At 35.5% G+C, this 69,038-nt stretch overlaps 7 protein-coding genes and 2 pseudogenes across 16 annotated transcripts; 7 read left to right on the top strand and 2 right to left on the bottom strand.

Moving 5' to 3' along the window:
- Positions 1-4,879: 4,879 nt before the first annotated feature.
- On the top strand, positions 4,880-5,997 carry LOC149389585 (secreted RxLR effector protein 161 pseudogene; annotated as a pseudogene).
- Positions 5,998-9,374: 3,377 nt separating this feature from the next.
- LOC149389586 (uncharacterized) lies at positions 9,375-12,987 on the top strand. Of its 4 annotated transcripts, none has more exons than XM_089623777.1 (14): positions 9,379-9,667; positions 9,749-9,815; positions 9,925-10,031; positions 10,359-10,427; positions 10,522-10,576; positions 10,655-10,702; positions 10,804-10,961; positions 11,079-11,317; positions 11,410-11,500; positions 11,620-11,748; positions 11,856-12,009; positions 12,346-12,440; positions 12,569-12,796; positions 12,853-12,987. In XM_089623777.1, exons 1-13 carry the CDS (start codon positions 9,422-9,424, stop codon positions 12,749-12,751), a joined length of 1,641 nt encoding a protein of 546 aa, XP_089479903.1. In that variant the 5' UTR covers positions 9,379-9,421; the 3' UTR covers positions 12,752-12,796; positions 12,853-12,987. The 4 variants fall into 4 exon arrangements, with proteins under 4 accessions (XP_089479905.1, XP_089479903.1, XP_089479902.1 ...); XM_089623778.1 differs by lacking the exon at positions 12,853-12,987 and having other exon boundaries at positions 9,397-9,494; positions 9,570-9,667; positions 12,569-12,845; XM_089623776.1 differs by lacking the exon at positions 12,853-12,987 and having other exon boundaries at positions 12,569-12,845.
- A 6,488-nt stretch (positions 12,988-19,475) lies between these two features.
- On the top strand, positions 19,476-24,464 carry VAB2 (ATPase, V1 complex, subunit B protein). Its single transcript, XM_089622025.1, has 15 exons — positions 19,476-19,589; positions 20,298-20,373; positions 20,551-20,606; positions 20,716-20,814; positions 20,962-21,021; positions 21,189-21,300; positions 21,503-21,711; positions 21,843-21,971; positions 22,142-22,279; positions 22,378-22,528; positions 22,613-22,695; positions 22,804-22,851; positions 22,975-23,028; positions 23,354-23,437; positions 23,837-24,464. Exons 2-15 carry the CDS (start codon positions 20,319-20,321, stop codon positions 24,020-24,022), a joined length of 1,464 nt encoding a protein of 487 aa, XP_089478151.1. The 5' UTR covers positions 19,476-19,589; positions 20,298-20,318; the 3' UTR covers positions 24,023-24,464.
- Positions 24,465-25,183: 719 nt separating this feature from the next.
- On the bottom strand, positions 25,184-28,945 carry LOC149389588 (Sept9 (DUF616)). 3 transcript variants are annotated; one of them, XM_089623352.1, is made up of 8 exons: positions 28,773-28,945; positions 28,540-28,624; positions 28,200-28,379; positions 27,561-27,638; positions 27,288-27,478; positions 26,692-27,107; positions 26,424-26,608; positions 25,184-25,860 (listed from the first exon to the last, which is right to left on the bottom strand). In XM_089623352.1, exons 2-8 carry the CDS (start codon positions 28,613-28,615, stop codon positions 25,439-25,441), a joined length of 1,548 nt encoding a protein of 515 aa, XP_089479478.1. In that variant the 5' UTR covers positions 28,616-28,624; positions 28,773-28,945; the 3' UTR covers positions 25,184-25,438. The 3 variants fall into 3 exon arrangements, with proteins under 3 accessions (XP_089479478.1, XP_089479477.1, XP_089479479.1); XM_089623351.1 differs by having other exon boundaries at positions 28,540-28,643; XM_089623353.1 differs by lacking the exon at positions 28,773-28,945 and adding an exon at positions 28,719-28,735.
- Positions 28,946-29,028: 83 nt separating this feature from the next.
- Positions 29,029-30,960, top strand: LOC149389589 (chromatin-remodeling complex subunit). Its single transcript, XM_089623354.1, has 3 exons — positions 29,029-29,349; positions 30,168-30,235; positions 30,598-30,960. Exons 1-3 carry the CDS (start codon positions 29,175-29,177, stop codon positions 30,727-30,729), a joined length of 375 nt encoding a protein of 124 aa, XP_089479480.1. The 5' UTR covers positions 29,029-29,174; the 3' UTR covers positions 30,730-30,960.
- A 1,941-nt stretch (positions 30,961-32,901) lies between these two features.
- Positions 32,902-35,621, top strand: LOC149389590 (uncharacterized; annotated as a pseudogene).
- A 5,680-nt stretch (positions 35,622-41,301) lies between these two features.
- Positions 41,302-44,340, top strand: LOC149389591 (DNAJ heat shock N-terminal domain-containing protein). 2 transcript variants are annotated; one of them, XR_016300803.1, is made up of 6 exons: positions 41,302-41,706; positions 42,134-42,374; positions 42,462-42,902; positions 43,313-43,486; positions 43,636-43,760; positions 44,018-44,340. XR_016300803.1 is itself a non-coding variant. In XM_089624140.1 (5 exons), the coding sequence occupies exons 2-5, from the start codon at positions 42,144-42,146 to the stop codon at positions 43,657-43,659; spliced, it is 870 nt and encodes a 289-aa protein (XP_089480266.1). In that variant the 5' UTR covers positions 41,302-41,706; positions 42,134-42,143; the 3' UTR covers positions 43,660-44,340. The 2 variants fall into 2 exon arrangements, 1 of the variants encoding a protein (XP_089480266.1); XM_089624140.1 differs by having other exon boundaries at positions 43,636-44,340.
- Positions 44,341-45,204: 864 nt separating this feature from the next.
- LOC149389592 (transportin 1) lies at positions 45,205-56,117 on the top strand. 2 transcript variants are annotated; one of them, XR_016300452.1, is made up of 30 exons: positions 45,206-45,764; positions 46,888-47,175; positions 47,720-47,809; positions 47,977-48,054; positions 48,164-48,244; positions 48,728-48,778; positions 48,965-49,050; positions 49,125-49,191; positions 49,295-49,351; positions 49,446-49,475; positions 49,584-49,643; positions 49,807-49,920; positions 50,373-50,486; positions 50,979-51,077; positions 51,166-51,291; positions 51,382-51,456; positions 52,068-52,139; positions 52,258-52,368; positions 52,490-52,573; positions 53,112-53,219; positions 53,418-53,519; positions 53,726-53,788; positions 54,206-54,280; positions 54,391-54,462; positions 54,555-54,679; positions 54,810-54,861; positions 54,960-55,028; positions 55,115-55,174; positions 55,275-55,595; positions 55,644-56,117. XR_016300452.1 is itself a non-coding variant. In XM_089621567.1 (29 exons), exons 1-29 carry the CDS (start codon positions 45,585-45,587, stop codon positions 55,356-55,358), a joined length of 2,673 nt encoding a protein of 890 aa, XP_089477693.1. In that variant the 5' UTR covers positions 45,205-45,584; the 3' UTR covers positions 55,359-56,117. The 2 variants fall into 2 exon arrangements, 1 of the variants encoding a protein (XP_089477693.1); XM_089621567.1 differs by having other exon boundaries at positions 45,205-45,764; positions 55,275-56,117.
- A 386-nt stretch (positions 56,118-56,503) lies between these two features.
- On the bottom strand, positions 56,504-58,549 carry LOC149389593 (uncharacterized). Of its 3 annotated transcripts, none has more exons than XM_089621569.1 (7): positions 58,391-58,549; positions 57,961-58,085; positions 57,564-57,851; positions 57,405-57,499; positions 57,137-57,285; positions 56,952-57,033; positions 56,504-56,770 (listed from the first exon to the last, which is right to left on the bottom strand). In XM_089621569.1, exons 3-7 carry the CDS (start codon positions 57,598-57,600, stop codon positions 56,657-56,659), a joined length of 477 nt encoding a protein of 158 aa, XP_089477695.1. In that variant the 5' UTR covers positions 57,601-57,851; positions 57,961-58,085; positions 58,391-58,549; the 3' UTR covers positions 56,504-56,656. The 3 variants fall into 3 exon arrangements, with proteins under 3 accessions (XP_089477695.1, XP_089477696.1, XP_089477694.1); XM_089621570.1 differs by having other exon boundaries at positions 56,504-56,736; positions 57,564-57,878; positions 57,961-58,087; positions 58,391-58,537; XM_089621568.1 differs by having other exon boundaries at positions 57,564-57,878; positions 57,961-58,087; positions 58,391-58,535.
- Between the last annotated feature and the right edge of the window lie 10,489 nt (positions 58,550-69,038).

Here is a 69,038-nt window from a genome sequence, read left to right on the forward strand (position 1 = left end):
GTTGATTCTGGGAAATACTACTAGCATATAAGTTATCCATCCAGTAATATCAGAGCAAACATTGTTTGTTAGATTATTAGGTTTCGGTCTCTTGAATGATTAAAAAAAATTTGTATGCGTTCTTTGATCATTCAGGAATTTTTTTTTTCATATTGTCTTTCATGAATATATAGTTTAATTCTGTTATATATATACATATTTTATGGAAATCGTTTATAATATATTTACAACTGCAATGATGGTTTTTTTATCATCTGTTTGTTTTCTCCACCGTTTTTTTAAAGGCAAGATATATATATTTTTTGGTTCACGTAAATATGTATATATACAGTTGAAATGTGGATAGAAACATACATGTTGATCAAATCAAAAAACGTTATTTTTTTCACAAATATGAAAAGCAAAAGGGACTTTCTTGTCCTTTTTTTTTTGCCGGAGTTTTTTTTCCTTTGCTTGCAGTTGCTAACGCTGATAGTTAAAGATCCATTATTTGGCTTTTATTGCTTTTGCTTTTTAAGGAATAATATAAATGGTTGAATATATCAAAAATCTTTTTTTGGACCTTTTGGCTGCTACGGATCTCACAAAATAAAGAGCTTTTATTTTGCTTTAATTGCTTATGGATCCAGCATAACAGAATATATATTTGGATATATTAGGAAATTTGTTTTTCCTTTTTTCATTCCTACAGCTGGAGTAATTTTTGTATTAGGCTGATTTTATATAACTAGATACTAAGGTATACATCTTTAGTTGTATAAAATTATTATTTTTTAAATCAAATTGAATCATCAATTTAAGTTTATCTGGTATATTTTAATTGAGTTGATTCAAACAATATATTGCCAAAGTAGCCTCTGTTGTGGAAATTTAATTTAATTAAAATTATACATATAGATGTTTGTGCGAAATTATTCATGCGAATTATGCTCAGCCAAAAGGAAGACATAGTTTGGCCGAATAACAACGTGCTTGCAATGATAAATGTGTGATAATTATAAAGTGTCATTCATGTGAACTATGAAAAGTCCAAAGACCTTTTATAGCTTGACATAACTTATTATCAGTATTTGATCAATGCATTGAGTGTATTAATTACAATTAATTTCTCTGTCCAAAGACTAGGAATTAATGTTGTGCTAGGTAGCTTGAGATAGTTTGTTCATTTAATTATGTACTAAAGTGAGCATATATTTTCTTTATTTTTTCGTGGATCTAGTTTCGATTGCAACCGCTTCTAACATGTCTATCCAAGTGAGCCACATTCCTATGCTGAACGGGACGAATTTCAAAGCATGGAAGGAGACCGTTGAGATTGTCCTTGGTTGTATGGATCTTGATCAGGCCCTACGATAAGATCGGCCCATTCCTGCTGCTGGAACCGCTGAAGATGCAAAGACTGAAAAATGGGATCGGTCAAACCGTATGTGCTTGATGATCATGAGGCGTTCCATCCCAGAAGCATTCCGAGGCTCCATTTTTGAGAGGGAAAGTTCCAAGAAGTTTTTGGAGGAGATTGAGCAATATTTTTCCAAGAACGAGAAATCAGAAGTAAGTAACACTCTGGGTAAGCTCGTCTCCATGAAGTATAAGGGAAAAGGAAACATCAGGGAGTACATCATGGAGATATCTCATCTTGCTTCAAAGCCGAAGTCACTGAGTTGTCTGAGGATTTGCTCGTGCATTTTGTTTTGCTCTCTCTCCCACCGCACTTTGGGCAATTCAAAGTGAGCTATAACATTCAGGAGGACAAATGGTCATTGAATGAGCTCATTTCTCATTGTGTGCAAGAAAAGGAGCGGTCAAACCGTATGTGCTTGATGATCATGAGGCGTTCCATCCCAGAAGCATTCCGAGGCTCCATTTTTGAGAGGGAAAGTTCCAAGAAGTTTTTGGAGGAGATTGAGCAATATTTTTCCAAGAACGAGAAATCAGAAGTAAGTAACACTCTGGGTAAGCTCGTCTCCATGAAGTATAAGGGAAAAGGAAACATCAGGGAGTACATCATGGAGATATCTCATCTTGCTTCAAAGCCGAAGTCACTGAGTTGTCTGAGGATTTGCTCGTGCATTTTGTTTTGCTCTCTCTCCCACCGCACTTTGGGCAATTCAAAGTGAGCTATAACATTCAGGAGGACAAATGGTCATTGAATGAGCTCATTTCTCATTGTGTGCAAGAAAAGGAGCGGTCAAACCGTATGTGCTTGATGATCATGAGGCGTTCCATCCCAGAAGCATTCCGAGGCTCCATTTTTGAGAGGGAAAGTTCCAAGAAGTTTTTGGAGGAGATTGAGCAATATTTTTCCAAGAACGAGAAATCAGAAGTAAGTAACACTCTGGGTAAGCTCGTCTCCATGAAGTATAAGGGAAAAGGAAACATCAGGGAGTACATCATGGAGATATCTCATCTTGCTTCAAAGCCGAAGTCACTGAGTTGTCTGAGGATTTGCTCGTGCATTTTGTTTTGCTCTCTCTCCCACCGCACTTTGGGCAATTCAAAGTGAGCTATAACATTCAGGAGGACAAATGGTCATTGAATGAGCTCATTTCTCATTGTGTGCAAGAAAAGGAGCGGTCAAACCGTATGTGCTTGATGATCATGAGGCGTTCCATCCCAGAAGCATTCCGAGGCTCCATTTTTGAGAGGGAAAGTTCCAAGAAGTTTTTGGAGGAGATTGAGCAATATTTTTCCAAGAACGAGAAATCAGAAGTAAGTAACACTCTGGGTAAGCTCGTCTCCATGAAGTATAAGGGAAAAGGAAACATCAGGGAGTACATCATGGAGATATCTCATCTTGCTTCAAAGCCGAAGTCACTGAGTTGTCTGAGGATTTGCTCGTGCATTTTGTTTTGCTCTCTCTCCCACCGCACTTTGGGCAATTCAAAGTGAGCTATAACATTCAGGAGGACAAATGGTCATTGAATGAGCTCATTTCTCATTGTGTGCAAGAAAAGGAGCGGCTCCAGCGGGACAAGACTGAAAGTGCTCACCTGGCAACCTCTTCTCAAAATAACAAGAAAAAGATAACCAAAGAAACTGCGGGACAACCATCTCAGCCGAAAAAAAAAAACAAAAGACGCAGGAGAATGAATTCACCTGTTTCTTTTGCAGTAAGGCAGGACACATGAAGAAAGAGTGTTTCAAGTATGCTGCATGGTGTGTGAAGAAGGGTAATATTTTGACTTTAGTTTGTTCTGAAATTAATTTGGCTTTTGTACTTACGGATACTTGATGGGTAGATTCTGGTGCTACTACTCACGTAAGTGTATCCATGCAGGGTTACCTATGGAGTCGACCGCCAAGTGATGATGAAAGATTCATCTTTGTGGGCGATGGAAATAAAGTTTCCATGGAGGCTATTGGAACATTTAGATTGCTTTTAAAGACTAGTTTTAATTTGGATTTATTTGAGACTTTTGTTGTACCGTCTTTTAGACGGAATTTGGTTTCTGTTTCTATGTTGGACAAATCTGGTTTCTCTTGTTCATTTGGAAATAATAAAATTAGTCTCCATCAAAATTCAAATTTCTTAGGTTCTGGTTCTTTAATTGATAATTTATACCTGCTTGATATTATTAGTTCTAACAACGAAATATTAAATACAAGCTCGCATGGTACGAAACGAAAATTAAATGAGAATTTTGCCACTTTATGGCACACGCGTTTATGTCATATCTCTAAACAGAGAATTCAGAGGCTTGTGTCAGATGGAATTCTTGAACCCCTAGATTTGACAGACTTTCAAGTCTGCATTGAGTGCATCAAGGGGAAACAAACTAATTCTAGAAAATTGGGTGCCAATAGAGCTACGGATGTTCTTGAACTAATACATACTTATATATGTGGCCCATTCCCTACAGCTGCTTGGAATGGACAACAGTATTTTATTACGTTCATAGACAATTATTCTCGACATGGTTACCTATATTTGATACACGAAAAGTCACAATCATTGAATGCTTTCAAGTCTTACAAGGCTGAAGTCGAACTTCAACTTGGAAAGAAAATTAAGGCTGTCAAATCCGACCGTGTTGGTGAATACTATGGCAGATATGACAGATCTGGAGAACAACGTCTAGGACCCTTCGCCCTTTTCCTCGATGAATATGGAATTGTTCCGCAATACACAATGCCAGGGAAACTTAGCATGAATGGTGTGGCCGAGCGACGAAACCGAACTCTTGAGGATATGGTAAGGAGTATGATTAGTCATTCTTCCTTGCCAGAGACTCTTTAGGGATAAGCGTTGAAGACAACGGTTTATGTCCTGAATCGGGTACCAAGTAAAGCAGTTTCCAAAAACCCCTTATGAGCTTTGGACTAACAAAAGACCAAGCATCAGGCATTTACACATTTGGGATTGTCCAGCTGCAGCTAGGCCTTATAGGCCACATGAAGCAAAGTTGGACTCACGAACAGTTAGCTGTTATTTTGTTGGTTATGCCGAACGTTCACGTGGTTTCAAGTTTTACAATCCCACATCCAGATCCTTTTTCGAAATGGGAAATGCCAGATTCCTTGAGGATATTGAGTTTTGGGGAGAAGAAAATACTAGGAGTGTTTTCTTTGAAGAAGAATCTTCAACTATCGGTATTCAAGATATTACACCTCTTGCCGTTCAAGATATAGTTGAAGATATCATTCCTAACGTTGTCCCTAACCAGGACAATATTGAGATTCTTCCTCAAGACCCACCTATAGAACAAACTCAACAACCTCAAGAAGTGCCATTAAGGAGATCCACTAGAGAGAAAAGAAGTGCGATGATTATATTGTTTTTCTTCAAGAACATGAGGATGGCATTGGTGTGACAGAAGATGATCCAATCAACTTCCATCAAGCCATGCGTTCTTCTAAATCTCAATAGTGGATCAATACCATGAAAGATGAGATGAAATCAATGGAAGACAATGACGTTTGGGATCTTATTAACTTACCTGAAGGTGCGAAGCCAATTGGTTGTAAATGGATATTTAAAACCAAGTTGGATTCAACGGGTAATGTTGAAAGGTATAAGACTCGTCTAGTCGCCAAAGGCTTTACTCAAAAGGAAGGCGTAGACTATAAAGAGACTTTCTCTCCGGTTTCACCGAAAGACTCTTTTAGGACTATTATGGCTAGTAGCTCATTTTGATTTAGAGTTACATAAGATGGATGTAAAGACTGCGTTTCTCAATGGAGACATTGAAGAGACAATTTATGACTCAGTCAAAAAACTTTGTGTCAGGAAATCCAAAGTCTATGGTTTGCAAGTTAAAAAAATCCATCTACGGACACAAACAGGCATCCCGACAATGGTATCTCAAGTTTCATCAGGTTATTACTTCATATGGATTCGAGGCAAATATTGTGGATGATTGTGTATACCAAAAGTTTAGTGAGAGTTAATACATCTTTCTGGTTTTATATGTCGACGACATTCTACTCGCTAGTAGTGACATTGGTTTGCTACATGAGACCAAGAAATTTCTGATGAAGAATTTTGAAATGAAAGATCTTGGTGAAGCTTCTTTTGTATTAGGAATCAAAATACTAAGAGATCGTTCGCAAGGTGTTCTTGGATTATCACAAAAGAGCTATATTGATTAAGTTCTTAGCAAATTCGGCATGAAAGATTGTAAGCCAGGAGATACGCCCATATCTAAAGGAGACAAGTTCGGTCTCAAACGATGTCCCAGTAATGATCTTGACAGAAATGAGATGCAAAAGATTCCATATGCCTTAATTGTTGGGAGTCGTATGTACGCTCAAGTTTGCACTCACCCCGACATTGCATTCATCGTGGGTGTCCTTCGTAGATATTTGAGTGATCCATGTTTGCAACATTGGAAGGCGGAAAAACGTGTAATGTGTTATCTAAGACAAACAAAATACTATATGCTCACTTATCGAAAATCAGAGAGTTTGGAGGTCGTAGGTTTCTTTGACTCCGATTTTGCTGGATGTCAAGATAGCAAGCACTCTACATCAGGCTATGTTTTCATGTTGGCAGGATGAGCTATTTCGTGAAAGTCTGCTAAACAGAGACTTGTAGATTCTTTGACCATGGCAGTGGAGTTCATAGCTTGTTTCGAGGCATCCAACCACGGAATTTGGCTATAGAATTTTGTCACTAGATTGCGAGTTGTAGATGGCATTGATAGACCATTGAAGATTTATTGTGACAATAATTCAGCAGTTCTTTACTCCAACAACAACAGTAACTCGACGAAGTCAAAGTTCATCGAAATCAAGTTTCTAGTTGTGAAGGAGAGAGTTCAGGATGGATAAATTTCTATAGAACACATAGGAACCGATTTTATGCTAGCAGACCCATTGGCTAAAGGTTTAACGCCTAAGGTGTTTCATGAGCACACTGCTCATATGGGCATTATTCTAGATAATACATTGGTTTAGTGGGAGTTTTGTTTTGTGTACTATGTGTTTTGTATTCATGTTTTGATTGATGATTTCTGCAAAATAAAGTTGATTTTTTCATCATTGTCCTGAATTCTAAAACTTGTGATATTATATTGCATAAAGAAATAACTTCACTAAAGACTACATTAGGATCAGTTGAAAATGAACATGCCTAAGGTCATATTGCACTTTATTTTCATGCTACTCATCCATATTTGATCTATGTCATTAAGTGTGTAGGTATAGTGATCATGGTAGTTTAGTCATAACATTCATATGATTAAAGATGCGTTGGTTCTATATTTATGCATGAGACGGACCAAATTGTTTAAGGAAAATAAAACCAAAAATAGCATCCAGAAACGCGCATTTAGAATTTGGTAACATAATTAACGTAAATATATATAGCTCAAGTGTGAAATTGTTAGGAAATTATTTCCTTTTAATGAGCTATTATATTTCTATAATTATGATAGCGCTATTAATTTGTGGTTTTATTTGAAAATGAATATTGATAAATATTTGTAATTGATATGGAATGAATGAGTACTAAATAATATTAATTAAGGGAGTTATGGGTTTCCTTATAAAATTATACAAAGGCTCACACGTGGTTACGGTCCCCAATGCAAATAAAAAAAAATTGTATGTTCTCTTCCCATAGATAGTTAGTCCTTCAGTTTTCTCGTCGGAGGAATAAAGTGATTTTGCAAAGGAAGACCACATACCACCTGGCTCGTGTTCGTCCGACAGCCGATCACCAAAGTTTTTTCCACATCAAGTGGTGACCAACCAAGATGAATCCAGGTATTCTTTTAATCCTTAATAATCTAATAAAATGTTGATTCTGGGAAATACTATTAGTATATAAGTTATCCATCACTAACAATTTGCAACTATGTGATTCAGCTGACATATAAACTTAAAAAGCTCAAAACATTAATCTCACTGTTCGAAATGTACATCTGATTGTCACAAACATGTTGTTCGAATTTCGTGACGACCCAATGGTTGACAAAGGCACAAACTAAATTTTGGCGTTATTGGTCGGGGCTGATGCAAAAGTAAATTTGTAATTCATCTCTTTACTCGACAAGCAAACTTAGAATACTCAGAACACCAATCAACCGTTCAGAATGGATGAATATGTGTCACAAACTTTCGTGACTATCCAACGGTGAATGAATGCGAAAATTTAGTTTTATGGCTATAATATCATTGAAGATTTAGGGATTGTGAAAAAGAGAGAGTCTTTATAATCGTGATAATGGAAAATTACAATAGTCTGGGTATATAACCCTAATACAATCAAATAAATGATAGACTAAAATAATCTTACATAAATAGCATAATGAAAAATATACTATGCTAATAAGTTTCACTCATTATTTACAAATTGTATAATAGATTAAGAAATAAAGTTGGATGGAAGGCAATCTAATTCTACTTGTCAAATATCACTCTATTATAGAGTGGCATCCTGAATTATATTAGTAAAATAACTTATAGGGTTAACTTATATTTTAGGGACTTGGACAATGGTTGTCCCATTTTTTTTAGCAATACACATATCACGGTCTAAGTTTATTTCGATGTTTTTTAGTGCAAAATTATATTTAAATGTGGAGCACGACTAAGAGCAAATATAAAAGGGAAAATAACACATTTATACCATGTATTTTAGTGAAATGTCGAGTTTAACCCTCGGTTTTCAAAAATGTCGAGTTCATACCCTCTGTTTAACTAAAATGAAGAAATTATACCATCTGTTTAACTAAAATGACGAAATTATATCATGAAATGAATAACAGCGTCACATTAAATCTCCCTTTCATTGATATTAACTCTTATATAAGAAAAAAAAATGAATCAAATCTAAATTAGTACCCTAACTTCCAAATTCTCAATTTTTAAATAAAAATAGCCTTAAATTGAAATTAAATAATAAAACTCATACCTCCTAAGAAATTACTTCATTACGTGTTCGGATTGTAACTCTAAATTCTGGATTCTCTGTTCGAATATGCGATTTTGATGACTATCAACTATCGATGTTTACCCATTTGCCTCTTTCTGTGTTCTTCACGATTAAGAGACTGTTGTTTATTTTTTAGTTTTTAAATAAATTACATATATGGCGCGAATGAATAAAGATAATTGGTGTTTATATATAAATATTATAGTCAACGTCAATGAAAAGTCAATAAAAAAATATTCGTGACATTGTTGTTTATTTCAGGGTATAATTTCATCATTTTAGTTAAACAGGTGGTATAATTTCGTTATTTTAGTTAAACAAAGGGTATGAACTCGACATTTTTGAAAACCGAAGGTTAAACTCGACATTTCACTAAAACACAGGGTATAAATATGTTATTTTCCCAATATAAAAAGGCATACAAATATATATATATATATATATATATATATATATATATATATTTTATCAAATCTCATTCTAAAGTGAGATGGAGATGTCCTTAAATCAGCAATTATATGAATAAAAGCAAAGAGTAAGTTATAAATTTTACCCTATCTTTTAGGTTTTGTTAACCATTTCACCAATGTTATTTGGGGATGCCGGCTTTTGTTGGTTGCAGGAAGAGCGAGATCCCCTCCTTGATTTGTTCGAAAAGTAACTGTGAAAGCCCTACATAAATAGATTTCATTATAATAAACTTATTTATAATAAGTATACAAAAGAATTGTGCGATTTAATAATCAACTCTCTTAATTGTTGATTTTTTTTATTATTATTGATTGTTACTACATAGGAGCTATTCACGTCGCTTAAAAAAAATGATGTAAAACGTTGTTCCATTGCGTTACAAGTCCCGCTTTAAATTGCCACGTGATAGATAGAGTTATATGCGTCAGCAATGATTTTTTTTTTTAATAGAAGATTTCTTGCGCATAAATCAGTGACAAGTTGCGCATTTCAAACCTTGCAAATTAACAACAAATTATCGGCAACCAACATTTCTCTCTCACGAGAGAGAGAGAGAGAGAGAGAGAGAGAGAAATGTCAGTAGTGGGGTTTTGGAGGCTGACAGTCACAGCAACGACGACACCGAAATGTCACGACAGCAATTCCGGTATGCTCAAGAGTTTCTTGCGCCCCAAGCAATTAAAGACTGCCTGTACAACTACGGTGTTTCGTTGCTCATCAGAATCATTGTCGGACTGTGAAGTGAATTCGAAGAAGAAGGTCGTCGTGGTCGGCTCCGGCTGGGCCGGCCTCGGAGCCGCCCAACATCTCTGCAACCAGGTCTTTCTCTCTCTCTCTCTCCCTCTCTCTCTCTCTCATGATAATCTTTATTGGTTTTCATTCCTTATTTATTTTAATCAGAGTTTTGATGTCACTGTTCTTCGCGAAGATGATAGTTGTATTGGTTTTGAAGAAGTCGGAGTTCGAGGTCCTTTTTCTATATTGCGAATTATTATTTTTCTGTTGTTTTGATTCGATTTTTTTTTTTTTTTTTTACTTCCAGTTGAATTGATTTTTTAATTACTATTTTTCTGAAGGATATTGGTATCCGTACAAGAACATATTTAGCCTTGTTGATGAGTTGGGAATCAAACCATTCACAAACTGGACCAAATCTGCTCAATATTCAGAAGAGGGATTAGAGGTGCAGTATTCAATTTCAAGTTTTTTTTTTTTTTTGTAAGATTTTTCAATTCTCTTAATCAAAAGGAAATACAAAACAGAATCGAAGTTTATGGATACAATTGTTTTATAAACACACACACACAATTAATAAATAAAAAACCAACACACAATAAGTTCACAAAATTGAATGCTCTTCTTTTATTACTCTAGCATCTTATGATCTCCCTTATATATACTTGTGAAGTTTAAGCTAAAAAATTATTTCTTGTGATCTTTTTCAGCCGATACAATTAATTTTACAGAACAAAATCACTTTTTTTCTTTTTTTTTTTTTTTGTTTACGCAGGTCGAATTCCCGATATTTCAAGACTTGCCTCAATTGCCAACTCCTTTAGGAACCTTGCTCTACACACAAGTGCGAATTGCGTTTGCCTAAATGATTTTATTTTGTTTATTTTCTATGCATTCTTTGTCTTGCTTCCGTATATAATTATCTTAGAGCTACACAGGTTTTTCAGCTCCCATTGCAAGACAGATTAACTCTACTCCCATTGATCGCCGCAGGTCCGAATCATAAATTATTACATGTCACAAACTAATTATTTATTTATTTTATTCGTTGATTGTCATTTTCTTCTGCAGCAATTGACTTCGACAACACGGATATAGCATGGAGAAAATACGACCCGAGTAAGGTTATTTTGTGATTGTGGTAGTAAAATCCTAATCGTAAAAAAATGGTTAGCATTGACATATATATTACATTTTTCATTTTTTTTTTTAATTTGTAGTGACCGCAAGGGAGATTTTTAAGCAATTTGGCTGCTCGGAAAAACTCTACAAGAAAGTGATCGGACCGTTGGTTCAAGTTGGCTTGTTTGCTCCGGCAGAGCAATGTAGCGCCGCAGCAACTTTGGGATTGCTATACTATCTCATCCTTGCTCACCAAGTAAAGAAAATATTAAAAATCATAGAATATAATCGTGACAAAGAAAAAGACCACTTTTTAACCAAAATTTTGAGAATTTAAAAATTATAAGCGATTTCTTTTTCTCGGTGGAAACAGAAAGATTTTGTTCAGTCGTGGTGTCGTGGGACAGTCAAAGAGAAGGTTTTCGATCCGTGGATCGATCACATGAGATCCAAGGGCTGCAAATTCATAGATAGTAGAAAAATCACCGATTTATCGATCAATGAAGAGACGGGTTTTGTTTCGGCACTAAGTTGTGGCAGAGATGTTTACGAAGCCGATGCGTTTATCTTGGCCACTGGAATCTCTAACCTCCAAGATCTTATTAAAAGCAGGTGTATTTTTATTTATTCTGTAATTTATTGATTTATTTATTAGTAAGTATACATTTCTTTAATTTTTGATTAAGCTATTGTCAATATAATAGTGCAGTGCTATGTGAAAGAGAAGAGTTTCTCAAGGCTCTCAATTTGGAAACCATTGATGTAGTGACTGTCAAAGTTTGGCTTGATAGAAAGGTCAATCCTAATATATTTGTCTAATCATTATAACAAAATATCATCATTAAGCCAAATCTATTTCCATTTCATTATTTTTCACCGAGAGTTATCGATTTTTTTCCTTCCATATATCGTAGGTTAATATTCCATACGCAAGCAATGCTTGCTCCGGATTCGAAGATTTTTTCGGATGGACTTTCTTCGACTTGAACTCGTTTCACGACGAGTATAAAGGAAACCCGGTAACTGTGTTACATGCTGATTTTGTGAGTACCCAGAAAAACCTTCTAAACTAGTTACTTATTGATTATTATGTTTATTTCTCCTTTTTCTCTTTGCTTGTTTGTTGCAACTTGCTATGTTCATTGTGCAGTACAACGCCAGTGAATTATTGCCTCAGAAGGATGAGTTTATAGTGAAAAAAGCAATGTCTTATCTGTCAAGGTGTATTAAGGATTTGGAAAATGTTGAAGTCACACAAAAAGAGATTCAAAAGTTTCCAAAATCTTTGACTCATTTCTTTCCAGGTAATTACTTATTTTTAAGACCATTTTTAGAAGTTTCTAGATCAACAAGGAGATGACTAACAGGGAAAATTAAATTTTGGCAAAAAATAAATAAATATTTCACTTCATTGAATTGTCAAATTTTAATGCAGACGGAAACACACATCATTTTTCAATTTTTTTTTATTATATATAAACTGGCATTTAGAACAAGCATTATTATATATCCAAAGACATTCCAAAAAAAAAAACAAAAAAAAAAAAACCAAAGACATTTTTTAAGTGATTAAACACATTTAGCTTCATTTCATACCTAAAGACGTTATAATATTTTGTTCAATAAATATTATTATCAAGGGTCATACAAGTACATGATGCGAGGCTCGACGTCTTTCCCAAATTTATTCGTGGCCGGAGATTGGATAACAAATCGACACGGTTCGTGGGCACAGGTGAGAAAAATAGAGTATTTAAAAGATTGTATTTTTTTTCTCTTTTTAAATTTTGCAATATGAAATTCTATAGTAAACAAGCACAATTCTAAAGTACTATATATTGTTTGGTCTTTGGACATATATAGGAAAAATGTTATGTGACTGGGCTTGAAGCTGCCAATAGGGTGGTTGATTTTGCTGAACAAGGAAGCTTCGCGAAGATAATAGCCGTTGAGGAAGATGAACCTCACATTGAAGCCCTTAGAAGCCTCAACAGAAGGTTCAATGAATTTAGAGCTCAACTTCCATTCTCCGATTATTATCTTTAGACATTTTTATTTTTTATCTTTACATGTACAATTTGGAGGAAAATACTTTTTTTTTTTTTTTTGTAAATTGTAATCCCATAAAAAAGAAGAAGAAGAAGATGCATATGCACAAAAAGTGACTCCATCAAACATTTTTAATGAGAGAAAAAAAGGACCACCCTCTTTTTAACTAACTTATGTCACGTTCCCTTTACTTTATGCTCGAAATTAATATTTTTGTTTTTTTATGTTATACGTGGAAGGTTCATAATTCAATTACTGTATATTAATGTATTAATGTTCTTCAAATTATATATTTTAAATTTTACTTTTATTCTGTCATTTGTGGAGTTTTTTTTTTCATGGATTGGAAGGTAAAAAAAAAAATTATATAACAAAAGCGGAAAAGTTTAATCATCTTTAGGTTATTTTAAATGTCCTATCAACATTCAAATTTATTTTTTTTCAAAATTTGCTCGATACATTCTATTGGAAGAAGAGTATAATAGTCATACATCTTCCAACCACAAAAAATAAGACCTCAAGATAAAAGTGATTCAAGACTAAAATCGGATAAAAGCACGCCGTGTGTGAACTTCTGACAATCGGAAGATAGATCACACTAAATTTGGAGCAACTCATAAGCTTTTTCGAAAAACTCTTGGATGTTAGCAGATGAACCAAAACGCTTGAGTACCGCTGACCGTGGACAAATGCATTTGAGTGCCTGCACTACCAAAATACTCGAACTAAAAATCTGAAAGATGACTAAATCATCTTCGGGGCACATGAATCGCGAAAGACTTGTTGACATAAAATCGAAGTTTGAACAACCATAATGCAAAAAAAATGAGGGAAATTCTTGTATCTAGGAGTAATTTTGATATTTTTTTCCCTTATTCTATATAAAAAAAAAAAAAAAAAAAAAAAACTTTCTAATCTACGACTTACTTTTTTAACTTGACTTAAAAAATACCAAATTACGCTTAACCTAATTTTGTTCTTTTGATAACCTCTCTCTCACACACACATATTCTAACCCTAAATTAAAGATCATAAAAAATAAAGTTTTGTTGGACATGTCTCCGGCTGAGAAGAAGTTGTCGCGGAGAGAGAGACAGCGGAGGGAGGAGAGGGTGGTGAGGTGGAGAAGATGGCCGACAATGAAAGAGACGTAGAAGTTAAGGGACTCCCATCCAGGAGCAAGGGGAGGCGGAGGCATTTCAACTGTCGCGGCGAGCAGGGCGTTCCAACCGACTATGGCGCAAAGCCAATATGCCTCTTCACAACCCTTTCTTTTATGCTGCCGGCGCTAGGACCAAAACCGGAACTAGGATGAGCCCTTGCAGAAGCGGCAACGGGATATTCATATTTTCCCTGTAGAAGTTGGGCTTGCATATTCCCATTCCTTCCCCGGAGCAAAGGTATTAACAGTGCTCGCATGAGTTCGTGACCACGCACTGCCTGGAGAGAATCTCCGATAGTGGAATCGAAATAAAAATCTTGGCCCCCAGCACACGACAGAGAAGTTCAGAGTGACCAGTCCGTATAATAAATTATTTGTCGGTTAAGAGGCGAGTGAGTGACGTCCAACCGCCGAAAGTTATAGAGTTCTGTTATTTTCAAATTATTTTCTTTTAGTATTCTTTCAATTTATTTGTTTCAAATTATTTTATTTTCTTTTCATGTTTTTATTTTAGTTTCATAATTATATTTTTTTTGTTTGCATACATCATTAACGACTATAAACAATATTTAGCAGATTTACTGTTTTGTTTTTGTGCATAATATGCATATCATGTGATAGTTATAAATAGTCGTTCATATGTATTATGAACATAACTAATGTGTGTGAGAGCGAAAAAGAGAGACGCCGGTGGGATACTATTATGCCGTTGTTTTTCTTGTGAGGAAAACGACGCCGCAATTGCTAAAACGCGTTTCAATTGTAAAATGACATCACCAGACAAAATGATAACTCAGTCAAGCGGGCCAAGAATCTTCTCGACCAAAATCGAGGGTGGCCTATAAGCATCCTTACAAGCCTATTTATGATGGGATAGCCCATCCGTCACACACCATGCACCATGCGTTAAATTACATCAAGGTGAAAAGGTAAAGATGTTTCTATACTTTTTACTCCAATATTCTAATTTTCTGATTGATATTTTATGGCCACGTTATCATCAAATCTTCTATCTGTCGTGAAAATGTCGTCGCAAATTACATGTTTTCGTGATAACGTCGTCTCGAAATAAATTTATTTTGTTATAATCGTCACGAATTAAAAACGAATTAACATTCTTCTAACCTTATTTCATGTATGATTTTGGGCATACGTGTGCAATGCAATTTAGACAAGGAAAACATCCTCAGGTTACGTGCACATTCGTAGGCGAGGTTTTTTCAAACACAAGTATATCGATCCCGCATGTTCACCATGTAGACCAATAGACATTATGTTCTACATGCAACACGATTTTGGAGTGGAAATAGGTTACAAAAAAGCATGGAGGTCAAGGCAGAGTGCACTAGCATCTTTTTTTGGTACCGAGGACGAGTCATTCGCATTTTTGCCTAAATTTATATACATGGTTTCGATTATGAATCTCATCATTCGACCTTGTCATAACTCCTCGTTCCCATCATTTCAAACCCCTCTTCATGTCTCTAACTGCTTGAAAAAGAGGATGGAAGTACTGTCGGCCCTAGTTATCATTGAATGGACTTTTTTGAAGAATTATTATAAACGCACATTATTTTCAGCATGTGGTATGGACGCGAACGAACAAGTTTACTCACTTGTATTCGGTATTGGCGATTGAAAATCTAATTAAGCGTGATTTTACTTCTTGACAAAGTTAAAGGAAGCAATTGGGAGAGGAAACATCAGGTTGTTGCGTCTGACAGAAACCAGAGAATCATTAATAGTGTTAAGAAGGTATTCCCAACCTCAGAACATGGTTATTGCATGTTTCATCTTCTCAAGAACGTGAAGATTAAGTTTAAAGGTCTCGCAAAAGAAATGAAATTGATATTCTACGCTGCGGCGCCAAAGGCTTACGCTTTTGAAGACTTTGAAACATAATGAGTGTGTTTTATATGTACAAATCCCTCATTTTCGAACATGAATCGAAGCGAATCCTTAGGTTTTTTAAATATCTTTATGTGTTTCTCTTTGTTATTAGAGGTTTATCATGATCTAAAATCTTCTTCTAATGATTTGAGATTCCGAAGTGATGATTTTGGATAAATTCTTTTCATCATTGGATAGAGCTATCTCTTAGCTTTCCAAGCATATTTATTAGCGAAAATCGGACATTGGAGCAAGAAGATACGGCCGAGACAAAAACAGTGTGCGCATCCGGAAGCATCTGCGCGCAACGCGGAAAAAGTGTACGCCGTGGGGATCTCCAGATACCAACGCGCGTCGCGAGCTCTTGATACGCGCACCGCACTTTCTTCGGGTTTTGACGGGTTTTCTTTTCTTTTTTGATGTTTTTGGGCCATTTGAACCCTTCCAAAGGTCTACTATGCTCCGAAAATCACTCCTTGACCTATATATTCGACTTTAAGTTCTCAAAAACACATCTTTTTTTTTTTTTAAGTTTCTCTTTTATTGTTTTGTTGTTTTAGAGAGCACTCGTCAAACATATATGGGTATGATGCCATACGCCATGCTTCACGCACCATGCACCACGCGCCAAGATCCATATGCCACGCACCAAGCTCCATGCGCCATGCTTTCGAGATCAAAATCCTATAAGTACCTTATACAAACCATAAGGGATGTGAGATTCAAAGGTCAGAAATCTCTCAACTCTCATAATTCTCTGAACTCTCATTTTTTTCTCTCAAACTCTAAAATAACTCTCAAACTCTCGAGAGAACTCTCAAAGTAGAAAAAAATAAAGAAAATATAAAAATACTCTCTTTCATTCATCAGTTCCTCGCTCTGCAATGTAGAGTCGAGATGAGACCCCCTCACCTCACTTAGCTCCCTCGGACTAATGTTGAGCGCCGGGGGAAATCCCTCCGCTGCTTCTTAGCTAACTTTCTTGTCTATCTTAGGTTACAAAAACCGAAAAACTGATTTTTCAGTGAAGAAAAGATCAAGACCGTAAAACTAACTTTCCTGTGAAAGAACCGAAAAACGACTTTCCAGTGAAGATAAGATCAAGACTGGCGACCACTGTCCTTATTCTTATTGTCTATCCTGAGGCTTTTTTTAGAGGTCGTGGAATATCGGGTCCGCCATTTCATAGGCACAGCCCATTCGAGCCCCGCGGAGAATGGGTATTACAACATCACCAACCCATTATTTTTGTTGACTTTCCTAACTCTTTAGAGGTCGTGGCATATCGGGTCCGTCCTTTTATAGTCACGGCCCTCTTGAGCCTGACAAAGGAACGGAAAAAAATGATATCTCTAGTGCACGTGGCATCCCGAGTCCACCCCTTGCATCGTCACGTGCGTTCTTGAGTGTTGATCCAGAAAACGACACTAACAGATACAATTTGAAATAATAGCAAATCCCTATTAATTAGAAAAAAAATATAAAGTAACTAATAAAAAAATCAATTAGAATATTTATCTTTTTAAATAAAATGTGTAAAGAAATTAAGGGTTATAATAAAAATTGAAAAATCAGATTTTTTTTTTTTTTTTTGAAATGTTGGCTAAAGTGCACTTGACTAATTTTAGGTGATCTGGATAATTTTAAATCTATTTTTAATATTTAAATAATTTCATCATAACACTAATGGCAGGTGAATATTAAACTACTTTAAAGTTAAACCATATTCCTAATATTTTTTTTTTTCAGTGACTAATTCGACCATTGAAATTGTAATACATTCGTCTCCAATTACATTGGGGCAATAATTGATGTGTCACAAAAATTTTGCCCGATCCATCCCCATCCCATATCCGCCAATCAATAACCGAAGGAAAGTAGATATGCCACATCCGTTACCATTTGACAGAAAGTGAGCTCGTTTTTTCAGGCAATCGCCTTCTCACTTTACAAATATCTTTTCATAACTGGCCCTACAAAATGTGTGGTTCTCCTCTCGTTTCGATTTTATTTTTATTTCTATTTTTTTTATATGCTGGGACTCTCGTTTCGATTTGAGCGTATCTGCTTTACACAATCACTCTTTTGTCGTTTACCATATTACTTCATTATTTAATTATTATTATTATAGTCATCATAATTCTGTTATGTATTCCAATTTTTACCACACCTCTAAAAGTACACTTTATGTCGTCTATACTCTATTATACATTATTACATACTCCCTTGCGCATACATGATGTGAATGTTCGCTACATAAATTTGTGCTACATTAAAAATAATACTTTTCAACATTTGGTAATTTGCTTGCAGCTCTAAACACTTTTCTCGGTTGTACTTTTTCTTTTTTGTGATTTTGATTGGGTGTTTATATTTTTATTTGAGGTTGTTTATCACTTGCATATTTACCTAGCCCCATCCACCCCCCATTATATATGGATCAATACTTAACGTTTATACTTAAAAAAAATATTTATAATAATCGAAAGGAATACTCATTATAAACGCTTATAAAAATCACATTTTGAACATAAGATTAAATTGGCAAATGGAACATAAAACTACTTTTCGGAAGAAAAAAGACATAGAACATTGGCAAATGGAACATAAAATATTATCAATAACAGATGTTTTCACTCATATTCTATCGTATTTCTCTCTGTTAAACAAACAAGTCAATTACTAGCTATATAAAGCTAAAAAAAGAAATAAAAAACTCAAGGAATTTTTTTTTTTTTTTTCTTGCAAAAATTACAACGATTATATTAGTATACTTTTTTTTTTTTTTTTTTTTTTTACTGTTAACGAGTAAGTGTAAACATTTGGCTAACTTGGATTAACCTTTAATAAAAAAAATAGTTAACGGTAACCTGAATTATCCATTTTCTTAATTTGATATATAATCATAATTTAAAAATAAATATGGTTATTTTTATTTTACAAAATTAAATAATGAATTAATATAATTAATTTCATAAAAATAATAATTTGTAAAGTAAATTAAATATCTTTATTTTTAATTAAATTTAAGAAATTTTGATTAAATTTAAACTTTAATTAATTTAATTGTGATTTTTTTTATCATATACTAGGTCACAAAATCTCAGCTAATCGAATAATCGCTTTTAACTGGTTAATTTGGATTAAAAAAGTTTAAAATTATTTATTTAACCGAAAATGCATTCATTTGAATCTAGATATAGTAAAATTTTTACAACTTTAATCCGATTAAAATAAAGCATTCTCGCCGATGGTATTCATTGGTAGAGGATATATTCTTAATATTTTTTTAAGGGTTATTAAGTTATATAGCCACACGGTTATAGTGAATTGGGATATAGTCCACATTTCGTTAATTTCTTGTAAATAGTCAAGTTAACTTATTAACAGATTAATAAAATACTTATTTAATCCAACCAAATATGTAAAAAAAAAGTAGTTAATAGGCTGCCACGTATGCAAGTTGGCTATTTACAAAATATTTACCAAAGGTTGACTAATTTATAATTCATATAGTTTATGTGGCTTACGTAGCCAATTTTTTGTTTTTTTAAACTAACATATTCTTAATATGATTTTTTTTATAAAATATATTCTTAATATTATTTATATAGAGATAATACCTTCTCTCTTTTTTTTTCTTTTTTTTTTTCCTTTAATAATAGTCTCCCAATAGATCTCAGTTTTTGTTATATCTTCACTCTTCTCGTTTCTCATTTTCTCTTGCTGGTCTCTCTCTCTCTCTCTCTCTCCGATTCGCCTAGAATTCAGATCGAGAACGAGGTATATTTTCAGATCGGTCACGGTTTCTCTGCCACTCTATCGTTATTTTGTTTTGTGGGGTTAGGATTTTTCTGGTTTTAAGTCTCTGATCAAGGTTTTTTTCTTTTTTAATTGTATTAAAATTGATCTAAAGCCCTCGGATTTTCGTTAATTATATAGCCAATCAGGATTATTTCATGTCCATGGTTAAGTTCTTCGACTAATTGTTGGAGATTTGGATTGTATTTCGATAATCTGATTCCTTTTTTTCTTTTCTAGATTGGTGTATGTTTGATTTTCGAGAAAATTGGGTCGAGTATCATGAGGTTAGAAAATCGGTCGATTAGGGCTTATTTTGGCTGATGAGAACCGTTTCCAAAATTTTGGGATATACTTTTTAGTGATTGGATCTTTTGTTGATTTGATCGAAGTTTGATCTGTCGCTTTTCATGCCATCTATATCAGTATTTGAACTTATGATGGATTTAATCATAGCCTCATCATTCTATTATTCTCCTAATTATGGTCAATTAGAGTTTAGGATTTAGAATAAGCTCTGTATGTGTGATCTAAATTTTATCGAATTGGTTCAGTGCTTACAGAATTATGTTTAGGGTGCTATCAATTTGGTACTATCCAGTAATTTCACTATTGATATGATTATGACATTGATTGGTTTATTCTATCAAAATAACCTCAACTATCTTTTTCTTTTTTTCATTTCTCAAGGGACCATTATAAATCACAATAATGGGTGCAGAAAACAACCATGACACGGATGAGGGATCTCTTGAGGTTGGCATGGGTGAGTTGAACTCTAATTAAGTATTTACCCTTGGTCTTGATTTGAAATGTTTGGTTGACTTATCTAATTTCAGTGTATGGTTCAACAGTTGAACCCAGCAGTCAGTTATTTGATAATATTTATTGTATTAGTTAGTGGTAAGTGTTGCTAATCTTTTTCACCTCGCGGCTGTTTCAGAGTACAGAACTGTCTCTGGTGTTGCTGGACCGTTGGTTATCCTTGAAAAAGTCAAGGTAGGAATGTCTGCTCTACCGCTCTTTCTGTCTCCAAACAAGTGATATAAATATATTTATTTTCCCAGAATGTTGGTCTTACATGATCGTTTTTTTTCCACTGTTTCAGGGGCCAAAGTACCAAGAGATTGTTAACATTCGTTTGGGAGATGGAACTACTCGGCGTGGTCAAGTCCTAGAAGTTGATGGAGAGAAAGCTGTTGTTCAGGTTTTTCATCTCACATTCTATTGTGATTGAAAATATATGTTGTACGTGCTTGAGTTGTTGCATGGACAATTGATTTTAAAACCTGTCTCTTATTAACGCCAGTGCATTTGTATTGTTACAAGTTTATAACTACCATTTTGTACCCAGGTTTTCGAAGGAACCTCCGGAATCGACAATAAATTTACGACAGTGCAATTTACTGGGGAGGTATAAAGCCTATTTTTGTGTTATATTTTTTTACAAATATTTACGCTCTATATTCAAATTGTATGGTCAAACAGGGATAACGCATGCCAGATTGTGTTCTCATGTTGCTGGCCCAAAATATATCGGAGATAGTTTTTATTCACATTTAGTCCGACTGTGTTATGCAGGTTTTAAAGACTCCGGTCTCGTTGGACATGCTTGGTCGCATTTTCAATGGTTCTGGGAAACCCATTGATAATGGACCCCCTATTTTGCCGGAGGCATACTTGGATATCTCTGGTAAGCTGTTAGTTGAAACGATGTGTTAACACACACAGTCACTTGCATACTTTTATTTATGTATATATGTATGTATGTATGCGTGTATGTATATCAGAGAATGTTATAGTAACATAAATTCTTGAAAAAAAAATTCAATCCTTTTTTTCTGTATATATTAACAATGTTTGATGCTCACATTCACGGACCTGTCATCCCACAGGAAGTTCTATAAATCCTAGTGAGAGAACATATCCTGAAGAAATGATACAAACTGGCATTTCCACAATTGATGTGATGAACTCCATTGCTAGAGGGCAAAAGATTCCACTTTTCTCTGCTGCTGGTCTTCCCCATAATGAAATTGCTGCTCAGATTTGTCGTCAAGCTGGTTTGGTCAAGCGGCTAGAGAAATCAGAGAATCTTCTTGAGGTACAGTTATTGGGTTATTAAACAATTATGACTAGTAATGCGTGGGCTTCTGATACTATATATGAGGACTTCATGTACTTAGTGATACAGTAACTTATTTTGGCTGCTGTTTTCATATTTCTTGAATACAGCACGATGGCGATGACAACTTTGCTATTGTGTTTGCCGCCATGGGAGTCAACATGGAGACGGCTCAATTTTTCAAACGTGATTTTGAAGAAAATGGCTCTATGGAGAGAGTGACCCTTTTCTTGAATCTGGTAAACATATAATGACTTTTCATGTGTTGGTTGACACATGTAACAGGTTTTCATAAGTTTGCTGATAAATGTAACAGTTTACTCATTGAACGGGGTGCATCATTATTGCCTTTCCTACTCATTAATCACGTATAATCTACTGGTCCTCATCCACGTAAGCTCATTTACAGGCAAATGACCCGACAATTGAACGTATTATCACTCCCCGTATTGCGCTGACGACTGCTGAGTATTTGGCATATGAATGTGGGAAGCACGTGCTTGTCATTCTGACGGATATGAGTTCTTATGCCGATGCTCTTCGTGAGGTAAAGCCATGGTGAAACAGTAAATCTCTTTATGTGTGCTGAACTGATGACTGTTTTGTACAACTTCTGTGACACTCATCACTGATTGGTCATCACAGGTGTCTGCTGCGAGGGAAGAAGTTCCCGGTAGGCGTGGATATCCAGGTTATATGTATACCGATCTTGCGACAATCTACGAGCGTGCTGGGCGAATTGAAGGAAGAAAAGGTTCAATCACTCAGATTCCAATTCTGACCATGCCTAATGATGGTACGCAATAATACAATTCATTTGAATTCCATGTCTTGTTTAGTGTTACTCTTTGGTCTAACATTCATTACCTTATATGGATAGATATCACACATCCCACTCCTGATCTCACTGGGTATATTACTGAGGGGCAGATATACATCGACAGACAACTCTGGAACAGACAGGTAAATACCCCTTTGTCTAGTCGAATCAGTATCTTCATTTTAGTTTATTTGGTTAAGTTCGACGATAGTCTAAGAATTTGGTAACTTACCAATTATTGTTTTGTGTAGATATACCCCCCAATCAATGTCCTTCCGTCCCTATCTCGTCTCATGAAGGTAAAGACACCTTTACACCCTGTTCGATTATTCCGTAGTTACAAGTGGTTGTTACTTTACATTACGCTTTTTTTGAAGATATAGTTTTATTACGGTGCTGACTTTTCCGATTATTAATTGCAGAGTGCCATTGGTGAAGGAATGACCCGTAGAGACCACTCTGATGTTTCCAATCAGGTTTGATTGAATCGAACTGTTGCAGTTTTATTAAGGCACTGTTTGACATAGCTTTGCTTTTAAAAAAATGCTTTTAGATTCTGCTCGAAAAAAAAAAATTGTTTTTCACTAAAGCTACGAAAATCTTGCTTTTTCATTTTCTTCTATACTTTGCAAGAGCACTTTTCAACTTTTACTAAAAGCTATTTTACCATACACTTTAAAACGGTTGGGCTTTTAGAAAAAGCTAAAAGAAGGCTTGATAAGCTAAGCCAAACACAGCCTAAATGTTAAATATGGTATTTGCATTTAAAAATATTAAACCTTTCATCTTGTGCATATACAGCTATATGCAAACTATGCTATCGGTAAGGATGTTCAGGCGATGAAAGCTGTGGTTGGAGAAGAAGCCCTTTCTTCTGAAGATCTGGTATCTTGTCTTCCCTTCCTTTATAATAATAACACTTTTTGTGCAAATAGTCCCTGAACTATTATGCATGTGGCATTTTGGTCCCTAAACTATTTATGAGTAAAATGGTCATCAAATTAATATTTTGTAGCATTTTAGTCATTTTCATAAAATATTAACTTTTATATCTATGAAGTTCAATTCCGAAACAATTTAAAACCTTGTTGAAAAATTTCTAAAAACCTTGTTATTTAAGTTGACAAATAATTTTTAAGCTCTTTAGGTGGAAGGTCTAATTAAAAAAAAAAATGAATGCATTTTTCAAAAAGAATAAAATGCCACAAAATCAATTTATATTATTATTTAATCAATTTGAATGAAATGATGTTGATAAAAAAAATATCATAACTCTCAACGCAGCTGTATCTGGAGTTCTTGGACAAGTTTGAGAGGAAGTTTGTGGCCCAAGGAGCGTATGACACGAGAAACATTTTCCAATCTCTCGATCTGGCGTGGACACTGCTTCGCATATTCCCCCGAGAGCTTCTCCACCGTATCCCCGCAAAGACCCTCGATCAGTACTACAGCAGAGACGCTGCTAACTGATATCCGAGTCTTCTCAAATCACCCCCGAATCTTGATTATTAGCTGCCGCGAATGAGCCCCGAGAGATATATTAATTTATTTGTTTTTTTCCCATCTGAGTACAAAAAATAAAGGCCGTTGTTCAGTTGAGTCAGCTAAAGCTTTTCAGGGTTTTAGTCAAAAGACCACCAAGATTCTTTTCTGTGAGAGACATTTTAGACGACGATGATGATGTAAGCTTTTTGTATTCCCGTATTCTCAACTGTTTGTGCCACCCCCAAGTTTGATTTGGTAATGGCTTTAAACGATTCCATGGGCTTCACTGTCATAATATTTATATATTTTTGTAACTTGATTTCATGTTCTTTTTTGTTTCCATATTCTTGGGAAAACTATTATTTATTGCTTTGTAATCCCCGACACTGTATGAAGGAATAAATGTTTGTTGCTACTTGTAGTTAGGTCCTGTTAGGATACTTGGTTACTGTAACACAAGTCTCTTTTTTAGTCTGTCAAACAAAGTGTCTTAGGAAATTTAGTTTTGACACCATTGTTTTTAATGGGAAAATAATACATATATATATTCTATTTTAGTGAAATATCGAGTTTAATTTTTGTTGTTTAAAGATGTGAATTCATATTCTTTGTTTAATTAAAACGATGAAATTTTACCCCGAAATGGATACAAATTTCATTTTCATTGATATTAATTTATATATATAAGAAATATCAAATTAAATCCGAATCAGTACTCTAACTTTCAAATTTTCAATTTTAAAATAAAATAGCTTTAAATTGAAATTAAATAATAAAATTCACATATCTCAATAGATGATTTCATTCCGTGTTCGAATTGTAATTCTAAATCTTGAATTTTTTGTTCGGATCTGTGATTTTGATGACTGTCAATTGTCGATCTTTACCCATTTGCCTCTTTATTTGTTCTTCACGATTAAAAGACTACTGTTTATTTTTCTTTAGTTTTTAAATAAATTATACATATAACGCGAATAGATAAAAATAATTAGTGTTTACATATCAATATTATAGTCAACGTCAATGAAAATTCAATAAAAAGAAGATTTATGGTACTCTTGTCTATTTCAAAAAATAATTTTGTCATTTTAATTAAATAGATGGTATGAACTCGATATTTTTAAAAATCAAAGATTAAACTCTACATTTTACTAAAACACGAATTTTATTAAAACACAAAGTATATATGTGTCATTTTCCTTTTTTTTTAACTTCCCACTCTTCTTTACATACACACAAAACTTGTACAAAGCTCATTGTCAACATCAAAGATTTCGCTTCCGACTTCCTCGACATAACCGCACATACACAGCATTTCATCTTTTTTCCCTTGGCCGTGAAGTTACAAATTGTAACAGCCTACAAAAAGTAGTTGGAAAGAAGGAAAAAAAAATCAAGCTATCAGCCAGCCTTGGACGCTCTAACTACCGTGGGAAGGGAGACCGAGTCTAGATTCCCGGGATATGGGGTCCACAGCCCTAAACCGCCGCGGCTCTCGAGCAAACTGCCCTTGTTCCCGCTAGCTTGGTCCCAATCTTTGCCCTTGCTTGTCACCTTGGAAGTGCCGTTGAGCTGGTCCCAACTCGTGACCCACTCTATCCGAGAGGAGTGCTCTCTTATGTGTGGATGCAACACGAACAAGGAATTGTACTCACAATTCGGAAACATGAAGAACTCAAACAAGCCCTTTAGCCTGTACACCACATACCCAAAACTCAGTTGGTCTCTCGGAGTGAAGAGGTCGACCTCGTTGAACCATAAACAGCTAAACAGGTTGTTCATCGCAGTGTGTTCCCTCACGATGATTGCTCCCTCGGGCACATCTGCATCGATTTCGTGTACCCATTTGGTTAATCTACCACGAACAAATTGAATGTTAAGATCTTAAGGGCATGGTACTAAAGAACTGCACTCATTTTTGTTAAATAGAAAATAGGATAAACGGTAAATGGAGATAGTTACTGGACCTTCGACATGTCCGCTCTCTCCCAAAAATGAATTTCTTCCTCCCCACAAATCTATTACAATTCTCATCCTTTCTACTACCTTAAGAGCTCTACTAATTATAAATCTTTTATTCCTTAGATCCTGACACGGGTACTTATAATAGCTACTAATTGGCAAAGGGGTGATCATAACTTTTTTTAATTGGGCATCTCAAAAGAGACGGGGGTGATCATAAATAGACATTATAGATAATCATTTACCCCGAGGAAAATATATTTGAGTGAGGCTTGACTGTTTGGTAATGTTCCGGATCACCCAAAAACCCGATTATCTTGGATTTCCATATTGTTTTTATCTATAAATTCTTCGAAGGTTCTTATCACAGCCACAAATAATAAGGAATAACAGACCTTAAATAAATGTCATTTTCCCTTCTTACCACTAGCTTTTTTCTTCTCAGGGCTCCATGGCTCCATTCCCTCAAAGCGGTAGATTTTCATATGTAGATCAATAAGAGGACGGGCATATCGCTTTCTCCGCTTGTTTGCATCGGCCTCCTCATATATACTTCGATGATGCTTATGCTGAGCAATGGCGTATGTTGATTTTCCACGCCATAAGTATCTTCAATACAGAAAGCAGGTCTTTAAGCCCACCCGAGAGCCAATAAAAGAAAGAAAGAAAAGTGATATTGCCAAAGACGTTACCTTTCTAGAATAAGTAATGGATCAACCATAAGCTCCATTTTACCATCGATCCAAATGCTGTACTGTGCTTCAGGAAACAAGCGGTGGGTTATTATCTTTGGAACTTTCCCGTTTCTTCTTGGCTCATCATAAGGCGGGTGCTTCAGTAGGATGAGCCGCCAAATACCGACCCATTGCCCTCCGTTTTTGTCTTCCGTGACTGTGACATTCTCCTTTATGAAATCAAATGATATCTCATCAACCACCATAAGAAAACAAAAGAGTTTTTTAGAACGTGGGCTTAGATTCGAGGGCTGATGTGGAATGTCGTATCCGTCAAAAATGCCAGACGCGACGACGAATCTGCATTTCTTGACATATTTGATATCCGCAGCAGACATTTCTGCCCCACCGTTTTTAATAAATCCACAATGAACCTGAGGAATTACCCAAAGCACACACCAATCAGCTATATATATACAAGCATAAAACTAGCTGTGTTTCATTTCAATATAAAAGAAAATAGTAAAAAAAAAAATAATGGTATCTAGAGTTCTCAGGAATCAATGTGTTTTCATTTAGATAGTATTAATGCACTCTCGATTGTTTCATTTTACCTTCATGGTTGGCTTCAGCTTGAAACTCTTCTCTCTTTCTTCCCAGCTTTGATTTCCTCCAAATAGTGGCATGCCATGAGAACCACTACCAGATTCCATGACATAAGATAAATTTTGGACAATTTTGTCCTGAGTTCTTCCCTGTGGAATAACAATCTTCTCTGGGTCATTTGCAAGTGGAATTGGACATCCTGTGATAAAGCAACATAGATATCAAACACGATACGTATGAACTATATCAGACTTGATACGAAAGAAATGCTATGTCTTTACGGTGTTGTGGTTGTTGATTCGATGCAACCCCCATTGTGCTCCACACTGTGAAAACCTTGCTGTCTTTGTTACAGATAGCTGCAATTCCACCGAAACATGCTACATTAACTACATAAAGCTTTTCGCAGATAATTATCCGCATGTAAGCCACAAGAATGTTACAAATGAAACAACACCAAAAAAAAAAAAATACTGAATTACCATTCTCTTCGGACCTGTATTTACTTCAACTCTGCAACATCTATTATTCATGCAAGCTAAATTTGCAAATAACGACACTCAGTTTCAAGACTGCAAAATATGCCTAAAATCCACAAAGCCCTTTTTTTTTTTTTTTTATGGTGTATCCAATAACTCTTACACTTATAATGGATATCTATAATGCAGCCACATCAAGTATGCTAATCAAAACCAAAGAGATACCGATTTCAAAAGTATAATACTTCCAGATCAGAAACCATCATATATAATACTGATCTATTAAGCATCATTAATTATCCATGAGACATGACCTAAAACATATCTATGTTAGTACTACATGAAAATTTCAGTGACCATACCACTCTTCATGATGTTAAGAACTCAAGGAAACCGAAACAAGCTCTAAGAATCTACAACAACTCCGAATGTGATTGGTACCTGAGAGGAACGAGATGGAAGAATGGCACGACCAGATATGAAACAAGGACGCGAAAAGAATCAGAAAAATCCACAAGATTCCCCCAACTAAAATCAGCCTAATAAACCCTTTTTTCCAAACGATCTTCATCGCGGAATCTTGGTGCGACTTTCCCGCCGAAAAAAACCCGCCTTCGACATCTAAAACACCATTGCCAAACACGTATTACCATCAATTACAACATATTTCTCAGGCCACACAAAATCTTCAAAATTCTCAACATTTTCATCATAGTTGTATAACGTCGCATCATTCAGTATTGATTCCGTATAATGAACAGTATAAAACTACGAATCTTACCTTTGGATCTTTGATTACTCCGATCAGCTCTTCTGTTCCCTCGCATAGATACCGAACGCTGAGCCTCCATCTCCATTGCTACTCTCTGTGAAGCTCACTCATCGCTTCAGGTCGTGATATTCAAAGGGCAAAAAAAATAAGATAAAAAATAAAAATAAAAATAAATGCTAGTGAATCACTTTTTCAAGTTTCTTTACACTCAGAATCGAAGCTGAAGGAAAGAAAAACCGAACCCTGGATCTATGAAACTCGTGATGTGATCGAACAACGCGAACTCTATATTTAACCAATAATATCTTCTCGGAGAAGTTGGAATGAAAATGAAAAATCTGGTTTCGAAGACGGAGAAACACAAACAAACTGAGATTTGGCGATTTTCCGACAGTGCCTCGAACTGTAGTTTATTACGAGAGTCAGGGGTATATATGTCTTTTACTTACAGCGTTTTAATTTTTCGTCGCGATAGTACGCCACTCAGTATTTTTCACTATTTAAACAAAATATTAAAGGAATTAGCGTAGTTTCAGGAAATTATAATCTCACGAAGAGTTCAATTGCAATTTTGATCGGTAAATCCCTAAACTTGGCTTGAAATAATTTCACCATAGCGTAGAAGCAGTGAAGAACGAGAGGAAATGGAGTCCGAAGTGGTCGAAGCAGAGTTGGTTTTACCAAATCACCTAAATTTCAAGAGAGTCCAAATGTACGAGAAATATCCCAAAGGCCAATCCAGAGGAAGGCATTGGAAGCACCTGAAGCAGATCATCCAAGCTGAGAATTACCCTAATTACCCTCCTGACGAACCCAATTGTAAGTTTTCAAGTTTCTTCTTTTTTCAGTTGGCATGTATAAGCTTTTTTGTGTATTGCAATATTCGCGTAGGATAGGGAGTCGTATTAGTAACATAAAGTTTGTGATCTTTTTGACCTAGAGAACTTTACATTGTGATTAGGAGATAATTCACTTGTTTCAGCTTAGACGATTAAGGGACTTGAATAAACAAGTATGTTTTTATGATTTTCTTTGTCTGTTTTTAATCTTGTGGTCCTTGAGAACCCACATTGTTTTCAGGAGATTAATCATTTGTTTAAGATAGGATGATTAGAGGGCTTGAATGAACAATTAAAGTTATATTTCTTTTTTTCTATCCACGTGTTTGTAATCTCTTGGTCCTTGAAAACTTGCATTGTGATTATTAGGGGACTAATCACTTGATATATTTTTATTCTTTTCTTTGTCTGTTTGTAATCGTTTGGTCCGTCAGAAATTTCGTTGTGATTAGGAAGAGATTAAGTAGAGTCATCTTCTTATTTTATCGCTGTGTTTGCAAATTTTTGGTCCGTGAGATCTTTACCACTTGTTTAAGTTAGGATGATTAAGGGTCTTGAATGAACAAGTAGAGTTACATTTATATGCTTCTCTTTGTCTGTTTTTAATCTTTTGGTCCTTGGGAATTCACATTGTGATTAGGAGATTAATCATATGCTTAACATAGGATGATTAGGGGACGAATGAAGAGCTAGAGCTATATGCATGGTTATTAGGGTTCTTGATCTGCCCTTTTCTTGGATTTAATTTCAACATGTCGTCTTGTTTCTTAGCTTTGGTGTCTTGTTGCTTTTGAACAGATGTTAATATCGAGTCACCTCCTTCGATGCATCCTTGTAAGAAAATCTGTGACATAACCGGATATGAGGTATATGCTTTTTCTTCTCTGCCAAAACTCAACATTACGATCCGCATTGTCTGTCTTCCATTTCACTGTTATCGTAGTTCTAAGCTCGAGGCAAGGATTCCCATGGGATTTTATGGATTTGCGCTAGAAACTAAGTTATTTGCTATAAATGGTCTTGAAACGCCACACACAAAACCTCAATGACGGAAATTCCGAAATTTTGTCGTTTTCTGACGAATCAAATGAGTTTCGGCTGCCAGTACTACGATTTTCCGGTGAAAAATCGGAAGTTTTTTCAGTGCTTGATATGAACATGTTATTTGATTGCTACAATACTAGAGCTTTGATGTCCTTTGAGGCTTATTTTTCATGTACTTTCTCAGGCTCCGTATTTGGACCCGAGAACCAATCTCCGTTACGCAAACACTGAGGTTTTCAAGCTCATAAGATCGCTTCCTAACGAGTATGTGCAGAGATATCTTGCCCAGAGAAACGCTGCCGTAGTTCTGAGGTAGACTTTGTTTTTCGTTCCCTCCGAGGAGTAGGGAAATTTATATTCTAGTATTTTGCCCATCTTAAGATACTGTTTTAACATTTGAGAAAAATAACTTGATTCATATGAAATATTATGTTTCTTGCTCCACTAAGGTAGTGGCTGGTTGAGAATCTTGTATGGTTTATCTTTAACGGATCATACAGTTTGTAATTAATTTATTGAGATCATTAATTAATGCTTTTTTGAAGAATTTGCCTCACGTTTTTTATATCACCATGCTTTTCTTTTCTATGGAATTTGTTGTGTTGAGCTGTAATTCTACAAAGGACAAAAAATACGAGTCGTATAATAATGGACATGTGATCGATCAACATATTATGCTATCAACAAAATATGAATTTCATGACTCGGTAAACAATTTAAACCGACTAGACCAATTATATAAATGGGCTCTTTCTTGTGAAAGAGCCACTGAATAACAAATTCATGACTTTGGGCACTCAAGCGGAAACTTTTACATACGACACTTTAAATTCATATGGACCTAGCGAGAAAAACAAACACTAACAATGGAACCTACACAATATACGTTTTAAAAAGAGTTAAAATAGGGAAATTATACATTCTATAGTATTGACAAAAAAAAAAAGTCACAATAACTGTCTCGCGATGAACACAAAGTACTGAGCACCTATGATGTCGAGCACATTGAATATTTAAGCAAGATTATATAAATACATAGGAATCTAAAAAAAAAAAACAAAACAAAAAAACTGAGGGTGTTGTGTGATCGGTAAGATAATGGAGAGAAATATGTTGAGTGTATGGGAAAGCATTCCATTTTTCGTTCCTACATATGCTTTTCAAAGTTAAGAGTTTGAAGGTCATGGGTTGATCAGACTCACAATTTTTTTTCAATTATTTATTAGTAATTATCGAGCTCGTGATTTGGAAAGATTATTTTGATGGTAAATGTTGAGCTCGTGACTCCAAATAAGTACTTATGTTGTAACTATCGCGCACGTGACTTCGATGAGTTACTTTACAGCCATGCTATTTTATATATATTCGTTGACTAGTCTTGTTCCCGTCAGCTTCTTCTTTATTTTAGGTCATGGTTGACAGCTTGTGCTCTTACCTTATGATCTTGGCGCAATTTTCAGATGCTCACAAGTCCTCGAGTCTTTTATAGCCTTTATGACTAGCTGGTTGGAACGTGCATGATATTTTGTTGTGTTCAAACGTCTAGACTAATTTTATGAGGTTGGACCGTTGAAGCTATTTTCATGACTTAAATATAGCAATAAAAACCCTAAAAAAACTAAGTAAACTAGCAAAACACACACCGAAAACAAAATATCAAGTTATTTAGTAACACTTAAAATAACACGGAAATTACAAAAATATTTTGAATGAAGCGCATAATTTCCTAATGTCTAACATATGAAATCCTCCCCCAAATACACTTGAGATTACAATTAACACCTACACAATTCTGGATTTGTTTGTAATAGTGTTTCCTCTACGTTACATGAAAATAAGAATGAGGAAAGAGATGAGAAGAGAAATTTCATTATGTGGACCTCAAAAGTAACAAAATATCAAGACTAGACATCTTACTTCAAAAATATTTAAAAATGAACTTTTGTCCTTATTTCTGACAAAAATGCTCTTCTGATCATATAACATTATATGACATCGTACGTCATTGTACGCAGGCACGAAGGGACGTAAGGCTGAGGAGGGGCTATAGCCCCCCTGAAATTATTTTGAAAAAAAAAATTGAAGTCTGTTTATAAGCCCAGTAAAGCATAATAGGCCCCATTTACATACTACTTCAAAGTCTAAACCACTAAGTATCACAAGCCCACGTTCGACCAAAATAGAAAAAAAAAATTAAAGCTTATCTTCTTCAAGCTTCTCTCTCTCTGTGGAGTGGGTGGGTCCTTCGAAGAAGACAATTCTTGTTGTGGTTTGTGGGTCTTTCACAGGTTTTTTTTTTTTTAATAAAACTCATGGATAACTATTTTAATCATTAATTGCTTCAAGATAGTGGAAATATTTGTTATCTTTATCATTTATCGTCTCTTTAGAAATTGGATTAAATACATATTCTTTAACCTAGTTAACTCTATTTTTCTCTTAATGGACTTAATCCTCCATTGGTCACACTGTATTATATCCTTGAGTAATGGGTGTCTCTTCCTGGTTGCCTATGGTTTGTAATTTGTGACATAAATAAAGCTATATGGTAGGGAAAACTGAAATTTGGTAGATTTTGTACTTGTCGTTTTGTATCCATAATCCAACAGAACAGAAATAGCTATTTATATCTTGATTATATTTGTATGCAATGACCTTCCATCAATGATGTATTTAACTTATGTATTTAGCGGTTTGTTTTTTTTCAATGGTGTATTTTAACAGCATATGGCAGAATGAAGGAAAAACAAATTGTAATAGCTTACACTGAAGATTTATAATTACTTAGTCTAGATAATTTTGTTTATTTATACTGTAGCTAATATCTATCTTTAATGTCATCTACAGGTCGTGATGGAAAGATTTTATAAGCGAAAGATAAATGACTTCGTATCACCTACGACAAATATTGGAAATTCTAGTAAATCATGTAAGGTCGATTTCAATCTCTCTGAACTTCCTAGTGATCCTGGATTGAGAATTCCAATTTCAGAGTATAGTCCTAACATCCGAGACAAAGTTCGCCGAGCTTATATGCAAAGAGGTCCTTGTCAGCCTCAAGATCATACGTTTCCATTAACACTCATCGGGAATCAAGAAAGAAGATTTGTTGTTAATTGGTTTGCACAATATTCTACTTGGTTAGAATATAGTATTGCTAAAGATGCGGCATTTTGTCTATGTTGTTATCTTTTCAAACCAGACAACGGGGAACAAGGAGGCGGTGATTCTTTTGTTGGTATGGGGTTTACAAATTTCAAAAAGAAAGATAAACTCCAAAAGCATGTTGGAGGTCCTTCAAGTGCCCACAATCAAGCTTGGAAGAAATGTGAAGATTTGATGAACCAAGAGCAGCATATTCGGACAGTTTTAGTGAAACATTAAGAACAAGCTCGTAAAGAGTATCGGAGTCGCTTGACTGCATCAACTGATTGTGTCCGCTTTCTTCTAAGGCAAGGACTTGCCTTTTCGTGGGGATACGAGTCTGAAAATTCAAAAAATCGAGGTAATTTTCTTGAGCTTCTAAAGTTTCTATCCGATCACAACGTTGGTATCAAAGCCGTCACTTTAGAGAATGCTCCTGAAAATTTGAAGTTGACATCATCTAGCATTCAAAAAGATATTGTACGAGCGGCTGCGGAAGAGACTACAAAGATCGTCATGAAAGATATTCGTAGTGCATTATTCTCCATTTTAGTTGACGAGTCACGGGATATTTCAATGCAAGAACAAATGGCAATTGTATTACGCTATGTTGACAAGAGTGGAAGAGTGATAAAACGCTTTATAGGGATTGAACATGTTGGAGATACTACATCTGCGTCCTTGAAGGATGTTATTGATAAAGTGTTCTCAAAATATGGATTGAGTATATCTAGCTTGCGAGGGCAAGGATACGATGGAGCGAGTAATATGCGTGGTGAATTCAATGGTCTCAAAACACTCATCTTGAAAGAAAACTCATGTGCTTATTATATTCACTGCTTTGCTCATCAACTCCAATTGGCACTTATAGCAGTTGCTAAGAAGCACATTCAAGTTGAATCACTCTTTTCTTTGGTTAGTAGTGTGGTAAATGTCATTGGTGCTTCCTCGAAACGTTGTGATATTCTTCGACAGAAACAACAGACTATAACTATTGAAGCTTTGAAGAATGGTGCTATATTAAGTGGGCAAGGGCTAAATCAAGAGACTACCATTAAACGCGCAGGTGATACTCGGTGGGGTTCACATTATGAGAGTTTACTAAGCATTATTGGCATGTTCTCGTCTATTGTTGATGTTCTTGAATTAATTGTCGATGATGGAACAAACTCGGGGCAAAGAGCTAAAGCAAATAATTTATTGGAGTTTATGATGTCCTTTGATTTTGTGTTCAGTCTTCATTTGATGAGAACTTTGCTGGCAGTGACAAATGAATTATCGAAAGCGCTTCAAAAAAAAGATCAAGACATCGCAAATGCCATGAATTTGGTGAAACTTTGTAAGGAGCGGATGCAAATGATGAGAGATGATGGGTGGGACTCATTTCTTATTCAAGTCTCTGCCTTTTGTGAAAAACATGGCATAGTTGTCCCGGTTATGGCGGATACTTTTGTACATCGGGGAAGATCACGTCGTAAAGCTCCAGGAATTACAAACTTGCACTATTTTCAAGTGGATTTGTTTTATAGTGTCATTGACATGCAACTACAAGAGCTAAATGACCGGTTTAACGAGGTAAATACCGATTTGCTTCTATATGTGTCTTGTTTGTGTCCGAGAGACTCATTTTTTGCTTTCGACAAGCAAATGTTGATTCGTTTGGCTCGGTATTACCCAAAAGATTTTTCAGAAATCGAGCTTATGATACTTGATGATCAACTTGAAACTTATATAATGGATATGCGAAGCAGCGATAAATTCATGGGGCTCCAATGTATCGGAGAGCTTTCGGTGAAAATGGTTGAAACAAGAAGACAAAATGTGTATCCCTTAGTCTATCGGCTTGTTACATTGTCGTTAATTTTACCGGTTGCTACAGCTACGGTGGAGAGAGTGTTTTCAGCTATGAAAATTGTGAAGAATCGGCTACGGAATCGAATGGGAGATCAATGGATGAGTGATAGCCTACTTGTGTACATTGAAAAAGATATCTTTGATAATCTTGACAATTAGGTTATTCTTCAAAGATTTCAGAAAATGAAAACGCGGCGAGGTCAATTGTAGTGTAATTTGTTTTCTTTTTCTCTTGAATAGCAATTTAATTTTTGTATGCACATTAAAAACATTATTTTGCTACATCATATATCTATCAGCCCCCCCTGGAAGAATTTTCTGGCTTCGTCTCTGATTGTACGCATCGTACACATCGTATGGCATTTACATTATTGTATGTCACGATGGTCAGAAGGGTATTTTAGTCCGAAATAAGAACAAAAATCTATTTGTAGATATTTTTGAAATAAGAGGTCTAATATTGATATTTTGTTAATATTGAGGTCTATATGATGAAATTTCTCAAAGAGATTATATCCATGCGACGGTGTGCGTGCGTGTCAAAAATCAATCATAGAAAATCATAACAATTCCTAGTTTTCCAGGTCAGTTTCAAGCGGGAACTATAAAGTGATTGCGAGTCACATCAACTGGTTCATCTCTTCACCTTCTTCAAAAAGGTATGAGCTTTTATTTTTTCTTATTTCCCCTCTTCTTCTCTGCTAGGGTTTCAAGTTTCGAACAAAATTTATACATCTCTGTTCGAATCTGGGCTTCAAAATTCCTTTTCGATAATCGTAGGTTGCGCATAATCGTGCTTAGAATTACGAACTTCTCAGAATCACGTGTTTCGAATTCGTGGGTTCCTTAAATCCATTTTTCGAAACCGACAGGATTGAATCGGAGAGAGAGAGAAAAAGGGATATTTTTCCAAGTGTAAATTCAAATATTTGAAATAAAAAAACTCTTCGAGTCAAGATCCGTCGAGCAAATGGAGACCTAAAATGCTTCCACAAAAGTCTCTATCCTTCCATTCTTCCTCTTATTCGCTTGGCTCCGACCTCCGACAACCACCTCTTCTGAAAGTGAGTACTAACGAGCTTTGGTTGTTTGTGATTTAATGGATATGAGTTCGAAATTCTATATATGTCATCTCTGTTGTGGAAGTAGACATTGAATGTCTGGTTGCATGTTTCACTGGCTACTTGTACTTTTTTTTTAAATTTCTCCTTGGGTCGGGGCAGTCCCGTGCTTTTAAAGTGTTTCGGACCGAGCCTGAATTTTGGTCTTAAAACTAAAGCCCAAAAGATCAGTTCTAAAATCGGGCTAATCCGGCTTTTTCAATTTCGGGCCAGATCGACCCAAAATCAAATAAAAAAGGGGATTATTCCTATTCTATGACTTCTACAATGATTTTGGACCAAAATCAAGTAAGTCCATTTTTATCCTAAACTATGACTACCTATTTTCTTAATGTACAAAAATAACCCCACTCTTATTCCTATTCTCTCTCTCTCTCTCTCTCTCTCTCTCTCTCAACTCGTGTCTCTCATCTCATGTCTCTATCTCTCATCTTCAACTCGTTTTTTAGTGGATTCCTGCTCATAGAAAGAAGGTTTGTTATCATTTTCCTTCATCTATCACTTTGATTATGGAAAAACTTCGTCATGAAAAAAGTTCATCACTTTGATTAGGGTTTAATGGTTTTCATGAAAAAAAAAGTTTTTGTGGTCTTTGAAGTTAAAAAACAATGAAAGAACGATTTTTGTTATGATTTTAAATCTTTATAAATGAATTTTAAACGTTTAAAATAGGAAATTAACATCCCGATTACACTCTTTTTATGCAGTAATGGGTGATATTTTAGTGTATGTCGAGCTTAGTGGTACATGGGTTAAACCATGTGTATACAAGGAGGGTGCATCATTTGTACTTGTGCTTTCGGATGGTTTTGAGTACAACCATCTCACGGACGCCTTGTATGCTGAGATGTGGCTCTTACCGTCCACACATTCCATTGTGGTCAAATATGAGACACCATTTTCGGCATTGCCAATAAAGATTACAAACGATAGCCACGTCAAAAGTTACTTGTATTTGAGGAGCCGAGACATTTCCATGTCAAATTATCATCTTGTTATAAATAATATAAATAATATAAACAAACAATGTTTATTGACATTGATATAAATAAAAAAAGAACACGAATGAATTATTTTTCAATAACTCACTGTGACTTTTTATTGACATTAATACAAATAAGTTCCAATGTTTATTGACATTAATATAAATAAATAAAAAGAACAGGAATTAATTATTTTTCAATAACTCACTGTGACTTTTTATTGACATTAATACAAATAAGTTCCAATGTTTATTGACATTAATATAAATAAAAAAAACATGAATTAATTATTTTTCAATAACTCACTGTGACGTTTTATTGACATTAATACAATAAGTCCCAATGTTTATTGACATTAATATAAATAAATAAATAAAAAGAACATGAATTAATTATTTTTCAATAACTCACTGTGACTTTCTATTGACATTAATACAAATAAGTTCCAATGTTTATTGATATTAATATAAATAAAAAATAACAAGAATTAATTATTTTTCAATAACTCACTGTGACTTTTTACTGACATCAATACCAATAAGTTCCAATGTTTATTGACATTAATATAAATAAAAAAAGAACATGCTCATGTTTAGAATTTCAAATAGAACATGCTCATGTTATTGACATCAATACCAAAGAACATGCTCATATTGACATTAACAAAAAAGATGGAGAATTTGCAGCATAAAACATGCTCATGTTTAGAATTTCAAACAAATAGTTTTGTATGCACTCATGCGATTGCGGCATGTCATATTCGTAACCTTCCACCTGTGGACTTTTGTACGACGAGTACTGGAAAGGGTGTTATTTAATAAGTTTTAATTTAATGTTGTAACCATTTTGTAATTCTGAATATGATCCAATACTTTAAAATTTAATGTTACTTAGAACATGATAACGTTGAAGTACCAATCTCAAACCTGCCGGTTTATTGACATCAATGTCAATAAAATATACGGTTTATTGACATCAATGTCAATAAAACAGACGGTTTATTGACATCAATGTCAATAAACTAGACGGTTTATTGACATCAATGTCAATAAACTAGACAGTTTATTAACATCAATGTCAATAAACCAGCTACTGTCAACCCCGGCAACACCAAACACATGTTATCAAAATTGGGAATCAACAATATTGTATAAACACACATTTGGGCGCAGTTATCCACCCGACGTTCTCTCGGTTCTACCCGGCCTCGCCTCGCCGACGCTCGTGCGGCAGCTCCGTCATGTCTCGGGCCTTGTCCTCGTCGACCCGAACCGCCGCTGTGGGCTCTGCGTAGCCCGCCCTAATCGAGCCTAGACCCTCGAGAACAAAACTCAAACGAAGACCAAACAAAATCCATAACTTGGATGTATCCAACATTACTAGCCTTATCTGTTCTATCCAACACAATTAGGCTAATTAACTCATCTTTTAGTTGAGCCTGATCCACATTTTACAAAAAATTGGCGAAACTATTAATAAGATGTTTCATTTATGGTTATAATATATGTTCGTTCCTTCCAATGTTGTCCATTAACCTGAACCTTGTTGAGATGAACACGTAGTCAGAACTATCGATGCTAGACCATTGTGAAGAACAAAGGCAAGTAATTAAGAAACATGCATTTTTTGTGGTAATAATATACATGATTGCCATCCAATTTTTCCAATTTTCAGGCTCTGAAAGCAACCCATCTTCAGGCTCTGAAAGGTTGTCTAGTTTTATCCAATTTTTCCTTCCCACTTTTTACTTCCAATGCATGAACTAGTTTTGGCTATACGGAGTTACTCTAGTTTCTTCCGGTTGTTTCAGCAGAAGTATTAATTTAAATTACCACTGGGATTCCATCAATAAGACTGGACAAACTGCATCATCGTAATATTCTTTTGTTTTGCTGAAATTATTTCCAAATATGAAGAAGAAAAGGAAAAGTCAATCAAGCGATATGAGCAAATGAGTAAGCAACAAAATATTTCTGCTCTCATTTTGCGAAACGGGATTGCAGTGCTTACTTATATGCATCATATAATAACAGGAAAGAAGGAAAAGAGCATGATATCTAAACGTGAGAAAGCTTGCTATGAAAAAATTGGGCAATTAGAGGACTCCTTGAAAAAAAAGACACAGGTATACTGGCCGTAAATGTCAGACTTCTTGAACCTCACTCAAGTCTATTTCTCTTGATAAAAGCAAATTTGTGATTCACTTTTGTATTGTGATTAGGGTGACAAGACTTTTAGTATACTGAGGAAGACACTCGGCTCATTTCTGGACAATGCCTCGGATGAAGACTTTCCACCTGATGATTAGAGGTTCGCTATGTCAGAGGATCGTCTGACCTTAAGTCAAGAACCATTTTTATTCCCTTTCCAAGATGGTATACTCTTTGCTCATAGCTTATTCCTGAACCAGTGCCCACTCAAATTGACAGGCCAAAAAAACAGCATACACGGCCAAGTCTCACGGCCAAGTCCAAAACACGTCCAAAAATCAGCAAATCCATGGTAAATTCATCCAAAATTCGAAAACAGCCCAAATCAACAATCCCAAGCATAATTCCAAACACAAAATCGACTCACAATATCAACAATTCTCAAGATTATCAAAACCCCCAATTTCTAATGAACATACCCTGATTTTTCGGCCAAAATAATCAAGAGAAAATCCAAACAATAATCTTAATCCATGAATCCGAGTAACAACATCACAACCGAGCTCAAATCACGTCCAGAGTACATCAATTTCACGAAATCAAACCAGAAAATAAAAAATCCCAATCTCATGAACAAACCCTAATCTAAAAATCCATTTTCGGGTTTGATTTTTCTTACCCAATTCCTGTGAAATTCACTCTCCTCGGTGGGTTCTCTTCCTTTCCCGGCGTTCGCTTCCCGGTCGGCGTCCACGGCGACGCGCGGCGTTCTCGTCTCCTCGGCCAAGGTGCGCACGGTGGAGAACTGGTGGCTTGAGCTGTCGGCCGAGCTTCCTCTTCCTTCGCGAGCTCAACTCCGTCTCACTCTCACACACACACTCTCTCTCTCTCTCTCCCGAATTCTCGTTCTTCTTCTTCCTCGCCCAACTCGGCGACAAACCACGAGAACCCCAAACTAATTTTAGGGGTTTGAAACCCCCGTGATAAGCCTCGACGGAGTTCTTTTTTTTCCGTCAGCTTCGCGCGCGGTCCCGATGACACACATCGGTCTTCTTCTCGCCGCCGCTCCTCTTGCTCTCGCCGTCTGTCCCTCTCTCCGTCCTTTTGAGAAACTTAATTTACAAAATGAAGCTTAAATTTCGAGTCGCTACACAACTGGTTTTTGGACGCAAGAGAGAGAGAGAGAGAGAGAGAGAGAGAGAGAGAGAGAGAGAGAGATTTTGGACGAAGAAGAAGAAGAAAAGAAACGCAGAAGAAGAAAAGAAAAGATTTTGGATGGTTTCAAATTTTAATTCCAAATAAAATTAATTGATATAGGTAATAAAATTAAAAGAAAAAGGTTTTAATTTTCTTATAAAGAGAAACTAAATTGAAAGGATACAAATGTAATAGCTCAATTCATGTAGTCATATTTTAGGATTAAATTAGACTTATTTGATTTTGGTCCAAAATTATTGTGGAAGTCGTAGAATAGGAATAATCCCAATAAAAAACGGGTTGAACCGGGCGGCCTCAGAGTGACCGGCCCAATTAACTGCTTTGGGATATATATGATATTAAAAAAAAACATTGGAAATAGACGCCGCATATTGATTGGAGACGTATATATTCCCTTTTGTTTAACTCGACTTGATTTTTTTTTTTTTTTTTCCCTCTTTTATTTCTGCGGCGTCGCCTTCGCGCGCCTCCACATTAGTAGCTCCGTCGCCGTCCTCATCCACCGACAGATCTCAGAATTCACCCTCCCTCTCTCTCTCTCTCGTGGAATTTTCTTTTGTATCAAATCCGAAGCGTGGTCACTTTGTCTCTTGATTACAGATTTGGTTGGTTCGATTCTAAATTTTGGGGCTCTGATAATCTGAATTTGACTCTGTTGGTTAACCTTCGAAATTTCTGAAGAACAAGAAGAAAGTTATCGTTCGGTTTTGGTTCGCCACCAAACAGGTTCGGTTCGGTGCGTCTGGAGAGGAAAAGCCCGGACCAAACCCTAATACTCTTACTCTCTGGAGATATCAAGCGGATAGTCCGAATCTTCTATCAGGTAGTTACCAAAAACCTTTAATTCGTCGCTATCTTAAATCCTTGTTTACATATTTGTAGTTGCAGCCTTGCAGTAGATCAGATTTCTGTCCTTTCAAATTGGTTTTCTTGGTCGGTCCCAATAATTTTATACTTGTAAACTATTTTAGTACGAGGTTTCTGAAAGAAGTCGCAAATTTATCTAATTTTAATTCTTAATAGTATTCCTGTGTAATAGTAAGGTTTCAATACGCATACAACAAAATAATTCTTGTATGTTAAAAATTTCTCTTTTATTTTGGACGGAAGTGTCCAGAGCTTGTATTTTGGGATATTAAAGTTCAGATGCATACGGTTCAAAATTATTTTATTTTATTTTAATTTGAATGCCTTGGTGTGTGTGAGTCGGTTTAGCAAGTGATTAACTGATTAATCCATATTTTTCGCAGTGTTATTAGAATGGATCTCGATGTCGATCACTATGCCATCCTCGGTTTACCGTCCGGCGAAGAAGGTGCGAAGCTCACAGAGAAAGAGATATCGAAGGGTTACAAAGTCAAGGCTTTGGAGTTGCATCCGGACAAGAGACGGGACGACCCGTACGCCCACGAGAACTTCCAAAGACTCAAAACATCGTACGAGATATTGAAGGACGAGAAGGCCCGGAAGCTCTTCGACGACCTCTTGAAGGTAAAATCGGCAACTTTGGTCATTTTTTTTAAGTCCAGTTTTTAGCATAACTGAGGTTAACTATATCGTCTTCTTTTATACTTAAAGGTCAAGCGAGACCAGCAACGCCGTCACTTGGAACGGGATTCGCGGAAGAGGAAGATGGTCTCCGATCTCGAGGAGAGAGAACGGGCTTCTTTCACCCCCGACCGCACTGCAAGGGAACGGGCTGAGGAGGAGAAGATCACCCAGCAGCTCAAAGCGGAGATCTCGAGGATTCGGGCGATGCACGCGAATAGTCAAACCTCGTGCCCTTCCTCAGAGTTTGGTGAAACTGGGAAAGAGAACGGAGGTTTATTTTCTGGGGCTGGAGTTGATAACTCGAAGATACTTAAGGTCTCTTGGGTGAGGATTGGAGAGGATTATTCGGTGGAGAGGTTGAGAGAGTTGTTCTCAAAGTTTGGTAAGGTTGAGGATATCATCACGAAGATCACCAAGAACAAGAAGAGACGTTCGGCGCTTGTTGTCATGGCGACTAAAGAAGCCGCTGTGAGTTTCTTATCTCCTGTATCTTTAAACTTTGATTTTTTTATTTCCATGGTCCCTGGTGACACTTTGGCACCCTATCTTTTCCTCTTGGGAAACTTATTTAACTATTTATTTATTTTTAAACTCTTACAAACTAGCAAAAGACAATCATTTTCGGAGGTAAACTTGTGTTTAGATTAGACGGCATATTTAAAATGTCATATATTACCGTGTCAAGAGTCACAGAAGAGTCGTACATAATTTTTTTTTAATCCAAAATGAAAATTTGCAAGAAGTCGCCAACAAAAACGTTCAAGTTCGAGGAGGGAATTGTCAAGAAACAGAAGAATAGGGGACAAAGTGTCAACTAGCCTCTTTTTGGAGGGAATTTCTATTTTCTTATACTGTATTTTGTGGTGTTGACTTTGTAGGAGGCGGCAACGGGAACTATGTGTGGCGATCTTTCTAATCCGTTGCTAGTTTTGCCTCTTCAACCAGCCATGCCCGCAGATATACCAACTCCGCAAGAGTTTCAAAAACCCAGTCATTTACCCGGAGTTGGCTATCAAGATTTTGAGGATGCTGTTCTGAAAAAACTCAAACAGGTATGTATGCCTTGTGACCCAAGTATACAAATTATCCTCATTTACAGTTCTAACTCCTCGTACTTTGTTTTATGGTCTCTAGTTCTAGAGCAGTGGAATATATCTCTGATATGCTTGCTTTTTGTGATCTTTTACCTGTGAAATAATAGGCCGCGGAGAAGCAAAAGAAATGAGTTGTTGAACCTCCCAACCGAAGGAAAAAGTCTGCTCTCAAAATCTGCGAATTACTGGTTTCAGCGAAAGCATTTGACATCACACAGAAAGTCCAATCTGGGTATACAAACACGCTCTTGCTTCAAATAGGCTTCATCTGAGCCAAAAAAAAAAAAAAAAGAAACTTGTTATTAACAGTATTCCTTACAGAGGCTTTTTTACTGTGTTAAACTTACATGTCACCCTATCTAATAATTACTGAAATATGAATCATAGACTTCGTCGAGGGTTTTGGATTTTTTATTCTAGGTATTGTTTTTTTTTTTTTTTTTTTTTTTTTGGGTTTTACTAAAAACAAGAGACTTGATGGTGCAACAGGTTTTAGGGCATTTGATGGATATTGTATGAGGTAAAGTCCGCTTTGGGGAAATGGAAATCTTGTTTAAACACTTCAATGATATGGCATGCTTATGGATATTGGTCTTCAAAGACTTGGGAAACTTCTGTTAAGTTCTGTTAATACCATGTCTCTGTGTATGATTTATCAAATGTAAAATTCATGGTCTCATAGATATATGCCATTCTGGACCATGTATGTGAATTTGTAATTGCGTCATCATACCAATGCTGAACAACCAAACCAAATGATTCGGATTCCGAGTGAGAGAATAAAGTTGGTTTGTGTGATTAGTTTTCTGGAATGACATACGGAAATTCTCTGCTTGAGATGGTGAGAGAGCTTGGTTTTTTATTTTATTTTTAACTCAGAAGAGTGTGCAATGGATTTGAATAGTGCAATTGTGTAAGTATATTACTTTATTTACGCTTTTCTGTCCCAAACAAATAGCTGTCACCCACCAAATATGATTGGGCATATATTTTTTTTATTTGAACCAGCCTCTCTCATTTTACACACACACAGACACACAACGCACACATATATATAAGCTTTGAGCCTTTAACCACAAATTAACTTGAACAGTTGGGATTTAGTTCTACCGATGACGGTTAAGAAAGAGCAATGTTGTTCTTTTGTTTAAATTTATGAGCTAGCAAGTGGTGGAATTAAATGTTCAGTAGAAAAATAAGAGAGCTTTATTAAACGTTAGATGACAAGCGTTTGGTCTTTTAATATGTTAGGTGCTTCATGTTCAAAGAATTATTGAACAACCTGCATAAACAATAAAGCGTGGTACTTTAGCGAAAAATCGAATAGCCATTTCTAAAAAAGTAACAAAAGAAAAGAAAAAAAAGAAAAGAAATAGAATTTATGTATATGTGACAAAATATCAGGTGATGCAATCCGTCAATCATACATGTTTATATTCTACAATCATCCTGATTTTTTTAGCATATTATTTTATCTAGAAGTAACTTTTGTTTCTTGAGGAATTAAGAAGCTCACAAGAACTCTGCACAATGATTAAAAAGCTATTTTATTTTCATTTTGTTTGCGAACGCGTATCATAAGATTTAGAACCACTTGATCGGATCACACTACAAATGCAAAAAACGTGAACCCAAATATGGCATTAATTGGTCTACGGATTGACCAACATCACATTACCATTGTGCACAATGCAAAACAAGTAAAATTATGTCCTCAATTTCTATTTTTTCCCATTCTCTCTGTAAAAATCTCCCTCAATCTAATAATTATTTTCCCTACAAACTCTATAAACAAATCAATATTCTAAATTTTAATATCATTCAATCAATTTTTTTTTTTTCTTGCCCTTTTAAATTCGTGAATTATAGCCAAGAAGAGCGAGATAGAAAGACAAGGGAGATCGTCTTCTCATTCTCTTCGTCTCTCTCTCTCTCTGCGTATCCTTAAACCTCTCTCACATCGAAGGCTAAACCTTTTTCTATACAGCGACGATAACACATAAACATCCCCAATAAGATCAAGGACGAGAGGAAAAAAGCTCGGGGATTGACGGCTATGGCGGCGAGTAGTCAGTGGCAGCCGAAGGAGGAAGGGTTCGCGGAGATCTGCGGGCTTCTGGAGCAACAGATTTCGTCTTCTTCGGTGGACAAGTCTCAGATATGGCAACAGCTTCAACACTACTCGCAGTTCCCCGATTTCAACAACTACCTCGCGTTCATTCTCGCTCGCGCCGAGGTATTGTCATCGCTGTCCAAGCTCTCATGACTGATCGTTGATTGTTGGTTCTCGAGTTTCGATTGGTTTGGTTGTTTAGGGGTGTTAATTTGGTAGGGTTTATGGTCTCTTGTTTAGAGTTGTCATCGATGTCGGTCAGTTTGATTCCACGTGAATCTGGAAATGAGTTTGCCTAATTTCTTAGTTGACTGATTGATTGATTGAACTGGTATGAACTGAAGAGCTTGGAGTTTGATGTTGAATGGATTAGATTGGACTGGCTTTCTTGTTTATCGGTGGTTTTGATGATTTAGGAGGATCGTGGACTCTTTTGCGCTTTGTTGTTCTATTTTGGACTTTTTAATGGAATTCTTTGCGGATTCACTTTGAGAAGAAGTCCAAGCTGATAAATATTAACGCTCGTTCTCTGGAAGCTTTACATTATTCAGGATGTGTTTTGTGGGAACAGCTCTTCATAGCGCCCAGTTCGTGCATGAATTTTAAAAAAATTGATTGATAATCTAATGTGACAAAAATACTGCTGCCATTGTAATTCATGCTGAAGTGATTATGAGTTTTTCTGATGATAATAATTTGCCATAACTATGGTAATTTTACTCCACCATATGCCCATTTCTTTTTTTCTATTTTTTTTTGTTTCAACCACTGTATGCGAAATAGCAAAAAGCTTACAAATTGGTAATTAGGCACCCAATTTCTACGTTTGGAATGAACAATATCCAATTTTGTTTGTGCTTATGAACTGTTGCTTTAGATTCCATTTGAAGAAGGACTGGTTTTATCGCCCTCTTGTATGGCTGGGCAACGCCGGGAATTGTACGGGCTGGCGTGTTTGAATAGCGTTCAGTCTGATTTTCAGGGTTTTCCAGTTTACTTTATAACTGTAATCAGTTCCTCGGTTTTCCAGGCCTTTCTTGTAATTCATATAAATACTATGTTCTTCAAAAAAAAAAAAAAAAAAAAAAAAAAATTCCATTTCACATTGTCTGTTTGGATTCTACCTGATAGTTCGAATTTTATTGCCAATGCTTTTTCTTCATAGCTTCAGTTTCTTCATTGTAGTCACTTAATCTAGCTGGAAATTTTAGATAGATTTTTCTGACATAACTTTGGGCCTGAACAGAATAAATCAGTGGAGGTTCGCCAAGCTGCGGGCCTACTTCTAAAGAATAATCTTCGGACTTTGTATAAATCTATGGTTCCGGCATACCAGCAATTCATAAAGTCGGAATTGTTACCTTGCTTGGGAGCTTCAGATAGGCACATCAGATCCACTGTTGGAACCATTGTAAGCGTTGTCGTTCAACTAGAAGGAATTGCTGGATGGCCCGAGCTGTTGCAAGCTCTTGTAAATTGCTTAGACAGCAAAGATCTCAGTCACATGGAAGGTGCTATGGATGCTTTATCTAAGGTACTTTTTTTTTTTTTTTTTTTTTTTTTCCTGGCCTTTTCTTATTGGTGTTATTTTGTTTCATTGAGTATTGGTACGCTGAATAACTCTTGTGGGTTTGATGTCATGGTGCTCACATAACTATTTTTTACTGTGGAAGAGCTCTTGTAATTTTCTATGCAATACATCCCTCTTTTTTTTTTTTGTATTTTTCTACTAGTCATTCCTTAATAAGAATCCTGTGTAAAGTTCATTGTAGCTTATCAAGAATAAAATCCCTAAAAAGCTGTGATAGTGGGTTTGCTTGTTTCATTTGCGGGGATTCTCTGAGATATATAAAATAAAATAATTCAGTTAATTAATGGTTTGAAAATGTCCATCATTTACTTGGACAGAGTTCTGCAGCAGTTACTTAATTACCAATTAGTTTGATAAAATTTATGAGTGCCAGTAGTTGTTAAAATCTTAATAGTCGAAAATGGTGATATTTGTAATAATTTTGATAGAGAAATCAGTTCAGGGTTTTTCCGTATGATGTTTTGATGTCGTTTTTATGGTGATGCAGATTTGTGAGGATGTTCCTCAAGTTCTTGATTCAGATGTACCAGGATTATCTGAACGTCCCATCGCCATATTTCTTCCTAGAATGTTACAGGTGACATAATTATTTCCTGATACTTAAGAACTAGCTTTTTGGCTTCTAGTTGCTGAAATGAAAGTTTGTAATCAACATTATCTTTCTTAGCACAATCCCCTAGAACACTTTTATTTTTTATTTTTTTTGAAAGAAGGCGCTTCTAATTGTGAATTTTCATTGTACAGTTTTTCCAGTCTCCGCATACGTCATTGAAGAAGCTTTCATTGGGTTCTGTGAATCAATTCATTATGTTGATGCCCACGGTAAGTACTATACTCAGTCTGTTTTGATTTGTTTTGTTTTTTCTTTTTCTTGATAGACACTGTTCAATTATTTGGTTTGTGGTAATTGTTTGAGACTGATTTTTTACAGGCTTTGTATACATCCATAGATCAATATCTTCAAGGTTTGTTTGTCCTTGCAAATGACTCTGCCTCAGAAGTGCGGAAACTGGTTAGATCCCTATTCCTGCTACCCTTGTGCATATGTAGCATTTTTTATTCAAATGATTTTTTCTGCCAAGTAATGTACTTTTTCAATACTCGAACCTTTGTTGGTTTGGGTTTGTTTGCTAGCTATTGGATCTCCAAGTTTTCTTATTTATCTTTTTTCTTTAAGTTGGAATTCTCTTCCCTTTCATACACATCCTATGCCAAACCTATTCATTTGTAGCAGATCTTTAAGTTGGATTTCTTTTTTTTTTCTTTTTTTTTTTCCTTTTAAGTATTTTGTAGCAGATCTTTCATAGATAACTTCAATTTACAATGGTGAATGTTAATATGAAATATAGTATCCTACATCATATATTCTAGCTATATACCTTTTAGTAGCTGATGTTTAAAAATTTAAGTTTCTATAAAAAAATTGAGTCTAGTTTCATAAGCGTGGTTGCGCTCATATATATATATTTTTTTGTTTCTTTCTACTTGTGCACAGGTGTGCTCAGCATTTGTTCAATTGATTGAAGTACGCCCAGCATTCTTGGAGGTACTGAGTTTGTATGTGCCATGACTTGGTCGTTATGTGCATTTTCCATATTTAAGTTCCCTTTAGCTTCTTTTCTTGTGCCTGTTTCAAATTGGATCATTCGTTTTGTTTGCTTGTCACACTGCTTGTCAATTCTTCAAATCTTGTATTCATCGACACCGATTTCTGTGGTATGTTATGCTGCAGCCTCATCTGAGGAATGTTATAGAATATATGTTGCAAGTTAACAAGGACAGGGATGAGGAAGTGGCACTTGAAGCTTGTGAATTCTGGTAAACCTGTTAACTCTTTACCTTCTCGTGGAATTGATCTTCTTATTAAGTACTTACGGGAGTTTTCTTATCAGGTCTGCATATTGTGATGCTCAGTTACCTCCAGAAAACTTACGGGAGTTCGTGCCACGGTTAATCCCGGTACAGTAGTTGATTTTGTATTTAGAGTTCATGATTTTCTATCTCCTAACCTGAAGTCTCAGATTGCTTTCAGTATGATACTTATTGAGTTTATTTCTGTCAGATTTTGTTGGAAAACATGGTTTATGCAGATGATGACGAGTCACTTCTCGAGGCAGAGGTTTTATTTACTTACCATTCGTGTTTCGCAGTTAATATGAATTTAGTAGTTCAATAATTTTGTGATTTCATTTGAATCTATATGTTTATCACAGGATGACGAGTCCGTGCCAGACCGTGATCAGGTATGAACTGATTGTTATTCTCTGTTAATAATAATTTGTATTGGTTGAGTTTTGGCCTCCTTAAAATTACAGTAGTCATGTCAAGTCTCTCATTCTTCTTCGCTGCAGGATATCAAACCTCGATTTCATGCATCAAAATTTCATGGATCAGATGGCGTGGAGGACGATGTACGTTGCAGCTCATCTTTCCACCCATTTCGTATTTAGATTTTGCTTGACGGACACTAGTGATTTTCACTTGTGTCACATCATGCTTTGATCATATCCAGGATAAGTTCATTGATTTAACCGAAGAAAAAAAACGAGTGACTGAAACTTGGTTCCTTGACAGGATGATGATATTGTCAACGCATGGAATTTACGCAAATGCAGTGCTGCTGCTCTTGATATCCTCTCAAACATGTTTGGAGATGACATTCTTCCAACATTGATGCCCATAGTTCAGGTACAAAAGTTCTTCTTTGACATTTTATTTTATAGTTTTTTTAGATAAACAAAAATCTTGGGGTATGCTAGTAAGAATTGTAAGGTTGCAATGGCTGGCCTTGTGGCTTTTAAAATTTCTAGGCTGTTAAGGAAAAATTTCAGTTAATAGATCACCCACACCTGCAGATAAGAGTAAAGGAATGTATTTAGCTAAGATCATATGATTATAATTGGTAGAAGCAGTTTGGTAAACTGTACCATTGCTGTACGATAGATTAGAGTACATCTTAAATCAAAACAGATATATTCATATGCAATGTCGTATAGGACCAACATAAAAGACAGCAGATAAGAAGTGTAAGAATGTTGGCTTCCTAATTCATGCAAATCATTATGGGAGATCAAATGGAGCCAAGAGAAAGCAAAAGTTATCACGAATATCTGATTTCCTTTCCTCATTTTTTTTTGTAGAGCAATTTGTCCGCTGGTGGCGATGAAGCTTGGAAAGCAAGAGAAGCTGCTGTTTTGGCTCTTGGTGCTATAGCTGAGGGTTGTATCAATGGTCTTTATCCACATTTGTCGGAGGTGAGTGCTAGTTATCTGATTGCAATCATGATTTCAATTAAGCTTTGCAAACATTGTCGTGTACAAGTGTTTATAATATAATGCTTCTTCATGCATCCCTAAAAGTCAACAGAAATAATTTTTGGCGCGAACAAGTTGAAATTCAGTCATTATCAATTTAGCTACATATTGTTTCTGACTAAATGATTCCATAAATTTAACGTATTGAAAGTTATTAAATAGTATAGTAAATATTTTGTATTCGTTGAAAAAATAAGATAAAACATCAGTTTATCTTTTGCAAAACTGATGAGTTCGCTGCTTTTTCAAGCAAGCAAATGCTACAATTTTCAGTCGTATTTCATTTTTATTATTATTATTATTATTATTATTATTATTATTATTATTATTATTATTATTATTATTATTATTATTATTATTATTATTATTATAAATGGACCCTAATGACTCAAACCCCCCAACTTGGTTAATCTCTCTTGTGATGTTTTGCAGATTGTTGCATTTCTTATCCCGTTATTAGATGACAAGTTTCCTCTGATACGGAGTATTTCCTGCTGGACTATTTCTCGTTTTAGTAAGTTTGTTGTTCAGGTCAGTTAAATAATAAACTTTAGATCTCTTTTTAGTTGAAACTAGAAAAATGTGTATAACAATTAGAACTAACAAGCTGTACTCTCAGGGTATTGGACACCAATCGGGCTATGAACAGTTTGAAGGTGTTCTTATGGGTCTCTTAAGAAGAATATTGGACACTAACAAGAGGGTTCAAGAGGCAGCTTGTTCAGCTTTCGCTACGCTTGAAGAGGTTAAAGAAGTTCTTTTCTTTTGTCAGATGCTTGTGATTCATACGTGTGGATTATGTTTTTAGTTTTGATGCTTTTGCCTTCATTTGCAGGAAGCCGCAGAAGAGTTGGCACCACGGTTGGAGGTGATTTTGCAGCACCTCATGTGTGCTTTTGCAAAATACCAGGTAAGAAGTCTCTGAAACTTATATATGTATATATATATATATATATATATATATATATATATATGTGTGTGTGTGTGCGTGTGTGTGTGTGTGTGTGTGTGTGTGTGGATTAATCTGGCTCCCATTCTCAAGGCATTGGCTTTCAATTTTGAATTTATTATTTTTCTTGAAGAAACAATGAGAACAACTGATACGGCCCGGGATTCGATCTCGAAACGGGAGCTTTGCCAATCTTTCATTGAGATTAGCCTCCCCTCTTTTGAGAGAGTTAACTTTTGGTGATTGATTATTGGCTGCCTTTCTCATTAATTTAGGGTCTCTCAAATAGACTAATGATTACAACCTAATGGCAGGTCCAAAACCATAAACTTAGTTACATAAGTAAACCCTAATTAAAGAGTCTAAATTCGGAATAATAAAAAGTCATAATTTAAAAACCCAATTGTATAATTAAAAACCCTAATTTCATAACTAAAAACCCCTAATTTCCCTAACTAATAACCCTAGATACTAAATACGTAACAACCAACTGGTTTTATATCTATTTTGTTATTCGATGACTCATTAGTCTTTCTTACATAACATTCTCTAATCTCTACGAATAATTTCAGAGACGTAACCTCAGAATAGTATATGATGCTATTGGAACACTAGCGGATGCCGTCGCAGGCGAGTTGAATCAGGTTTCTTCACACCCCAACAACCTCATTGTTTATTTTCTTATATTTGTAATCAAACTTTGTTTCATTTTATTGCTTTGAATAGTAACAAGTATGTATTTCTTTCCCACGCTTTCTCCAGCCGGCTTATCTCGATATTTTGATGCCGCCATTGATCGCAAAGTGGCAACAACTTTCAAATGCGGACAAAGATCTCTTTCCACTCCTCGAGTGTTTTACATCTATATCACAGGTGTCTGTTCACTTACTCTATTGTCAGTGTGCTTTTGGTTGACTTCAGACTTTGTTTACTGTGCTATTGCCTTTTTGAGAACATAGAGCGAAATGTTGATTGTATGTATCTTTTGTCCCAGGCCTTGGGCACAGGATTCGCATCATTTGCTGAGCCTGTATTCCAGAGATGCATAAATATTATACAGACCCAATTGTTGGCCAAGGTTCAGTGAAGATCTTTTGACTTGACTTCTTCAAATTAAATACTTAAATTTGATTTCCTGATGCTCTGTATTTAGTGTATGTTACATTTCTACTCGTAATTATGTTTAAAACCTTGTGTTAATAGCCTATTATTGCTGGATCACCTATTTTCTTCACTTGTACCCAAAAAATAAAAGAGGCTGAAGTGTATGGCCTTCTGAGTCTCGTTCCCTGATTCTTTGAGTAGTACTCATTTGGACGTAATATTAAGTAGCATGAGCTTGACTTCTTCCATGCGTAACTTCCAAAAAGCAGAGCAATATGAAAGTTTTCTGTTATAGTCTGTTTGATCAGCTGTAATATGTGCTCGCTTAATCTAACATTGTCTCTATCTACTCGCTTTGGTTTTTTTTTGAACTTTTTTGTACTGTTTTTCGGCTAAGCCATGTTGAATGAATAAAGTCCCGATGTTTCTTTTAAAAACTAGAAAACATTGTCTCTATCTGAGCATCAGAAGATTTTTGAATTGTGCAAGTGTTCTTTCAAATTTTAATGTAGGTTGACCCTGCTGCTGCTGGGGCTCAGTATGACAAGGAGTTTATTGTGTGCTCGCTCGATCTTCTCTCAGGACTCACAGAAGGTCTAGGCAGTGGGATAGAGAGTTTGGTAATCTCATTCTCTTTGCAAATTACTGCACACAAAATGTATTTGCCTTGCTTTTAGGGAGGTTTTAGAGTTTTAAAAGAGATGATAAATTCTTTTAATTGATGTGAAACTATCCTCATGTCAGCGATGTCTCATTTTATAAACATGCAATTGCATTCTATAAGCTCACTTTTTTAATGCCTGGTTTTTTGTTCACAGATTTCAAAGAGTAATTTGATAGACCTTCTTTTACAATGTTGCCTGGACGAAGCTTCCGATGTCAGGCAAAGTGCGTTTGCACTACTTGGGGACCTTGCAAGAGTAAGTTGGAGATTGATTTACAATGATAACTTTAAACTTCTTTGGTCATGTCTCAATTGCTTTTGCTTAAATCCCAGTGGAACTTTTGGAGAAATATTTCAGATAACAAATCTAGTAATTCCTTCTTAATTTTTTTCTAGGATTATTATTATTCTTTTGATGTTGATGTTGTGTAATATCCAATTGCCTGTTTATTTTTTAATTAGGTTTGCCCTGTTCATTTGCGACCTCGGCTTGGCGAATTTCTTGATGTTGCAACAAAACAACTGGTATGTTATATTCGTTGCAGAGATCATTTGTATTGACTCCAGCCATACTAACGAAACCGTTAATTTTTCTTCAATTAATTGAGTACTAAGCCACCAAAATCTGGAGATTTGCTAAATAGCCAATTTTTTGTAAATTTTAAATAAATAGCCATTATGGTGATGTGGCATTATTTGGGCATTTTTTAGCATTCCATTTATGCTCTTGGAGTCTGATGATTATATACAATAATTAACGAATATTTACAACTATTGATGATGTCTTTTTGGCTTTGTTAATAAAATCTCGTGGCTATTTACTTAAAATTTACCAAAGGTTGGCTATATGGAAAAACTCGAGTTATCATATGGCTATATATCTAGAGAGCCCGGAGATAAAGAAAGATGCTTGTATCATTGACATGGCATTTTAATGTGCAGAACACTCCCACGCTCAAGGAAACTGTTTCAGTTGCGAATAATGCATGTTGGGCTATCGGAGAACTGGCGATAAAGGTATGTATTAAATGTAGAAATATGAAAAGGGTTTTCTACAGTTGCTTGAAAGATTAGATACATCTTAAGATTTATTTTGTTCCTGGTGTGACCACCTTTTGGTCTTTCAGGTTCGTCAAGACATTTCTCCCGTTGTTTTGACAGTTATTTCATGCTTAGTCCCGATTCTCCAACAGGCTGAGGTGATTTACCAATTTTTTTTTTTTTTTGGAAAAATAAAATATTGTGGAGAAACTGTCATTCTTAGTTCAGTTGTATCTGTGATTTCATTCAGGGTCTCAACAAGTCACTTATTGAGAATAGTGCAATCACACTTGGGAGGATTGCATGGGTTTGCCCAGAGCTTGTATCGCCTCATATGGAACATTTTATGCAAGCTTGGTGCATGGCTTTGTCCAGGTATGCTATGACACACGCGCACACACACACACACACACACACACACACACATATATATATATATGTATGTAATATGTATGCATGTTTTCATAAATGTAATTCTAAACCCTAACATATAATATTATTGCAGGATTCGTGACGACATTGAAAAAGAGGATGCGTTTCGAGGTCTATGCGCAGTGGTATGCATATGAAGTGTAAATATATATAGGTTTGAGTATTGATCGTTGATTCGCTACTGTTTTTTAATATAGTTTCCGGGGTCACAAATATTTTTCAGGTCAAAGCGAATCCTTCAGGAGCATTAAGTTCACTTGTTTCCATGTGCCAAGCCATTGCAAGCTGGAACGTAAGGAAATTGTTTTTTTTCTTCCTATATATTTACTTGTGTCATTTCCCGCGAAAGCTTAAAGTCTTGACTTCATATGTCCTTAGGAAATAAGGAGTGAAGATCTTCATCGTGAGGTTTGCCAGGTGTTGCATGGCTTTAAGCAGGTTAGCTTTTCTTTTTGATCTCTCTAATTCGGCAGTAGTTCTCGTTGTTGGATTTGAAACGAACAGAATGTTATTTAATGTCTACGGATTTTTTCTTCAGATGCTTGTGAATGGAGCGTGGGAGCAATGCATGTCTGCATTGGAGCCTCCGGTAAAAGAGAGGCTATCAAAATATCAAATTTGATCGGCAAGGCTCTTGCAAATGTATGTGTTCTCTCTGATCATTCCCTGTGTTTCGCCGGAGCAGTGTGTATGGATCATCGACTCTTTGGTCATTTTTGTTCGCGATCCTTGACAAAGGAAAGGTCAAATTTTGGTACTAGAGTGTGTCGGGGTAAAACTATAGGTGTCAACATAATTGAAGCTTGAATTGCTTTTCACCTCTTCAAAAGTTGAACGAAAAAAAAAACATGGGTTTTGAGTGAATCAGCTCAGGGGGTTCAGAGAAGGGGTTTTTATCGTTGCTGAGGTGTACATGGGCGGTTTGGTTTTTCCAAGCTTTGAGAGTGTTTCTGTTCTTGGAGTCTTGAATTATTAAAAGAAAAAGAAAAAAGAAATAATGAGCAATTGGTATCATCATTATTTTTTTCTTAAGCTGAGAGAAGTGTCTTATTGAATTGTTTGAGTCGTTAAGTTCCATTTAGGTTGGGCTTCTTTTTTCTATTTTTCCCCTTCTTTCTTTCCATCATTTCTCTTCTAGTTTATAGGGTTTTGTCTTTCGTTTTCCACAGATTTTGTACAAGGGGTATTTGATATCATTGATTTGATATATTCTATTGTTTTATATATAGATCGGAGAATGTTAAAAAAGCCTTTATTTTAAAGAGTGGCATAAGGTAATTCTTGCTGCGTTCAGCGGTCGTTGGTTGAGAACAATAAAATACTTTTGTAACCTTCTCTTTTTCTTGTATTTGAAGGGGAAAAAAATTATGTTTGTTTCTCATTTGCAGTTCTTCTCAGCTATAACTTTTTATAACCATTGTATTCGCCCGATTTAGATCGCGTTATATCATCAGACTATAATTTGGGTTTTGGTTTTGACAAATAAAATATGAAAGTAGTCGTAGAGCATATAATGTAAAATAATAAAAACAATTGCCATGATAATTTATTTAAGATGCGTGTTGATAAAATAAACAAATAGAAGTGCATGTCAAAATAAATAAACTAGAAATTATTTTTTCTGTTTTTTTTTTCCTTATTTTCTTCATTTATGAATATTGTTTAACAAAAGCGATAATATTTTTTTTAGCGTGGTACATTGATGTTAATCCCATGCAGAAGTGTCATAAAAGTGGTCCAAGACCCTAAGCTGTGAAGTTAAAAAGATCTATAACACCATAAGAAATCAAATCATATAACACATTCTTGGAAGAAATAAAGACTCTTTACAGTACACCTCTGTGAGCCTGCTTTGCCTAGCATTAATGAAAATACCAAACAATGCCCGATCAAGTTTGTATTCAAGCTCTCTCAACTGCGCTACGCTGGTCTTCTTAGAACGAAAGCTAAAAGGAAGCTCAGAGCAGAGTCGACCGAGGAAAGCGCCACAATTAACATCGCTACAAGCACAAGTGTGAGTAAAGCCGTCTTTAGCTGCATCGAAACAGAAACCAACTCAAAAGCTTACACACCATTATACCTTTTTTTTTATTATTAAAACCGATAGACCAGCTGTTCGTCGTCTAATTTTTTGTTTCGTCAACTACGGTTTCTTCAAAAAATTAAAAAAAAGGCTTTCTGGACATGGTTTCATTTGAAGATTTCGTATACATACCGTGCTAGCGAATCCTGGCCATTCGATGTACTTGAGCTGACTAGGCTGCTCAAACAGAAATATGAATAGAGATCTTGTAGCCCTGAAAAAGATTTTTAGAAACTACAAGCCATTGACGAACATACCCACATATTTGTTTCATTATAATTACTTCCACAAATTGAAAACTGGGATGATATTGATACCAGATAGCTTCTGTGATTAGAGGAAGAGGGAATGGTTGTTGAGGCAACTCTTTTCTAGTGTTTGAGTTGTACGAAAAATCCCTTCCTGAAGGAATCGCGTATATCGACCCAAATCCGATTTCGTTAGATTTTCTTACACTTCCTAAAATCTGACACACCCACAAAAAAAAAAAAAAAAAAAACGTAGATAGTTAGGATCAACAAAGTAAAAGAGAAACCCTGAAAACGAACAAAGATTCAACATTTTGAAGCTGCGAGTGAAAGTTACCCTTCTAGGCGGTACAACTTTGCCAACGTCAAAATCACTGAACTTGTGGGTACTATATCTAGGGTTAAGGGATGGTAGATTGGCCTGAATTAAACCTGTCGAAATGATGAATAAATCAACGAAATCCCAGAGAGAGAGAGAGCGAGAGAGATTACAAACCTTGACAAACAGCTGTGGGGAGAGAGAGAACGGCCATGGGTGTGATTCAGAGGGAAAGTTTATGGGAAGTGAGGGCCTGCGGTTAAGCGTATATGATTTGTAAAATCACAAACGAGAGGAAATGGATTACGGAGATAGTCTTAGCGCCAATTTTTGAAAGGAAGCGTCTCTTTTCGTTCGTTCCGGTGACACTTCTGACCTAAGCGATACCGTGCGAGTCACGGAGAACCACTCTGATTTGCGACGGAGTCAGACCTTCTTTGCAAACTTGCATATGCTCTCTTCGACCTAATACCCCAAACAAAGAACTCCTTACTGAAACCAAACACCACAAATTCATATAATTACGTACACATTTCTCAGCTATAGAGAGAGACACGAAACAAGGCTTTCTTACCTTGATACGCGACGAACTCTGGCGTGGTTACTCTTCTTCTCTGTTAAACCCCCTCGCTCTCTTCTCGGCCGGTTCTCTTCTTTCTGCTTTGTTGCTCTTCCTAGCGTTTTTTTTTCTACAATGGTCTCTGGAAAGAAGCGATTCCAAAAAAAAAAAAAAAGAGATTGACACAATTCCATAAACAAAATCGCAGCAAGAAGAGATGGCGTATTTTTTCTTTCTTTTTTTTATTCAACAATGGTCTCTGGAAAGAAGCGATTCCAGAAAAAAGAAAAGAGAATATCGCAAATTGAATTGCCAGACAGAAAAATCCCAAATCAGAGTCATTTGTCAAAATCGCGTCTTTGTGTTTAACATAAACGACCAGCCCAAATCAAAGTACTCTTACAAAAAAAAAAAAAAAAAAAAAAACGATTTCTGCACAGCTTACCGATGCCTTTGCGAAGTTAAAAGCAGAACACGGATTTCAATCTAGAGTAGTGCAGCGAGTCCGCGATAGCCGATGTGCGATAGTCGGAAAAACTCTCAGACACGGTAATGAGGAAAATGGGATGGGGCAAAACTTTTTTCTCTGTCTGTGTTTTTTTTTAGCTTCAGAGGTGGTAACTCCAAAATTAAAAAAAAATAAAAAAACGCCCAACGTGGTTACTGAGCGTACAAAATACAAAACAAAAAAGAAAAAAAAAATAAAGCTTACGTCGGATTATAATTGGATAAAAACCTTATGAACAGTGATTTCGGATTCTGATTTATAATATTTTATAGATATATATATATATATATATATATATATATATATATATATATTATTTGTCTTTTATCTGTTAAATTTTCAAAAGGACATAAATTATAGATTTAGATTATATGTTTTTTGTAATTTATGTTTTTTTTGTTGATAATTTCACAGGTAAAAATCAACTAAAATTGCCTTAAAAAAAAAAAATCAACTAAAATTTAAAATAAGAGATATATTTTAGTGATTTATAAATTGAGAGTTAATTTAACAGTAAACACAGAAACGGAGGAGATAATTGTGATAAACTAAGGGGATAATTATAATAGACTTGAAAACTCTAGGTATAGATGATATTTTCCACCAAAATAATTAAATCAAATCGATAGAAGATCGTATTTCTTCGATTTTTTTTCATGTGTAGTTCCTTCGTATCCACAAAGCTAACGGTAATATATCTCCTCAATTAATCCGCCATTTTTTTTTATTATTTATTATTACGAATTAAGTTTCTGAAACCTTAGGCTTTAGATACATTTTGGGGTTAGTTGATTAGAGCTAATAGTTTCCAATGTTTTTGGTAGATAGTGTGAGAATTTCATATTTTGTGTGAAAATGGAATTGGTAATGCCTTTTGATGTTTAGTTTAATAATATGATTTTCGGTAGAATGTAAATAATGAAACATCATCTGAAAGAAATTCGAAACAGAAACTTTAAAAACATATAGTAAAAAGTTTAAAAGGGAAAAGAATAAGTGAATAAACCAGACATTGTAGCTCTTTTCAAGTCGGTCCATGACATAGAACCATAGAGTCCCGCCGAGAATCATGCCAAAGATGATTCGAACGTACGCCCACGCTTGGAAACGAAGAACCTCCATTTTCCCTTGCTTTTACGGATTAAATCCTTGAATTCCTTTAGAAAATAAATAGGAGTTCTGATTGAGCGTCGATTGGTAGACTGTTCTGCAATTAGATTGCAGTTTTGATACCGGGCCTACTGGTCTCAAAACGCTCTTCGGTTTGTATTTATTTATTCACTAATTCATTTCAAACATGGCATATCTATCTGGAAATGTAGGAAACTGTTAGTAAGAAAAAAAAATGCTAAATTTTAACCGTCGAATTTCTTTTTTCGAACTGTAGACATGATAAAAGAAAAATAACACAGAAAAATACAGACATAGCATAAGTTGAATAGAACGATTATCATCCAGAAGATGTAACATAAGAGTCAAACTTGACACCGTACATATACAATAATCATCATGAGACCATATGATAGGCTTCGAATATTTGGAAATCAAACATATAATGATGCAAAGACAATTTCAATAAATTACAGATATTTTCGTGCAATAAAACGTGACAGAAGAGCCAAGCTTGCAGACCACATGTATTAGCATACAAGTATTAAACTCCTGTTTTTAATTTCTGGAGAAGGTGTAATTTATCCGCAACATTTGGCCAAAAAAACCGTTCAATAAAAAATTGTTATATTTATGAATATAAAGTATCTGTAGACCAAATAAAAACGAAAATTCATACTTTCCTTTTAATTTCGTTTTTTCTTTCACGTTAAAACAGATTCTCTTTAAAACCATTTTGCATCTCATCTCGTCCGGAACATTTTACCTTTGGTTTTTTATTCTAAAAAAATATATATATCATTCTATTTCAAACGTACCAACTTTCCGAACGATCTTTATTACCAACAATAATCACCAACAAGTCCTTATCATCATCCAGGTTAGCTAAATTATATTTAAGTTTGGTTGTTATTTTTAACTTTACTTATGTAATACCCTGTCGTTTGTTTATGACTAATTATATTCGATTGGTTGGATTAGAGAACAGAAAATAGGGGTGTTTGTTACAGGCAAAAGATCGGTACGGAGATCCGGTTAGTATAGTCGGGGCTCGTTTTCCGGCCGTGTAGTATTTTTCTTTTTCTTTTCTTGTCTTCTGAAAATGGATAACTGGAAATATATATTTTACTTTTGACAAGAAGAAAGAAAGGAAAAAGAAAAGCTTGCACTTGTTGATTTTGTTTAATGGGTGATCAATCATTTTATTTATTTTCTATTTTAAATTTAATACATTTTTCTTTCGTGTGTATGTATTAACAACTTTGTTTCTTCTTGTGAATCATCTTCTCAATATAAAAAGTGGAGCCGCATTTGAATTTGGCATAAACAATGGTTTCTAATTTATTTATATAGTACTGGGTGTTTCTTAACACACTACTATGAATTAAATACCTTTCAATGGATGTTTTTCCTTCTTCTGTTGAGCACTTGAGCCACGTAAGGCCAAGGCAGATAAAGGAGAATTTTTTTATTCAATTCCAGAAAAGTAGATCACACAACAATTAATATTTTCAAGTTGGATTTTTATATTATCAGAAATTTAATATGTAAAAGAAAACGTGTATTCAAATATAACATGTATATTTTCAGGAAATAATTATACACTAATTTTGAATCTGCACTACTTCTTAGCATGTTTTTTATTTTAATTTTATTAGAAAATAAGAATATTGATTTGAAACAGTTTATTATACTAGCTGCACAAAAAGGTGGGTAAAAAAAGGGCATAACACACACTCAAATTTATGCCACTTAAGCATCCTGAAAGTATTCTTTGCAAAATTTTCTAAAATACTTGCGTGCGCACTTGTAGTTGTGTAATATGTTCTGTAGTCATAATTATTTACAACATACCTGCGCACTTGACAAATTAGGTTTGTTTTGTTTTTATTTCAGTACATTTATATTATCTTTTTTTCCCCTTTCGTTAGATGGGCGATGAAGTACCAAAAAAATGCGGCCGCTAAAACCCAAAAGCGAAACGACGAACTAGAATATTGCCGTAGAATTTTTCAATCTTGGAAGATGGAGACTGGTGAGTCGGCAGAGGACTACTTCTACCATTTCTACGACACGTTCATCGATTGGACTTTTGAATTCGATGACGAAGAAGTAATTAGCCTTTACTGGGATGGGCTCTCTGAGTTCGAAAAACAGCAAGGGGCGTATCGCAACTATGAGCCCACTCCAGGAATGAAAGCTAACGACTTTCTTGAAGACATGCAGCTATATATGAATTTCGTCGACAATTCTGAAATGCCACCGGAGGTCAGCTCCAACATTTGTCGATCAAGAAAGAATCAAATGAAGAATTAGTGGAAGATCCGACTGATGATCATCCAGTCCAAGATAAGGCTTGCCAACATTTGTTTTTTTTTTTCGTTTTTTTGAAATTTAATTTTCCGGCTCGACTCAATATGATTTTTAAAATCTCCGTTTAAGATTGTTTAAAATAAAACATGTTTTGTTAAATTATCACTTGTTCTTCCAATGCGCAATCTATTTCTGCCTCACAGTACACTCACTAAAATTCTATTTACGTAAAGCATTATACTCATATCATAGTAACCTTCTACACGTGATTATGTTTGATCACGAAAAGCACTAAATGCGAAATAAATGCATCTATCAAGTACTGAGATTTCTCTCATCTTCACATCACAGTATTTTCACCACCCTCAATTTTGTTCATTTCATTTACTTAGTATATTGTGAGTAAAATAATATTGTGTAATTTATTGTAACGTCAAAAATAATTCGAAATGCGGTAGTATATACTACATCCACATAGTTACCCCTCCACAACACGAATGATAAGTAAAATTATACAAATAATTGGTGTGTAATCTTTGTTTTACTTTTTTTTCATCCACACTTTATCGTCGCATTTTGTGATTGCGTGTGTTGATTCAAAAACTATGAGAAACCATTTGCTTTATTTATTTATTTATGAATATGAGACTTTCTTTATACTTTTTTATTATCACTTCAAAGTATTTAAAGTATGTTAATTAAGTTTTTTGATTAATTTTAAATTATATTTTTTAAGTAAATTTTTATTAACCACGTGCGTAGCACATGTTACTATCTAGTATATAAATGCAACATTTTACTTAAATTCAAGAGGTACAATTGATATTTTTCCATTATTTTATAAGGGTATTTCAGTTTTTATGGGTGAAATTACGATAAATTTAGTAAATATCTGTTATATGTTTTGTTGGATTACCAGTGACATGGTTTAGTTTGACAAAACAATTTTGTTAAAGTTGTTCAAGAAAAACTGAAATAAGTTGTTCAAGACCTGGGTCACTTAAACATGTGCTCCCGCGCGAATATAACTTGAAATATCTTGTTTCTAGTTCTAAATTCTATGATGAGATATTATCGGATATTTTGTTTAAGAGAGTAACAGATTCACGAGAGATTTGGTGTTAACCTAATATAGCTCCCTGTGGGTCAAATTAGGTTAATCATTTTTTTCTATTTGGTCAATTCACGCCGACCTTGGCCTTAAACCAGTCCCCCACTCCTGGAGATTTTCATCGACAATTGGCTCTAGGTACTTGCTACTGCTGTACTTTATTTGTACATGGTTTGTGAATGTGTGTTTTGCATTGACATGTTGTATCAATCTTCGGGAGAGGATTGCGTGAAAAAGAGATGGAGTCTCTGATCTAAGGGGAGCTTAGATTTTCATTCATTTGAGAGATAAAAAAGTAGATGTTTGATAGGGAGTCTGCAAACCTAAGTTGTGTACCTTTGATTATTGAAATAGTGGATCGCTTTTCACCAGTGGATGTATCGGACCCCCTGAGTAGGTGATTTATCACCGAATAGGGTTACCAAATCTCTATGTCCTTTATTGTTTTCTGTTTGTTTCTTATTTGGATGTTGATTAAGTTAGTCTTGCTAAAAACAATCAGTTGTGCAACAAGTTGTTCCACCCAGTAGTTGAACAAACATCTTACACGTTTAGTAATTTCAATTGGTATCAGAGCGGGTCACTCAATTCACATAGTATTATCGGGTTTGTCTGCTAACGTTTTTTTTAAGATGAACATGAAGGACAAAGTATTGGTTGACCTCCACTATTGGAAGGACCTAACTATGGCTACTGAAGACCATGATGAAAGTGTTTCTCAAGGCTATTGATGAGAAGGCTTGGAGTGTTGTTGAGAAGGCTTAGACTGCTCCCACAATTAAAGATGATAAGGGAAAGATGACCACACTGACATAGGATAAGTAGTCTAAAGATCAATAGAGAGAAGCCATGGGGAACTCGAAAGCTATGAATGCAATATTCTCTATCATTAATGAGAATATATTCAAGCTGATCTCTAGCTGTGAAGTCACCAAAGAAGCATGGGATAGATTCATGAGGAAGATGAACATGAGAGGAGCAGACTAAGGACATCAATCTACACCAAACTCTCAGAACAGAAGAGACAACAGCTTCCAGATGAGAAATAGATTTGATGGTAATGGCAATAACAACAGAGGAGATAGGTCAAAGGGAATCTAATGCAGAGAATGCGAAGGATTTGGGCACATTCAGGCAGAGTGCGCAAATACCTTGAAGAAGAACAATAAGTCTTATGTTGTTAGCTAGTGTGATGATAATTCTGACTGCAACAAACAGGATGAGGATAACATTAACTATCTTGGCGCTTGCTCATTAGATTCAAATCCGGTGTTTCACGCTTGTAAGAAGCACATTGAAGTGGACGTCCACTTTATTCGAGATCTCGTCACTAGCGAAACTCTCGAAGTCCGCTACATCCCTACGGAGGAGTAGCTTTCCGATATGTTTACCAAAGCGCTGCATGAAACACGTCCCTATGGAAGAGCAGCTTGCCGATATGTTTACCAAAACACTGCCTGAAACTCATTTTCACTGCTTCTGCAACAGACTTCGTCTCGGAGAAGAAGATGTACATCCAGCTCAAGGGGGCGTGTGAAGCTAAGCTTATACAAGTCAGCTTTGACTTGCTGATATTTAACCAAGACTGGTGCCTATCGCGTGTTGTACGCGTGTTTAGCTTGTGCTATAACTAACTCTCAATTAGTTATGCCTATGTGTACAATGTATATATGTATAATTATAATTAAAACGAATCCATCAATGGAAATTCAGTAAGAACAATTATTCTACTATCCAAATAGATCTCTCTCTCTCTCCCTCTCTCTCTCTCTCTCTCTCCATCTTTTCCGTTTCTTCTTTGTGTTTGTATTAGTTTTTTTGTTTGATATTAAAAGTTAAAATTGCTCTCTCTCTCTCTCTCTCTCTCTCTCTCTCTCTCTCTCTCTCCATCTTTTCCTTTCTTTTTTGTGTTTGTATTAGTTTTTTCGTTTGATATTGTGTTACAAATTGCTATAAACAAGTGATATTATTAATGTGTGTGTTCTTGATTTCATTGACAAATCCATTGTTATTAATCTTTATAGACACGAAAAGGCCATGAGAGAAAAATAATCAGTCCTTGGATATTGAGTTGTTTATGAGTCTTTTATAATGTTTTCTCGATTTTTTTTTTCTTTTCAGGATTTTTGAACGTGAGAATAGAAAGAGACGGCCGTGTCGTTTTAAGTATTTTTAATGATTTATTTCTTTTTTTATATATATTTTGGTTAAGATTAATTAACAAGTGGTATTTTATGTCCTTTAAGACTCGTTTATAATAGTTTATGGCTATCTTGTAATATAGAAGAAACGTTGAGTATTTTACAAATTTTATATGACCAATTAGTTAGAATAATTCTTTTAGTTATAACCAAATTTAAAAACCTCAAAACCATATATTTTATAGTTTTGATCAATTATCATAATTTTATATATGAGGTTAGAGTCAGTTAACTATAATATTAATGTATAAAATTTACTTAAAAACAGATTAAATCATGTAGTCATACAACTCATACCATGTCAATATAAGACTCATTTCATTAGTATAACGTATAAGAATAAATTACATCTTTTGTCCTCTGTATTATGGATGTTGTATCACTGTGGTACACAAACTTTTTTTTTTTTTTTTTTTTTTTTTTTTTTTTTTTTTGCATTTATGATATTCTAACTTTTTTTTATGACCTTTAGTCTTTGTGTCAATTTTTTTTTTTTTTTGGTCAAAAACCGTTGACATGTGATTGTCATGTGATTGCTAAATAAAGGGCAAATATGTCATCTTACAAAACAATTAAAAAATAAATAAAAGCAAATTTAGATAAAGGAACGAAAGCGACGGTCGAGCCTCGTCCGGAGATTTGTCGGCGCTGATCAAATCTTTCAGGGAGAGCGACGGTCGGTGGTGGTGGTGGTTCAATGATGGATCGACTTAGGGTTTAATTAAAATCGGATTTGATCGACGAATATGAGGACGAGAAGAGCGGTTTGAAAGGCTCCTATTGACGATCGGAAGGTGGTTTCATCGTCGATCGTCATTACCACCATCTTCTTCTTATTCTTCTTTTTTTTTGTTTATCGAACAATGGATTAAATTTTTTGAAAGCGGGATTAAATTTTTTGACAACTTCTCTTTCTTCTTCATTTTCTTCTTTTAGTTTATCGAAGGGTGGATTTAATTTTTTAAAAGCAGGATTAAATTTTTGCGCATATCTTTTTCGCCTTTTTTTTTCTTCTTCTGATTTATCGAAGAGTGGATGAATTTTTTTTAAAGTAGGATTAAAGTTGTTGACATGTTCTTCTTTTTCTTCTTCTTATTATCGAAAAGTGGATTAATACAAAAAGTGCACTGGATTAAAATTTTGAAAACTTAGACTAATTACATTGAAAATAATTAAGAGTATATTAATACTTTTACATTATACGTGGCTAAAATGCATCAACTTTTAAAATCTTGATCATTTTGCTAAACACACTATGCTTGAAATGGTCACTTCATACAAAAAATCAAAAGAAAATAATCTTAAACCCCCTTTTTTTTTTTTTTTTTGTAAAGCAAAAAACCTGTCTCTATTTCCTTTCGTTGAATTCAGGGGCATATTTGTTCTTTTTAGATTTTTTTTTTCATTTCTTCTTTATTCTCTCTCTCTCTCTCTCTCTCTCTCTCTCTCTCTCTCTATATATATATATATATATATATATATATATATATACTGTTAATCGCGTTTTTTGATTAGCATTCAGAATCGTCCGTGGTTCGATATAGGGTCGGACCTTATGACCGCACGTAGGTTAGGTGTGGTGAAGTTCTTCTATTCTCGTCGTCCTTTCCTCACCGGAAAGTGATTTCCAGCTCCTCGTCACTTTGCCAATAGTCGGCCTTCGTGTTCTTCAAGTTCTTCGCGTTCTTCGTGTTCTTCAACTGGAAAGTGGTTTCCGGCTCCTCGTCACATCGCCAATAGTCGGCCTTCGTGTTCTTGACGTTCTTCGCGTTCTTCGACAGGAAAGTGGTTTCCGACTCCTCGTCACTTCGCCAATAGTCGGCCTTCGTGTTATTCACATTCTTCGCGTTCTTCGTGTTCTTCAACCTGAGAATAAAGAAATATGAACTAGGGGGCGCAGAGGGTTTTCCCCCGACGCGCGATCCGATGCTCAACATTAGCAGAGGTGGGGGGTCTCATCTCGTCTCTTGAGGGTAGAGAGAGGAAATGTTTCTCTAGTGGGGTGAGAGAGAGGCATAGTTTTTCAAGTCCAGAGAGAACTTACCTTGAGAGAGAGTTGAGGTAATACATCAAGTTCAGAGAGAACTTACGCCAGTTGCAGGTAATACATGAAATATAAAACACAATTTTTTTTCTTTTAATTCCCAAATATTTGTATTTGATTGAAATTTAAAGGGTCAGAGAATCGAATAACTAAATGAGAGCTGGATGTGGGTTACCATGATTTCTACTTTCTAGGCAAAACACTCGACACTAAAACAAAAGAACATATATATCACGGTCATAACTCAAGCATACAGCACATAGATGCGATTCGGCAAAGATATCACATTCCTCCAATCCATCGACATATGATTGGATTAGCACGCCATTATTACGCCGCCGTGAAAGCTGGAAATGATTTCGGTGAAAATCACGACTCAGGATCAATAGAAGGCATTGGGGCTTTTGGGAGAAGAGAAAGATGGAAATTTGAGCTCTGGACCAAAGTTGAAGTTGAGCTCCCCATCACGACGACCGAACCTGTCGGAATCGCAAAGGATTCCTGTTGAATGAGATGGGGAAGATGAATCGGCTTTGATTGTGACCAATTTATGTGACCTCGAGAACATTCTTTTTGACACAGAGATGGAAGATCTCGGCGACGACCAATTTCTGGGAGTATCGCGTGATCGACAGATAGAGAGAGAGGTTCCTCGGCGAAGCTCAATGTTTGAGGAGGCGCTGCTGAGCTGTGGTGAACAACGAATTCAACGTAGAGAGTTCCTCAGCGAAGCTCCGGTCCGGGCTGATCTTCTATGAAAGTCTTACAGCGGTGAAGGCGAGAGAGAAATCGAGGAGAGGAGCCGCTTCTCACAACCTTCGTTTGTGAAAACAAAGTTAATTATATTAAAATATTAAAACAGAGTCAGCGAGAGAGAGAGAGAGAGAGAGAGAGAGAGAGAGAGAGATGAATTTAATAAATTAAAGCATTAGTATATTTTTTTCAAATTCTTTTTCTTATTAATTTCTTTTTAATTCGTATTTTTTTATATATTAAAATAAAAGAATTTTTTTTTAAGAAATAGTTTTTTTTTTTTTTAAACGAAAACTATATTATTGATGATTTTAATGAAGATTGAATACAGAATTCAAGCGGAGATAAACTCCTACAAATAGTTGAAACTATTTAGAGAAAAAGCACGACATAATTAGAAGCGATAACTAAAACTCCTGAGAGACAAACGGTAACAAAGATGTCAAGAAACATCTGACGGGATTCCTCTCTCGCCCTCCGAAAAAGAGAACTAGCTTTTAGGCTGACCCTCAAAAGAGCCATTTCTTTTGGGGGTGTTTAAGTTCGGTGAATCGAAAACCATGACTTCGATAAGGTCGTTGCCGTCCTTGAGGTCTCCATGTTTTCCTTTCGCACCTTTGTATTATCGCTGAGATCGAGCTGGCTTGCTTTGGCCAAGTTGATCGCAAATCAAAACCTCCCCGGACAGCAGTCTGCGTTTCTTTGTGGACGAGTCGACGAGCAGTGGCACGGGCCCAAAAATGGATGTTGGGCGATGGTGGTCAGTATAAGAAATTAGGACTTTTTACCTTGAGCTTTTTGAGCTAGCCCATTAGACTAAAAGTCTAACAACCCATCAGGATTTGAGATTGGCTTGTCAATATTAATTTTAGGCCCATAGACTGAAACAGAAGATGGTACACGGTTTTAGCTCTCCGTGCGAAGTCCAAGGAGAGAGACGCGTGCGACTTCGTCGCCTGGAATTGGGGCCTGGAATTGAGGGGATTTCAATCCCGCTACAATCGGCGAGATATTTCCTGGAGATAGAGGGATTGACGCTCGATCTTCGGGGAT

This window comes from Urtica dioica, chromosome 8, assembly GCF_054948205.1.
Source record: "Urtica dioica subsp. dioica isolate 48M chromosome 8, U.dioica_male_clone48M_v1_H2, whole genome shotgun sequence".
NCBI classification, from domain to species: Eukaryota; Viridiplantae; Streptophyta; class Magnoliopsida; order Rosales; family Urticaceae; genus Urtica; species Urtica dioica.

Coding starts and splice junctions, on each gene's coding strand:
- LOC149389588 (XM_089623352.1), bottom strand. CDS start 28,615: ATGGAGATGGAGGCTCAGCGTTCGGTATCTATGCGAGGGAACAGAAGA. Junction 27,108..27,287: donor AGCTGAAGCCAACCATGAAG/GTAAAATGAAAC, acceptor GTAATTCCTCAG/GTTCATTGTGGATTTATTAA. Junction 26,609..26,691: donor CCATTACTTATTCTAGAAAG/GTAACGTCTTTG, acceptor TCTGTATTGAAG/ATACTTATGGCGTGGAAAAT.
- LOC149389593 (XM_089621569.1), bottom strand. CDS start 57,600: ATGGCCGTTCTCTCTCTCCCCACAGCTGTTTGTCAAG. Junction 57,500..57,563: donor CCCCACAGCTGTTTGTCAAG/GTTTGTAATCTC, acceptor TCATTTCGACAG/GTTTAATTCAGGCCAATCTA. Junction 57,034..57,136: donor CTAATCACAGAAGCTATCTG/GTATCAATATCA, acceptor AATCTTTTTCAG/GGCTACAAGATCTCTATTCA.
- VAB2 (XM_089622025.1), top strand. CDS start 20,319: ATGGGTGCAGAAAACAACCATGACACGGATGAGGGATCTCTTGAGGTT. Junction 21,022..21,188: donor CAGTGCAATTTACTGGGGAG/GTATAAAGCCTA, acceptor TGTGTTATGCAG/GTTTTAAAGACTCCGGTCTC. Junction 21,712..21,842: donor AATCAGAGAATCTTCTTGAG/GTACAGTTATTG, acceptor TCTTGAATACAG/CACGATGGCGATGACAACTT.
- LOC149389592 (XM_089621567.1), top strand. CDS start 45,585: ATGGCGGCGAGTAGTCAGTGGCAGCCGAAGGAGGAAGGGTTCGCGGAG. Junction 52,369..52,489: donor GTTTTACATCTATATCACAG/GTGTCTGTTCAC, acceptor CTTTTGTCCCAG/GCCTTGGGCACAGGATTCGC. Junction 53,789..54,205: donor ATGTTGCAACAAAACAACTG/GTATGTTATATT, acceptor TTTAATGTGCAG/AACACTCCCACGCTCAAGGA.
- LOC149389589 (XM_089623354.1), top strand. CDS start 29,175: ATGGAGTCCGAAGTGGTCGAAGCAGAGTTGGTTTTACCAAATCACCTA. Junction 29,350..30,167: donor CCCTCCTGACGAACCCAATT/GTAAGTTTTCAA, acceptor GCTTTTGAACAG/ATGTTAATATCGAGTCACCT. Junction 30,236..30,597: donor GTGACATAACCGGATATGAG/GTATATGCTTTT, acceptor GTACTTTCTCAG/GCTCCGTATTTGGACCCGAG.
- LOC149389586 (XM_089623777.1), top strand. CDS start 9,422: ATGTCAGTAGTGGGGTTTTGGAGGCTGACAGTCACAGCAACGACGACA. Junction 10,703..10,803: donor ATGGAGAAAATACGACCCGA/GTAAGGTTATTT, acceptor TTTAATTTGTAG/TGACCGCAAGGGAGATTTTT. Junction 11,318..11,409: donor CAAGATCTTATTAAAAGCAG/GTGTATTTTTAT, acceptor TCAATATAATAG/TGCAGTGCTATGTGAAAGAG.
- LOC149389591 (XM_089624140.1), top strand. CDS start 42,144: ATGGATCTCGATGTCGATCACTATGCCATCCTCGGTTTACCGTCCGGC. Junction 42,903..43,312: donor TGGCGACTAAAGAAGCCGCT/GTGAGTTTCTTA, acceptor TTGACTTTGTAG/GAGGCGGCAACGGGAACTAT. Junction 43,487..43,635: donor TTCTGAAAAAACTCAAACAG/GTATGTATGCCT, acceptor GTGAAATAATAG/GCCGCGGAGAAGCAAAAGAA.